General features: G+C 29.4%; 6 protein-coding genes across 10 annotated transcripts; 3 read left to right on the forward strand and 3 right to left on the reverse strand.

The window, feature by feature from the left end:
* The first annotated feature begins 6,224 nt into the window (after nucleotides 1-6,224).
* On the forward strand, nucleotides 6,225-8,234 carry LOC125370856 (dof zinc finger protein DOF5.1-like). 2 transcript variants are annotated; one of them, XM_048377900.1, is made up of 2 exons: nucleotides 6,225-6,615; nucleotides 6,835-8,234. In XM_048377900.1, exons 1-2 carry the CDS (start codon nucleotides 6,565-6,567, stop codon nucleotides 7,714-7,716), a joined length of 933 nt encoding a protein of 310 aa, XP_048233857.1. In that variant the 5' UTR covers nucleotides 6,225-6,564; the 3' UTR covers nucleotides 7,717-8,234. The 2 variants fall into 2 exon arrangements, with proteins under 2 accessions (XP_048233857.1, XP_048233856.1); XM_048377899.1 differs by having other exon boundaries at nucleotides 6,227-6,615; nucleotides 6,832-8,234.
* Nucleotides 8,235-13,658: 5,424 nt separating this feature from the next.
* LOC8278154 (U-box domain-containing protein 13) lies at nucleotides 13,659-18,625 on the reverse strand. 2 transcript variants are annotated; one of them, XM_002534059.4, is made up of 4 exons: nucleotides 17,974-18,625; nucleotides 16,488-16,604; nucleotides 15,639-16,094; nucleotides 13,659-15,206 (listed from the first exon to the last, which is right to left on the reverse strand). In XM_002534059.4, exons 1-4 carry the CDS (start codon nucleotides 18,244-18,246, stop codon nucleotides 14,064-14,066), a joined length of 1,989 nt encoding a protein of 662 aa, XP_002534105.1. In that variant the 5' UTR covers nucleotides 18,247-18,625; the 3' UTR covers nucleotides 13,659-14,063. The 2 variants fall into 2 exon arrangements, with proteins under 2 accessions (XP_002534105.1, XP_015583828.1); XM_015728342.3 differs by having other exon boundaries at nucleotides 17,970-18,135.
* A 21,766-nt stretch (nucleotides 18,626-40,391) lies between these two features.
* LOC8276089 (probable protein S-acyltransferase 6) lies at nucleotides 40,392-46,861 on the forward strand. Of its 3 annotated transcripts, XM_015728011.3 has the most exons (13): nucleotides 40,401-40,756; nucleotides 40,863-40,997; nucleotides 41,364-41,430; nucleotides 41,523-41,619; nucleotides 42,495-42,591; nucleotides 42,718-42,801; nucleotides 43,115-43,155; nucleotides 43,291-43,356; nucleotides 43,471-43,530; nucleotides 43,735-43,786; nucleotides 43,872-43,948; nucleotides 44,394-44,455; nucleotides 46,516-46,861. In XM_015728011.3, exons 1-12 carry the CDS (start codon nucleotides 40,606-40,608, stop codon nucleotides 44,403-44,405), a joined length of 939 nt encoding a protein of 312 aa, XP_015583497.2. In that variant the 5' UTR covers nucleotides 40,401-40,605; the 3' UTR covers nucleotides 44,406-44,455; nucleotides 46,516-46,861. The 3 variants fall into 3 exon arrangements, with proteins under 3 accessions (XP_048233959.1, XP_015583497.2, XP_015583499.1); XM_048378002.1 differs by lacking the exon at nucleotides 43,872-43,948 and having other exon boundaries at nucleotides 40,392-40,756; XM_015728013.3 differs by lacking the exons at nucleotides 41,523-41,619; nucleotides 44,394-44,455; nucleotides 46,516-46,861 and having other exon boundaries at nucleotides 40,406-40,756; nucleotides 41,364-41,422; nucleotides 43,872-44,336.
* LOC8276088 (18.1 kDa class I heat shock protein) lies at nucleotides 45,984-46,624 on the reverse strand. Its single transcript, XM_015728014.3, has one exon. The coding sequence runs from the start codon at nucleotides 46,622-46,624 to the stop codon at nucleotides 46,154-46,156; it is 471 nt and encodes a 156-aa protein (XP_015583500.1). The 3' UTR covers nucleotides 45,984-46,153.
* A 3,565-nt stretch (nucleotides 46,862-50,426) lies between the features above and the next one.
* Nucleotides 50,427-51,220, reverse strand: LOC8276087 (18.1 kDa class I heat shock protein). The gene has a single exon (XM_002533544.4). The coding sequence runs from the start codon at nucleotides 51,071-51,073 to the stop codon at nucleotides 50,603-50,605; it is 471 nt and encodes a 156-aa protein (XP_002533590.1). The 5' UTR covers nucleotides 51,074-51,220; the 3' UTR covers nucleotides 50,427-50,602.
* A 14,235-nt stretch (nucleotides 51,221-65,455) lies between these two features.
* LOC8276090 (putative E3 ubiquitin-protein ligase XBAT31) lies at nucleotides 65,456-68,752 on the forward strand. Its single transcript, XM_048378305.1, has 8 exons — nucleotides 65,456-65,785; nucleotides 65,957-66,016; nucleotides 66,104-66,175; nucleotides 66,262-66,383; nucleotides 66,481-66,621; nucleotides 66,705-66,812; nucleotides 67,252-67,510; nucleotides 67,928-68,752. The coding sequence occupies exons 1-8, from the start codon at nucleotides 65,603-65,605 to the stop codon at nucleotides 68,324-68,326; spliced, it is 1,344 nt and encodes a 447-aa protein (XP_048234262.1). The 5' UTR covers nucleotides 65,456-65,602; the 3' UTR covers nucleotides 68,327-68,752.
* Nucleotides 68,753-72,089: the final 3,337 nt, after the last annotated feature.

The raw sequence follows: 72,089 nt of genomic DNA on the forward strand, positions 1-72,089 counted from the left end.
GGATCATTAATCTGTTTAATCATCTAGACAAGATTTTGTATAAAAAGAAAGATTCTCATCCTCTAGCAAATAAGGTTTTGGTGCTCTTATATCACATTAGCATCACTTAACTTTGTTAACGGGCCCTCTTTTTAGAATTAGATTTTGAGTAAAATTGAAATTCACAGCATCACAACAGAACTATACAGGAGACAATTGCATTCCCTTTCATTAGGGTCAGCATTCAATTAGTTTTATTTAAAATTAAATAGAACTGGTTGTTACATGGCTATTATTATTATTTTGATTATAAAATCAAGTTGATAAATATAATTTAATAAATTTTTTAGTATTTAATATTACTTTGTAAAATTTTAAAAAATAATAATAAATTATATATAAAAGATAAAAATAATAACAAACTTATATAAACTTAAAAATAAGTCAAACTAACCGATTGTATTTGAATATAAACTGAACCAAATTGAATAGAAAAATAAATTATAATAATTAAACTATGTAAAACGAATTAAATTTAAAATTATTATAAAAATAAAATTTTATAATTAAAATAATAATATATTTTAATTAATAATTAAAACTAAATTATTTTGACTAAATTGAACTGTTTAATATAAAATAAAATCAAACCAATATAATTATAATTTTTAAATAATATAAATTGAATCAATTTTATAAAAGAATAATCAAAGCGAACTAAATACATTGAGTTTGGTTCGATCTTCAGATTTTTCAGAAATTTGCTCACTCCTGCTCCTAAGCATCACTTAACTTATCCATGTATTGATTCATACTACTAGTCCATGAAATTTTAGCACAAAGTGCTAATATTATATTGAAATATATCATATTACATATGAGACAATGAACAAAATATAAAAATTGCAGAACCCTCCTTTTTACATGGGTAAGTGATATTGCAAATTTCGTTTTTATTGCATTCTCATGCATGTTGAAAAGAAATAGAATGAATGCATATTTTCACATATAAACTTTATTCGTGTGATAAGTTTAACAAATTAATTTTTAATATAAATTAATGATACTTTAATTTGTATATTTATAATATTTAAATATTATTTTAACATATGAGTTTATTTAATATGTCTATATGTTTTGATCATAAGTGTTTAAATGTTACTAAAAAATAAAATTTATATATTTATTTAGTTAATCAAAAATTAAAAATATTTAAAAAAATTATACAAATAGTATTCAAGTGTTTATTAGGTTAATTTAAAAATTAAAGTGTAAAAGTGAGATTTATTTCATAAAAGTCACTTAATTTTAATTTAGATTATAATAATAGTCATTTTATTTATTTCATGCTCCATCAACATAAAATTCAGAGTTATTAATTTTGCTCAAGATGCATATTTATAATTGGTTTATCCTTATTGCTTTTATCTAGAATATCTCTCTTAATAAATATATCAACGACTTCTTAAGAAGTAAATCAACCTCATCTAGCACATTATAGTCACTATCAACTAGTTTCTAACAGAGTGATTCATTTTTAGAAAAATCAATTGACAAAGATATTGAGAGAAATATTTTAGGTAAAAGCAATAAAGGCAAAAATCAATTATAAATGAGGATCCCGAGCAAAGCAAGAAACATAATAAACATCAAGAAAATGATATGAGAAGGAAGATAACGATCAGATATTCTAAATTTGATGTTAATGGAGACATAAAACAAATTGAACCCAAAACTAAAATAACCGATATACAATTTAAATTAAAGTTAAGTTATAATTATTTCTAAAAGTCACTAAATAATTAAAGTATACACTGTGCAAAACAAATTTGTAGTACAAATTAGAAAGAGAATCCTATGATATGAGCTTAGTCTCATATCATAATGTAGGTGTAAGGATGAAATTCCTACATCCTGCCAGGGGTAAAGGTTTCGTTAATCTCAACCTTTTAGTAATTATCTTGTTTGGATGATGGTCCAAAGATAAACGACACACGAATAATGGAGATCCACTTAAAAAACTTGTAATCATTTTAATTAAAAAACAAACAAAAAGAAGAAGAAGAGAAAATCTATCGATCCTGCTATCATTTTTTTTAATTTGCTTTTTTCCAATTCTAATTTAGCTTTTTATGATATTAAATTGAAAGGCCGATAACAAAATTAAATTTGAAATAAATGTTATAATATTTAACTGAAATAGATAGAAACAAATAGATTTTGTTAGAATATTTTTTAGAAGAAGAATTTGTAAGTCAAATTTATATATTAATTTCTCTTGCCGAGAAATGCCACGCTAGTATTTTTTTTTTTTATGCTAAATACATCAAAATATTAAAATTGATATAAATATTTTTAATTTCTTAATTAATTTGATAAATTGAATAGTACCTGTTAGATTTTATAAAAATATAAAAGTATACATAATTTTTTATATAATTAACCGATATTATTATTTGAAAAATAACCTTTGCAAAGCAATAGTAAGGACAAGAGTTTGCGGAATTAGGCGTTTGACCACTAGCATAATTGAAAGCTATAAACAATTTAAGATCTCAAATTCACATGTTAACACCTCAATTATTTATATGTAATAACAAAATAAATAATTATCATTGAAATTAGGGAGAGAAGGACCACGAATATGTGGTATTATTGGAAGCAGTCTTCTTTTAGAGGCAACTTGAATCCTGCATGGATTGGCATACTGTGATTCTGTGAGAGTGCCATAGACACCAATCCACATTTCTTGCTTATCGGAAAATTAAAAAGAAAAGGACCATTTGCAGCAGAAAAAAGGAAAGTTTAAAGCATATAATAATGGTGTTACTTTAATATTTTCTTTTCTTTTCTTTAGACAGAGATGGACTCACCTTTTGAATTCTAAAGCCAATAAGGTTGAATTTTTCAAGTGTCAGAAATCGGGTCCCCCTTTTATCCCTAAGAAAATTCCGCCTCCAAAATCAAGAAACCAACAAAGTTTTACCTATATATCTCTAACTATAGTGTACGCACCAGATATTCCACTATATATATATATATATACAAAACAGAAATTAATTCCTTCATGAGGAAGTAACTTATAGATTAATGTTTCCTTGTATGTTGGTCGTATAATAAAAAGAAGAGTAGAGATATTTAATGCAACACTTCTATCTCGAATTACTTTGCTGTTTTGATGCAGTATTATAATATTAATAAAATTCTTTTTCTATAATTAAGTCATATGCTTTTAAAATCATTATTTCAACTCAGTCTGCGAATTAGAATAACAAATTAATAATATTGTGAAAAGTGGCATATTAATCTTTAGTCATGTAAGATTTTATTTAGACGATGTTAGTTTCTTTTGAAAAGAAATAGAAGAAAAAAGAGAAAGAATTATAAATTTTTTAAATTTGGACTGCTTAATTTTATAGCTTATTATTATTATTATTATTAGAGATATAAAACTATTTTTGAGATTTTATTTATCATAAATTTTTGAGTAAAATCCTTCTTTAATAATAATGGGTCGTTTTACTATCTAAATGAAGAATATTGAATTAAACAATAATTTCTAAAAAGAAAAAGCTTTCATTAACAAATCATCTCAAACAAAGGAAACTTAGCATAACTGGCTACCTACTCAATTTAAGTCCTAATCTAGGAAAAGAAAGGAGAGAAAGTAGGAGAAAAAAGAAAGACAAATTGCAGAATATTGGTGTTTGTTCTTTTTGAATGTTTATGTAATATTACTATGTGTATGATTTAAGAATAATGTATCAAAGTTGAAAGACAATTGGTAGAGAATTCTCTTCCTTTTTTTTTTTTTTTTCTTTTTAGCTAAAAAGTTGATAGAGATGGATAAAGTTTGGTCATAATCTCAAGTTTTAACGTGTTGGTGTACAGTACTGGAAATTAAATCTGGATCATAAATTACAAAGTGCTGCGATTATTGACCACTTACATACAAGCAAACAAAAACATGAATAGTTTTTATCAAACACTTTTGTTCATTTTCATTTCTTTTCACTTTCACTGTTCAATATATATATATATCTATATCTCAAGTACCCCAAAAAAGAAAACCCTTAATTGGAAGCATATTTCTTCACTTTTGTTTCTGGTATAATGTGGTAAGGAACATTACATCTTGGGAGCAACCATATCATTTGACATGCATATTTCATAATTATAAGATAATTAGGCTTTTTTACGGTCCTTAAAAATGCATTTTCTATCATTAATGACAGAAAACATCTCGTCGTAGCCCCAGTCATTCTAGCCTACTGTCGTTAAATTACACAACTCAGCACGGGCTTTATTCCCTTCACTTTGTCGCCAATTCTTTTCACCCTAGTCCGGCCTTAAATATTTATAATATGAAGTGCGGAATTACTTTGGAGCTAGATTGGTCAGTAGTCCGAGATAGTTTTAAAGGAAAAAATTATTTATTCTTAAATACGTTAATTTACTCTAATTTGAAAATAATTATAAAAATTATAATTGAAAAATACAACAATTAGCTCAGAATAATTTAATATTTTTCATTATAAAATATATTTACAATTTAGCCTGGACTGATTAAAATTTTCGATTACCCAACTATTTTTGCTGCTAAATATACTGTATGGTTGTTAAATCTTTATAGGGATCGAAATGTATAATCTTAGCCTTGTTCTTAGTGATAAAATAAATTCATCCAATCACTAATTTCTTCCTTTTCTTTTCTGTTATCTTAGAATAACTAAGATACGATAAAATAAAATAATAATGCATTTGCAATTGAAACTCCATTATTGACAAGAATAATCATAACAAATATCTAACCTTATATAAGTGTGTTGAGTTCATATATCTTTTGTCGAATGCATGAGAAGAAAAGAGGGACTGTAAAAATGGTTCATCCAATAGTAATTCTCTTCAAGTACCAAAAAAAGATCTAATTTGTTTAGCTGCTGCTTGTATGAATTGAAGTTGATGTACCTACTGACATAAAATTGAATAAATAGACCGTCTGATACATATTTAATAGAAATTTGATACATAAAGACAGCAAGAGACTAATAATCAGATAGAAAATGATCGACCAACTTAGGCTTATTATCACCACTTCGACGGAAGAAGAAGTTGAAGGAAAGGATCCAAAGGTTGAAAAAGCCCCTCCTTCAAATAATTTGAACATTAGTCATAACTTCAAATTCATGCCCTAAATAACATTTTGTCGCTAAGAATGAATATTCTATTCTAGCAAAGCTACCTTATTAGTTCTCAAATATGGAAAATACTCAAACAAATTATCCCATGTACATAAAACAAAGAAAAGGAAAAGAACTTCTATTAATTCCTTTACTTTGGAGTTTAATGGTACTAGAATTATCGTTACTTTTAAAACTGCAAAATTCCAATTTATTGGTGAACCTTTCATTTTTTGAGGAACATAAGAAATGAACTTATGATGTCTTAATAGAAATTGTACATTTTAATTGAATCACAAAAATTCAAAATAACATATCTTCAAATAGAACTAAAGTAAAAGAGACAGAAAAAACCCAATGTACACGTATATGCTTTTATATATAGAGAGATATGACGTAAGAAAAATTAGCTAGTGTTACACTAAATTAACAATCCAATGCACATGTTTATGCTTTTGTAAAAAAATAAAAATAAAAATAAAAACAAACCCATGCACATGTTTTATGCTTTTGCAAATATATATCTAAAGTATTTCTAACAAATATGAAATAATAACATAAACAGTTATTAAACTTTTATCTTAGTAATAGAATCTTAATTTATTTCATTTTAGTTTCAATTTAATAGTGAAAGATAACAAAAATAATTAATTAGAAATATAATAATTAAAGAAAAATATGACATGTAATTCTTATTAATAAGTAATTGAACTATAATCAAAATTAAAATTTAATAATTAAAATAAAACGATTAAAATTTTATAATTAAAATGAAAATATATATGAAGTAAAAATATGATTGGTATGGAAAAAGTAGCTAGTGTTACTAATTACTTTGGCTAAAGAAACTCTATCAAAGATATTTAATTACGTGAAGCTCCATAATTAAAAATGTTAATTACGTGGGGAGATCCCACCACTAGAAATGGACAGATAGCGATAATTTTGCTTTTCTTTCTTATGTTCTCTCTCTTCCATGCATATGACTCACAACAATTCCTTCTCCTTTTTGAGCACTAAATATATATGCAGTCACGAAGCTTATAGATGAAGAAAGCTTTGTCCACTCAAAACCCTAAAAATATATACAACAAAAAGAGCTAGAGATCATACAGAGAATATTTATATATGAAAAAAGAAAAAAGAGATTAACAACAACCTAATAATAATAATAATAATAATAATAGGCAAAAGCCTCTCTTATCTTTCCCCTTCCCCTTCTCTCCCTTTAATTCTTTCTCTCCTTTTTCTCTCTTTGCTTTGCTTTCTTGCCTCTGGTATTCTCACTTAGTGTGATTCTCCACCATATTTTCTTTCCTAAAGACCCATCAAACTTTACAAAAGAATAGAAAAGAAAAGGAGAAAAAAGATCAAAAAAGAAAAAGAAGAAAAAAGAATTAAAACCATGGTTTTCTCTTCAGTTCCAATCTATTTAGATCCTCCCAACTGGCAGCAGGTAAGATTTTCTCTTCATCGATTTCCATCCACAAACATATAGAGTTTCTTTTCTTTTATCTCTCTCCGAAAAAGAAAGGAAAACAAACAAGAGCATATATCATAAAGATTATTATTCCTATTCCTTCTGTAATCTTTTTCTTGAATATACTACATATAATTTCCTCTCTAATGTTACTAAATTCTTGAATTTTTCTTATTTTTTTTGGTCTTACAGCAGCAACCAAATCAACAACAAGGATTTACCAATGAAACTCCCCATTTTCCATCTCTTCCTCCTCCTCCTCCTCAAGTTGGGGGTAGCGGCGGCAGCAGTGGCAGTGGCTCGATTAGACCTGGTTCGATGGCAGATCGAGCCAGGTTAGCAAAGATACCACAGCCAGAAGCATCTTTAAAGTGTCCGAGGTGTGAATCAACAAACACCAAGTTTTGCTACTTCAATAATTATAGCCTTTCTCAACCTCGTCACTTTTGCAAGACTTGCCGGCGATACTGGACTAGAGGCGGTGCTCTTAGAAATGTTCCAGTAGGAGGTGGATGCAGGAGAAACAAGAAAAGCAAAAGCCAAAGTAACTCAAAGACTCCAGTTTCTAATACTAATGAAAGGCGAATGGGTTCAAATTCAAGCTCAACAAGTGCAGTTCCTTCAGATATTATAAGCCATTTGCCTCCACAATCGAGTCATCAGTTACCTTTCTTTTCTTCTTTGCATAACCTTACTCAATTTGGTGTAGGCAATATTGGGTTAAACTTTGGAGGAATTCAAACAAGTGGTGCTAATGGACAAGCTGACATGGGATTATTTCAAATAGGAAGTAATAATAATTCAGGCATGACTAGTAGTGCTATGTTATCAAATGGAGGAATGCAACAATTCCCTTTCTTTGAGCCACCGCCAGCTACTGGGTTATATCCATTTCATCAAAGTGATCAAGGTATAGAAGCATCACCATCTTCCATGCTAGGTGATAATAGTCAGCTTATTCCATCAATGACTTCTTCAAGCTCTAGGGTTTCTCAGTCACCTCCAGTGAAGATGGAAGATAGTAACCAACAAGGGTTAAACTTACCGGTAGTTTCTTGGTATCTCAGAGATCAATAATCAGCACTGGAGAGGAAACAGATTTTTCAGGTCCCAACTCTTCTTCCACTTAGCCATCTCTTATAATTTACACTTGATCGATCGTTTCCTGATTGAAGAACGTTCTAAGCTCAAAACTCTATCCCTATAGAGCATTTGCTACTTAGCGATAATTTGACGTAAAATTAAGTTGCATTGCATATACGCAACGCACGATCTACTGAAAACCCAGCTTAACTTGCCAGTTCCAACCCTCAAAAAACGGTGACATTGCGCGCTTGAGTTCAATGAGGAGCTGCCTCTCTTGATCATACGATCCGAGGGAAAGATGGCAGCAAAAAATGGTAGAATTAATGTTTACTTTAAATTTGTTTCCTGCTTTGTTTGTTTCAGTCGTGTTTCTGGTCTGTATTATTTTATGGCTTGTTTGAGAGTTTGTGTAACGAGAGAGATGATGGTGTTTGTTATACCTGACATGGTCATGCTGAACTATTATATCAAGATAACGCATCTTTGTCTTCATTGCGTTATTTTAATTATCTACATCGTTAATTCATCAAACCCAAAAGTGAAATGTTTCTGCAGATCAATGAGCCAACTAACCTAAATTCTTCAGAGATAAGTGAAAGAAGAAAAGCTAACTCTGTAGCACTGACCCATATACCTGATATGCAGTGGGTAAAGAGTATCAGTATCTCGATTATAGTGCAGTTGTAGTTGAAGCAGCTTTTAAGATTCAAGCTCCAAGTTTTAGCTTGTATTAAAGTTTAAGTGATCTTCATGAGAGGCAGCTAAAGTAGTTTAATATTGTTGTTATTATATATCTTCAAAACTAGGAGAAATAGTCTAAACTAATCACATGCACCAGACTGAAAATTGTTACTGTTAACTCTCTCTCTCTCTCTCTCTCCGTTCTCTTGTCATCTGCTTTCCATTTCCCATAAATTTCCAAAATCCTCTAAATGTAGCAAAACTAGAATACCCAGAAAACTCCTTCTTGTCTTACACTTATACATGATTTTTATCTGATGGAGAGAGAGAGAGTTCCGTACTATTCTGTTCAGTCTTTTAACTACCCGAGAAAACTATTATTACCTTACTCCATGACATAATCTATGTAAATCCGTGTAGACGGAGAGAGAGAGAAAGAAGGTAATGATTTTGTAATTATAAAGAAGGTACGTACTCATTGTTGTTGCTACAGTTAAGTTTGGTGAGTGCGAGAGAGTGAGAGAAAGTTGGAAGTGAAGGACAAATTAAAGGGTCGAGAAATGGAATACATAGAAAACGCCAAGAATTCCCCTGAAAACCATGCAATATTTTCCATTTTCAACCAACCAAGCCCCTAGTAATATGTGTTCTAGAATTTCTTTATCAGCAGACTTTGAGAGCTCAAAATTAAGCTATGGTCACAGTCAAAACAAGTAGTAGTGGCGACCTTTTGATGATGCTTTTTTTTGTTTTTCCTGATTAGCAATATTTTGACTCATATTATCAAAATGAGGGGAAAACCAACTTGATAAGAAAAAAAACCCTCTCCCTCACCCTAAACTAAGTAAAGAAACTAGAGCTTGAACAAGAACGATTGGAAAAAGAAAATGCAATATTGCCACATTGATGTAATGAATTTATCTATATATGCTAGTATTAGAAATTTAATAGTCCAGTACTTGGTAATGTGTGGTCTAGTATATAGTATAAAGAAGACAAAGTAATCAAGGATTTGCTTTTCTCGGGTCCAAGGCTGCTGTAGGAACGAATAAAGCTTATATAAGACCAGAATAGACACAACACAACACAAGCCACAAAGCTCCTCTTTCTTTCTCTCTTTAACATGGACAGTTGGTAATGGGAGACGTATATATATATATATATATATATATATATATATATATATATATATATATATATATATATAAAGTGAACACAGTTCATACATTTATGTGGGGATGTTAAATATAATAAAGAAGAAGAAGAAGAAGGAGAAGAAGAAGAAGAGATAAAGAAAAGTGATTGCTTTTGTTGGTGGGGCGATGTTAGTATAGACGAACATGAGCAATCAAAGGCTGGCTCGGAATTCCATAATCTACTCACTCTCCCTCTCTCTCTCTTCACACTCTGTAGTATATGTTCTGTTCTACGAAGGCCACTTTGATTGATGTCCAAGATGTTTGATTTCTCCTCTGTTAGTTTTGCCATTTTCACCCAACACCTTTCTTCCTTTTAACGAATTCACTTTTTTTTTTTTTTATATATTTTAATTTTTACTTTATATTTATAATTATAAAATTTTATAAAACAGTTTTATTTTAATTATTTAACTTTAATTTTAGTTACAATTTAATCACCTTGCTAATAAAAAAATTGACGTTATATGACTAAAATAAAATTAAATGACTAAAGTGAAACAAATTAAATTTTGTAACTAAAATAAAACTAAATATAAAATTTAATTATCATCTATATCATTATCTCAATTATGCGATATTATTATTTTTTTTTAAAAACCATTTTATAATATTATGTAATGATTGTTATTAATAAAATAAAAATTACTTTACAAATAATAAAATCACCATAAAATTTCGCAATATAAAGTGTCATATACAATGTAAATCATATAGTGTTATTATACATTGTATTTGTATGATTAAAATAGAGTAAATCTATGATGTTTGTAAGATAATCTAATCAAAAAGTTGTTGAAGTTCTCAAATGAAAATATCCGGAAAATTATATAAACCCACTTAATTTTATTATTTTATGTCTTAGAATTTGATTTCTTTTGGCCATATTAGCAATGTTCGACTTTAACAGAGGTGTTCTTTTGAATAACCAAACTCTTGTTTCCTTTCCCTTATGCTTTTGGTTCATCATTGATCATGAAATGCCGTTTTGGGATATTGGAGTACAAAGAATAAGCTCCTTATCTTTTAACTTTTAACTTTTAACTTACCTCCTGATCGTATTCTTCATTTAAATCTCACTATCATCTGTTTTTGAGTTGCGGGGACTTTTTTTTACTCTTATTCTTAATTCTTAAAATATAAATTGGACTATCTTATCTTTCTTTAAAATATATTAACGTATTAAATTTAAGAAAAATTGAATATATATATATATATATATAATTCAATAAAAAAAAGTATACTTGACAATGTATCCTATAAATTGAGAAAATTTTATTAATTTATCAAAAATACTAATTATATTTCAATAAACTAATATTAAAATATAATTAATATATTACTTTTTAAGATTAAGAATCATTATTATTAAATGATATTGATTTATTAGTAAATATAACAATTACATATTTTTTAAGATTAAAATCTTTATTTAATTAGAAAATAAGTATACTAATTAATGCATTAATAAAATTTTAATACTATTAATATAATAATTCAAATAAATATAAAATTTATATATTATGATGTACATATCATTATCATGCTTATATGTCAAAAGTAAATATACATATGAAAATAATTATGTTTATGAAAAAATTATATACATAAATTAATTAATTATATATAGAGAGACAGAGATCTAATTTGTTACATCTTATATGTAATAGGTGCATTGTGTTAGCAATTTATTAGGATTTAGCTAATATTGGGAAACATTAAATTGTTCACTAAAGAAGCCTTCAATAAGCCCTATAAGCTTCTATTTTATTCAAACTAACTTTTAACAACAATAATTTATTAATGTAAGTTTAAATCTCAAATAAAGGAACTTAATCTCTCATTAATAAATGCAATTAACACATCAAAAGATAATCAGGTCAAAAGTAGGACTAACAATCCTTTAAAGATATATATTTTATTGTCTTAATTATTATATGTTAACAACTTCAATATTTGAAGTTTTGACAGAATATTATTGGCTTTTTATGTGTTCCTTTGCTTGGTACCTAAAAACTCTTTAGTATCGGAACTAAAAATTCATCAAATTTTCATTTTATAGGAGATTAGTATTATTACAAAACAACAAAAAATTAGAAATAGCATAGATATATAATTATAATAATTTGTCATTGGGAAAAAGGATAGGTGTAAGTAAAAAATATAGATTTAAAAAAAAAATACATAATACTCATCAATTTATTCTAAGTCTTAGTCTTTAGTTATTTTCTTTATATTGTTATATATATATATATATATATTTCTTTTTCATTATTTTTAATATTATATCAATAATATTGATGAAATAGAAGTAATTATAAGAAAGAAAAAGAGAATTAAGTAATAAAATAATATTTTCTGTAATATTGATTAAAAATTTTGTATAAAATTAATAGTTTCAAGTCAATGATGTTTAGAAGACAAGAATTGTGTTAAAATAGGTTTGTTGGAAAAAAAAGTACACTTATTTGCTCGAGGCAGCAATAGTGCTTAAAACGACAAGAATAAAGGGCGATGTTATGTGTCGGTTGGGTCCTTATTGATTATGTAATAATTTTTTATAATTTTATATATATTTAATTAAAATTTATTTTTTAAATTTTTTATAATTTTATATTATATTTAATTGAAATTTAAAATTATTTATTTTAAATAAAATAAAGATTAATTTAAAATTTTATATATTTAAATTTATATAAAATTAGTTATAATTCTAACTAAATTCTAAAAAAATAGCTAAAATTTTCAAATAAATTTCACATAAGTTTGTCAATATATTTTTTAATATCAAAATACATCATTTAACTTTATCATTTCTATTTTACTTTCTTTTTCATTTATTTTTGTCAAATAAAATAAATTTTCTAATGAATTTCAGCCAATCATAATATTATATTATTTATTGAATATATATTATATATAGTTTATAGTATTTTTTTTAACTTTAATAATACTTTTCTACAAAATATTTATATAAAAGAATTAATATCGGTCCAACTAACACCATACTTAAAATATAAGATAGATCCTCCATCAAGCATTTTAGAAGAGCGTTAATAGTAAAATATATATCAAGTTGCTTCAAATGAAAGGGACAATTGGGTTTGGGTTTGCAATTCTCCTTTGTTTTTTCATCTTTTTTTTTTTTCTTTTACTTTAAATCTTGAACAAGCATAAGTAGTACCTTTACCTCACTTTATTAGCATAGAGGAGTACTTGGACTACCTTCAATTTTTTCGAGAAAGAAAATTTTAGTACCGCCAATATCTTAGATCCTCACTTGAATTAAATTGCAAACTTTTTTCTCAATTTCAATTTCCCTAGATTGTTTCTTTTCAGTTGGAGCCAATCCTGTTAATTAATTAGAGAACACTCTGGTTCATATTTCAATTTCTCTTTTCAAAATAGTAGTTGGAAAGTATATGAAATATTTTCCCGAACCAAGTAATCCACTTAGTTTTAAAAGTACTTAATTAGTTAACTCAAGTTTAAATATGGGAGAGGTACTGGAACTTAGAGATTTTCTCGAGTTGATACATGTATCTATCACCAAAATGAGTGTATATATTTTTTCAGAAAGGGTGGGATTTTGTAGTGTCCTATTGGGTTTGGAAGGGAAGAGAGGGGCCGCGTGATTCATGGACGCTTTGATCTTTGAGTCTACATCCCTGTAAGCCATGCAAAGAGCTGCAAAATCTTTTCTTGCGTTGGGTGCGATGGCACACACTGTATGAACTGCTACAATCTCTAGAATGACCAAATTCCAGAAAACCAACATCAGAGGTTAGTAGGAATAAATGTCAGTATGGCCCTTCAAGTGTTTGTAATGGCTTAATTCACCTGTTCTTTTTTTTTTTTTACACCATCTGGCCAATAAGTAGAGAACTTTCAGTATTTTGAATTGATTTTACGTTGCTATGGAGATTGGATTTGGACACAGCAGCTAGTGATTCTCAATCACACTATCCAGAAACATTATTTAAACATTATTTGAGACTGATCCTAACTTGATGTTTAAGAGAAAGAGCCGACTGTAGTGAAGCAATTGAAAACAAATTCAGATGGCAAAATAGAAGGTCTTCCATTTTTCTGATGATTTCTCCATTTCCATCATTCATTGATCAATATGGAACCGTGGTATCTTACATGTTTTCATTTAAATACAAGAAGCATCTCTTCAATAAAAAAAACAAGAGGATGATTACATGTTATAATGGTACAGTACATGTCCCATGCGTCGCAGAGGATCACTCTTCGTTTCTTTTCTTTCCTTCCTTTCCTTTCTTTTTCTCCCTTGATATTTTTGGTATCTTTTAAGTGTAGTCATCATCCCACACAAACAAATGAATTAACTTATATAAGGTGATCTTCCACCTCTTCCTTCAAACCAAGGCCGCCTTTTCAAGTAGATAAAAAGAAACAAAAAGACCAAAATAAGGAAAAATGGTGTAACAAAAAATGTCAGCTATCAGCAGAATTCGCTGTGGATGATGGCTGTGGCTGCTGAGTTTGCGCCTCAGCTTGTGCCTGAGCTTGCTTTTGCTGCTCGACAAACCTGCTCATACACTCGAGCAATTGTCGAGCCTTCCTCTTTCCTCGGTCTGTGCCAGTTTGGGCCAAATCTACTAGTGGCCCCATTATTCCAAGCTCCTGCGCTTCAGCCAAATGTTTTTGGTCTCCAGCACACAGGTGCACCATAACTGCTGCTGCATTCTCCTTGTTTCTTGGAGATCCATTCCCAATAACTTCCACTAAAACCGGCACTGCCTCTGCAGCTCCAATGGCCGACTTCCCTTCAGGGTGGCTAGCCAGTATTGCCAATATGGCTAATGCTTCATCAACCATGCCACCACCAGGTTCTGTCAGCAGACGCATTAGTGTGGGCACAACCCCAGCCCTCACTGCCTTTCCCTTGTTCCCCTGATAGATGCACAAGTTGAAAAGTGCAGTAGCAGCATCCTTTTTACCCCTCTGCGTACCCTCACTTAGAAGTGTCACAAGTGGGGGGATGGCCCCTGAAGAACCTATTGTAACCTTATTTTCATCCACAACTGAAAGACTAAAAAGTGTGGCTGCAGCATTTTCCCGGGCTTCCATGCTGCCCTTCTTGAGCACATGAACTATACCAGGAACAGCCCCAGCTGATATGATGCTTCCTTTGTTATCTTCACATATAGATAGGTTAAGAAGTGCAGTAACCGCATGCTCTTGGGTCCGAGAATCAGGTGTTGAGAGGAGATCCACAAGGAGAGGAATTGCACCAGCTTCAGCAATAGCAACACGATTATCTGCATTGCGCTTTGCAAGAAGACGTATCTCACCTGCAGCAGATCGTTGATCTTCAGGGCTACCAGATGTGAGTTTGTGGAGGAGATTTTCTATCTTTGTACGTTCAGCAGGTGAGTAGGCAGATGTGGTTTTGTTGGATCGAGAACTGCTGGGTCGTTTTGGTGGTTCCATGCCATTTGCTTCACACCACTGAGCTATGAGGCTGCGTAGTACATAATTGGGTGTGAGAGCAGTACTATTAAGATTCTGTTGCGTCTTTGGACATGTAACGTGCCCTGCTTCCAGCCACTTCTCAATGCACGAACGCTCATACGTCTACAACAAAGAAAAAGAAAACTGTTAAACAGCCAGAGGCAGGAAGAAATACCAAGTCTCAAATGAGTGCTTAGACAGGAGGCCAAGTCTAGGGAAGAGTTCTATCCAGACAATGTTCATGAAACCAGCCTTCCAGGCGTATACATAGTATCCAATATGTGTGGGAAGGTTTGTCTGTAGGTCATCTAAAGTGATCCTCAGATAACAAGAACCACTTTTAGATTTAACTTTTGGCTTAGACATCTCACATCGTAATCTCATTCAGCGGAGAATCCTAATGACTTGAGGCAACATGACAAGCCAATGCAATAACCACTTGATTAGCATGGCAGATCTTCAAGGCATTCCATAGTTATCTTGATGTAACAATCAATCAGAGTGAAAAATGCATTGTTTTGATTTCATAAAACAGGAGGTCCAGCATGAATATACCTGCCCAGTTGAAACAATAACAGGATCTTTCATCAATTCCAAAGATATTGGACATCGGAAGTCATCTGGTATAACTGGGGCCTTGTGATTTGTATTAGTGGAAGTTTGTCCACTGCTGCTTGGAGGGAGGTTCTTCTCTCTTCCAGGAGCATCCATGTTGGGGTTTTCTGTTTGCACAAAATCTTTAATTTTCTTCAACAGCATCGACATTTTCTCAATATTTGCACCGGGATCACCACCAGTAGCAGCAACCATTTCATGCAGAGCTAGTGATTCTTGTGTTAGGTCAGCTATGCCCCTCAACTGTAACTTCTCAGATGATCTTCTTAGGACAGCTGGATCTATTGCTGCATCATTACTCTTGTTGAAAAGCAATAAGAGATCTTCATAGAGCTCAACATCAGGAGTATCAGCCCTCCCTTTGGCTCTTCTGAACTGAGCAAGGACAAGCTCAACCTGCAGAATACAAAGGAAAAGAAGCTAAGTCTTAGGACCACTTATATTCTTGCTGAATCAATGCCCTTTTCTATTCCTAATCTTTTCTTGGTTGTTGGACTTGGACATGCTAAAAAGGGCCCAAGGCTAGTCTTGAAGCATCTCATGTCCCTTTCTCAATGAATAGATCATCTCTGGATTAAAAAGAAAAAAAAAGACCATGATACCAATGCCTAATCAAGCTCGCATTGAGAAATTATATGATAATTATGATTCCCAAGTAATTATCTTGGCATCATGCACCACAAAGGTGCAAACCGATTAAAATAATATAAGGTAGGACAGAAGGGCATCTTGTTGGATTCTTAGTTGCACTCTAAATGAAAGCAACCACAATAGTACAATAACGTTTACCTGTTCTTTAACTTCATCTGATATGTCAAGGTTTTCATATGAAATTCCACTTAGGGCTTGTTCCAATTGAGCTGTCACCTCATGGTATTTATCCATAATTTGTTCCCTCTTCAAGACCTTCAAGCAGGATAAAAGTAATAATTTTAAGAAAACAAAAAAAGGCATATGCTTGAAGCAGTCTATGATGCCAAGGTACATAGTGAATGGAAAATCATCAATCATCAGTTGAGATATACATTATAGTGAAGAAACTAAAAATGGATGCAAATGCAAATGCATATGTATATGTAACAAATATCAAGTATTGTGATGCTAAAGAAAACATGTTATCATTTGGCCGTATATGCTTAAAAAATTTTAACAAGTTCTATTGATTAATTCATGATATTTAATCTGCTTGTTCAGATTAGGGATGGGAAATACCTATAAATACCATCACAGAACATGCACATTTATAATACTTCATTATAGCGAAAACTGATCTAATTGAAACTTAATTTGCCAAATTACTAACAATAAGGAAATATGAGGAGAGGAGACCTACTTCCTTGTGCTAATAAACTTTCCCTCTTTAACACTCTAACCACCAGAGCAAAAAATCAATATCCCCATGTTTGAAGAAAACAGTTGCAAGTGCATCTTTGATCCCAAGAATCAAAGTAGCAGGCCAGCAGCAATTAACAAAAAAATAGTAAGAACTTTATATGCTTGTATGATAAAAACATACGTTAAAAGTGAGTCTCTAATGTTCTGAATCAACCCCGGAAAGAAGAAAAAGGAACATCCAAGTTTTAGATACATGATTGAGAACCCAAGGCCAAAAAACCATATTAAAAACCTTGAACCAATTTCGTAAAAAAGGAATTGGGATCACCTCATTAGAGTCCAAATAATCAAGCAAGGAAAAAAAAAAACAGAGATTGTAAATATATTTAAAAGAGAACGTAATAAGAGACAAGATCATACCCGAATAATCCATATCTATAAAATCTAGATAAGAAACGCTTAATGGAGCCAAAAGGGATTATTCTCATTCATTATTAATAAGAGGATAACATTAAGTGAAGAATCTAATTCCAAGATTCATACTTTGAAAAGAGACACTCAAGAAATTCAAAGTACAAAAACATTCTATCTTTTATTAAAATCCCAGTGGCAAAATGCTGCTGCACTGCAGGTGATTCAAATTTATCAGAAAACAGAAACCCAAAAGGAACATTCTTTTGACTTTTGAACAAATTGGCATCTACATACTCAGATTTTTTTATAATCAAGAAATACACAGTTGCAAGCATGAAAAATATTCCGATTTTTTCATCATGTAGATTACAACACAAGAAGAACCAAATTCACTAGTCTTAGTTGACCCTCTTTAAATTATCCAAAACAAATAAACACCAAGCAAGATTACTCAAATTCATTTCTTTAACCAAACAGATCCACATCCAAACAAATTTTAAAAGAGAGAGAAAGAAGACATACAGACCAGGTAAATCTTGCTGCCTTCACTGCCATCACGAAGCAAATCTTTAGCGGAATGCAGAGCAACTTTTAAAGCAAGTAAAGCTTTGAAAGTTTGTTCTTGAATTGGTTCTTTACTTTCTTTAATCTCTTCAAACATTGGTATTAATAGCTTCAATCTTCTTGCTAAATTGCAGTACTGTTTCTTCACCGTACTTCTATACTCTGAAATCGATGCTATTTCATTCACTGTCTCTATCAAACTCTCCACCAACGCTCCTTTTTCTTGATCCTCCATTTCAGACTACTAGATCTCAGTCGCCCACTTGATAAAAAAGCACCCTTTTTTCTTTTTGCTTATCGTGTGGATTCTGGGCAAGTGCTTAGTGAAATGCCATGGTCGTCTTCTCTCTCCAGTCTCCACGAAGGACTCTTTCTTTAGACAGAGAAAGATAGAAAGTTGCAGAGAAGAAAGAGAGAGAAAGAGAGTTATGTGGCGCGGCTGACATGTAGGTTGGGTTAAGAGGACCTGCCTGGCTTGGCTAAATGACTTGGTTGTGTTTGTGGGTTTTTACCGTACGATGGCAGGGTTAGTTGAAACGGTTAAACTAGTGCCGGACGTGTGGTAACTGTATATTACTGTGGGTGAGGTGAGCAGTTTCCGACAAGGATTTAGGAAAGTGGATATTTCAACGGAATAAAATGTGATCTTGCTTTTCCTTGCTGTCTTTGCGCGTCTTTGTCTTTTTCCTTTTTCTTCAAATAAATAAATAAAATTAATAATTATTTTATAAAAGTGATTTCATTTTGAAAGACGATTATTTTCTAGACTGAATTAAATTAAAATAAAATAATTTTGTTTTAAGAGATGGTTATTTCTAGATTTAAACAAATATTGATAAATGTAATAGTAATAATTCAAATATATTTTATAAACATTTATATCAATCCATCGACTATTAATTAGTTATCTGCTATCATCAATTAGGTGCACTCATCAACTAAATTAAATAAAAGAGTTTATAATATAATTAAATTTTTATATTTAATAAGTGGGAATATAATTTTGGTGATTTTTTACAACTAAGACAGTTGGCTAAATCTTTTAGTTGATAAAAAATTAAATTTTTAAATAAATTATTAGATTTTCATATTGAGAAGTTTATTAGAGGTAAAATAAACATTAAAAAAAAAGAAACTGTGTTCCAATTTATTTATTTTTTATATGTCAAAAAAAAATAATGCATATGACGATTAAAAGATAAATTGACAATAATTAGTAGTTTTTGTTAAATAATTAACGGTGAATTAATAGTATTTGACATAAACTTTTTAAATTTTATATAAAATAAGAATGTATTAAATGATTTCGTGTATAATTAATATGTTTTTTTTTTCTAAAGAAAAAGTAAGAGAAGATTGTATAAAGTTTCACTTAATGATTAATGAAAAGAGGGAGAGAAAGAGAGGTTGACAAGTAAGCACTACCTAATCCGACGTCCTCATAGCTCAGGAAGCATAGATGACGGAACATAACATGCAATGCAACCCCAAGTAAAGGGGACAACCAAAATATCATATTACACACTGATATTTATACCCTGTTTTTCGTTTCACTTTAAGAGTCCACTTTCACTTTCCACATTAATTTAAAACAAGTAATTATTTTTCAGTTAATGTTATTAAATTTTAATATTTTTTTATAAAATTATGTTAATATTTTTAATATACATGTAATAACTTAAATAAAAGATTTATCAACTTATTTATTATATCATTTTATTTTAATAGAATTTAAATTTTTTCATCTAATTTTATAATTTATTATTTTAATGATAAATATTAATTAATGAAAAATATATTTAGTAATTATTTATTAAAAATAGCAATTAAAAAATAGACTATATATTGGGACGAATGAGAAAAGATAAATGGACTATTAAAATGAGACGAGATAATAATATAGTTATGAAGGTTTAGTTAATAAGAAAAAGAATAAAGAGAAAGAAAAGACAATGCACAGACGCATTCTTCTAATGTAATTATGCTGCAACAATCTAATATCCTTGTCTACAACGTGCGGGGCACTATGACCTACTGAGATGATGGACGGATGGGAACTAGAGACATCCGGCCCTCAGAATTCACCGTTAAGTTTCAATTGGATTGAAGGATCAAATTGCTCCCTCCACTTGTCTCAAAAAATATCTTCATCATCATCCTCAAATTCAAATAGTAATTTTTCGGAGAAAACAAAATTAATTTAAGTTGGTCAAATGCATAGTTATATTTTTCAACTTTAATCGTTAGTTTAACTTTTAATTTTTTATAAAATTTCATAAACATTTAAACTTGTGTCATTGTGATATTTTAATATCTTTTAACATGTATTTTTATTCAATATATTCATCTGTTTTTATTCAATATATTCATATGTATTGCATAAAAATTTTAAAATATTATTAAAAATAAAATTTACATACATATTAAATTAAACTAAAAATTAGAAGTATTTAAATATTAAAATAAATTAAATTTTAAATATATATTAAGTTAAATTAAATACTAAAATACTAAACTGATTAATCAATATAAATTTGAATGCATAAATATGTATTTAGCCATTTAAATTTTAAGATCAGATTAACGAGTGATTTTAATTTATTTTTATTTTAATAATTTATTAATATAATTAGTTACCAAATTACTATCATATATAGTATCTAATCTATTTTTACAGATGATATTTATTTTTTCTTCAAGGCTAACATGATGGAAAGCTCTCGTGTTACAAATATTCTGAAGTTGTATGAGAAAGAGGCAGGTCAATCGATCAATTTTCAAAAATCACAAGTTTACTTTAGTGCAAATATCCATAAAGATCGAAGATGAGATATATGTGGTATACTGGGTGTTCATGGGAACTATTTGAGGCTTCCTTCAATGATTGGTCGAAATAGGAAAGTTTCATTTTTCAACTGTTAAAGATCGAATATGGAAGTGTTTACATGGATGGAATAAGAAATTTCTCTCAAGAGCTGGAAAGGAGATTCTCTTGAAAACAGTTGTGCAAGCATTACCAAATTACACTATGAGTTTTCCTCTTGCCATGGGAGCTATGTAGAGACCTAGAGAAGATGATAAATTCTTTCTATTGGGATTTCAAAAAAGAACAGGCTCATAGTATACACTGGATGAATAGGGAGAAAATGTGTGCAAAGAAGGCTAAAGGTGGAATGGGCTTTAAGAATCTCCATGACTCTAATATTGCATTTCGTGGAAAACAAATATGGAGAATGTTTTTAAACCATGAGGCTTTAATGTGCAAGATTTATAAGGCACGTTATTTTCCTCGCTCATCAGTGTTGGATATAACCCAAGTTATGTTTAGTATAGCATTTTGGCGACTCATAATTTAGTAAAGAATGGTTGTGGGTGGAGAATTGGAAATGGTCAACAAGTTTGTGTTTACAAGGATCCTTAGTTGTTTGACCTGAATAATCCCTTTATGATTTCACCAAGAAATCAGTTTTTCGAGAACATGAAGGTTTCAGAGCTTATGATTCAAGGCCAACAAAGGTGGGACATAGCTTTGATTAATAACATGTTTGAAGCAAGAGATAAGATCTAATTCTCTCTATTCCCTTGAGTAGCCATTTTGAAGTTGATAGATGGGTTTGGAAAAATGGTAAATGGGGAGTTACACTATTAGTAGTGGTTATAATGCCATTTACTAATTGAATAGTCCAAGGAGTGAAGTTAACACAGAAAGATGCTGGAAACATCTCTGGTTAATGAAAATCCCACCAAAAGCAAAGAACTTCATATGGAGGGACTTGAGAGGTTGCATTCCCACTAAAGATAAGTTGATTCAAAGATGAGTTGAGGTTAATAGCACTTGTCTTGTTTGTAATTCCCTTGATGAGTCTATTTCCATGCCTTAGTAACATGTTCTTTCGCTAGAGACTATTGGCTTAATTCCACCGTTGGGTTTATCTGTGGTGATGCTAACAATTTATGGGAATGGTTCTATTTATTAATGAAGTCCTACTCAAAGGATTTATGTGAATTAGTTATTAAGTATTATTAGATTTTGTGGCATAATTGAAACCAAATCGTGTGTCATACAAATCTGTCGCAGCTATTCTTCATATTGGAAATGACTTTTTTGATCAATGGAAGAAGGCTCAAGTCTGTCATAGTAATAGCTCCATCTTAAATGCTAACATGCACATTCAATGTTGGCAGAAACCGGAGGTAGGATTGGTAAATTGCAACTTTGATGCAGCATTATTTACGCAACAACGTCAATTGGAGAGCTGCTCATTCTAATGATTCTCATACTGTAAACTTAAGGCAAGATAAATCCTCAAGCTAAGACCGTATAGAGGCACCTTTGCCATGAGAGGTCTTTGTGCTCTTTTGGATTCTTATAGCCGAGTTAGTCCTTTTGAATCATAGAAGAACAAATCGTGCAAGCAAATAGCTCATAACCAATGGATCGAGAAGAAGAGACGAAGAATTTAGAAAGCCATGAGAAGAATATTATATTGATAGATGAAAGAAAAACTTGCTTACTTCCATTACTCTCGATTCTCTTTATATAAAGGAGCCTAAATACAACAAGACAGAAGAGGTAAGGTGGGAACGTTATCTTTTACACATGTCTTCCTAAGAAGAAAATATGAGATTTTCCACTTACAAAAGGATAAGTCCTATCATCTTTCTAAAAAGACAGAAAATAATACACTTACATAAAGATATCACATGCAGAAATGCAGAAAATAATACACCTAATAGGACGAAAAAGATAAGATTGGAATCTTGTCCTTTTACACCTTACATTTTGAATTATAGAGGAGAGAGAGAGTCCTTATTGCCAGCAAAAGGATGAGACATCACGGACTACTATCATCATCCATGGGCTGAGAATCTTGCATAATGGCATCTTTTTGTTCAGTGGTCAGACTTGGATCATCTAGTGGAGTCGACAGTATAGGTAAAGTGGATTGTTCAATTATGGAGTGTTCAGTCCATAGATGTCCATTATAAGTGCAGACAAGTGGTGTAGAAACATTGGTCCTTCCTAAATCATTTTTTAGTTATAGAGTGAGCTTCAAATCCCTTGTTATTGGCAGAGAAGCAAGATGTAAGGGCATTTTAATTGTTATCCAATAATGATAGATGTTTTGGGTGGCATAGGTGTCTTCTGAGAGCTTAAAGTAAGGCTTGTGAAGAATATAGATGGCATGATATCCTGAAGCCTTGAAGTCATTATCTGTGAACAATTTATTTTCATGAATGATTTTGAGGAGATCCTTTTTCCAATGGTATGGGGTTTTGAACCAAGTGAGATATTTCCATGGATATGTTCCTGCATTGTATCAATATTGAAGAAGTATAGGAGGTTCATGACTGGTACTTTTATAGCATGATAACAAACTGTGGAAAGACACCATAGAAACTATAATTCACTTTCAATTTGTAGATGGATAGGAGAAAGGTGATAGATTAAGCACCAAGGGTAATCTGGATAAAAGAAATTGGGTTGGATGGGTAGTGAGAAAGTCTGTTGGATGGTTGCCAAATAATGAAACATCATATTTTTGGCAAAATTGTTGACCTGTTTGGTTGTGAGATTTGTGGGAAGGTCTGGTGGTGAGGGAGGTTGCAGATGGTTTTTTGAGGATGAAGAGGCCATGAAGATTATCGGAAGATTAACTATTGAGGTGAAGAGGACAATAGGTTGGTGTTTTGGTTGTGGCTTTGACAGTCTGGATAAGAAATCTGGGATGAGGTTTCTTATTCTTTTTATATACTGAACTTCAAAATCATACCTGTTAAACCATGATTTTAATCTCAATAATTGAGGTTCTGGTAAGGTCTTTTGGTTGGACTCAAGGATTTTTGAAAATGAAGAGTTATCCATTTGAACCAAGAAGTGTTGACCAATCAGGAAAAACTCAAATTTTTTTATCTCGTATTTGACTGCCAGAATCTCTTTATATGTTGAATGGTAATGCCTTTCAGATGGAGAAAATTGTCCTGATGCATAACCATACAGTTGTTCCTTGTTATTGAGATTTTCAAGAAGAATTGCCCCCATGCATGATCGGATGCGTCAGTCTGTAGGATAAGATGTCCTGTAGACGGAATGGTAAGGGGTGGAGGATCGTGAGCCAATTCTTTTAGTCTCTTGACAGTTGTTGTCTGTTCTATTCCCCAAGGGGGAGGGTCCTTTTTGAGCATTTTGGAAAGATGACAAGTGTAACTGGATAGGTGCGGTATGGCTTCCCTGACATAGTTTAGTATCCCAAGAAATTGCTGAATTTGCTTTACAGAGAGATTCTTATCTGGAAAATAATCAAGCTCTTTTGTCAAGTGTGGACCATACGTGTATTGGTCGTCTTTAAAATGCATGCCAAGGAACTCTATCTCTTGCTGGCCAATAATACTCTTTTTCTCTGAAAGCATGATTCCATACTTTTGGATGATAGAAATAAATTGTTTCAGGAGTTGATGATGTTCCTCAACTGTCTCTGAGAATAAGAGAATGTCATCAATGTAGATAAGGGAGGAGTAGAGGATAGGCCCAAAGATTTCTATCATTATTTTTTAGAATTGAGAAGGGGCTGTTTTGAGCCCAAAAGGCATGACTGTCCATTGATATTGGGCGTTTGGGATACAAAAAGCTGTTTTGTATCTTTCTGAGGGATGGATACCCAATTGCCAAAATTCATCCTTGAGATCAAATTTTGAATAGAATTGGGCCTTTTGAATGTGAACTTTTAGGTTCGAAATGTGAGGAAGAAGAAATTTATTGTCTTGCAAAAAATGATTCAGAGGCTTGTAATCAATAACAAGTCTCTTTTTCCTTCTTAGCTTTTCAGATCTTTTTTCCACATAAAATGCTTGACAGGCCCATTGTGAAGTTGTGGGCTCGATGAGCCCTTGTTGTAGTAGAGTCAGGCATTCCAATCTGGCAAGGGCTAGATCTGTAGGAGACATTCCTAGATGGGTGACTTTTATTAGGTTGATATCTTCATTGAGCTTGAAAGGAAGGCTGATATAAAACTGGAGATTTTTCCACAAGGGTAGAGGGTGTAGAAAATGTGAATGGGATTCTCGACAAAAAGGAAGGAATTTTTCTTTGTATTGCAGGAATGGTGGTTCTGTGTCTGCTATAGTGAACAGATTAGATGTATCTGTGTATGGACGAAATTGCCTTTTGAACTTTATTCCATTGAGAAGAATTTGAAGCCTTTGAGCTTGATGATAAACATCAAAACCTATTAAGAGGTCTTTATTTGGGAGATCTGAGCCAATGATGTGCGTCCATACCACACAATAAGGAAAGAACTGTATTCCGATTTTTTGTTTTGTGATCAGGGTAGTCTTGAAAGTTTGGCCATTTGCTGCTCTAAAAAACTGAATATGAGATTTCCAGTATTCAGATGGGAGGACTTCAGGATTCATCATGCTTCTTTGAGCTCCAGTGTCAAAGAAAGCTATAACTAGAACAGGTTTTGCATACCTTCAAGATAAGACTTGTATAGGAACATAAGAAACTGGAAGAATCTTAGTAGCAAGTTGAGATAACTCAGGAACTGGAGATGGAGAAAAAGGGTAATGTATCACATTTGTCAGAATGTCCTTCTCTTCTTTTGAAGAGAGACTGATCATCAGAATTGGAATTTCATTATTATCAGAATTTGAAGAGGACTCTTCTGAAGATTCAGTAGAGTCTGAATATTCTTCTTCTATTCCAAATAGACTTTCTGGAGTGAGATCGTCTTGTTCTGATAAGAGAGACTCTATATCTTCTTCAAATGAACCTGGTAGAGACATGGACATGCTAACTTGTTGGACCATCCTTGCTGACTTTTCCAGATTTTGAGGGCAATCCTTAGCATAATACCCTTTCTTTTGGCAGATGTAGCATCTGTCTGATTTATGACATTGATTCCTCTTTTTTCGGAAGTACCTGAATCTTTTTGTATGTGGCCTTTTCCCTCTGAATTCTTTGCTTCTGCTGCGATGGTATTTTTGGAAATGGTGTTTAATTTTCTTTTGTTCGTATTGGATCGGTATACAATTGGAGGCCTTGCATTTAATCTTGAGGTGGCTTTTGTTACAGGCCTTTTGAACAATCAAATCTCGTTGAGACAATCTTCTGAACAATTCTTACTAGTCACATAATCTCTTGATAGAGGAGAGAGTGAACTGTGAGATCTCTCCAAGAGTAATGGAGGTAACTGGCTTCTTTGTTGCAGCGATCATGTTGTTGACTTCTGGTTGTATCTCATCTGGTAATGAGGTGATGAAAGTATATTTCAATGTATCATCATCGTCGTGCCCTCTAATGATATAATATAATTTGGACATGGCAGAATAATGTCTTTCCAGATCCTTGATCTTCAACGAACAACATTTTCGATTAAAGTATTCATATTTTTATTGTCTTATAATGAGATCATAACTTCCAAGGAACTGATTATGGAGGACTGTGACCGCAGCTGATGGAGTCGGCAAAGTCACAAATTGGAGTCTGGTATACTCAGGTTGTGACTGGAACCAATCCCTTAAACTGCTTGTGAATCTCGTGACAAATTCAGCAAGAACCTTTTTAAGTGTGGCACCATCAAAAGTTATTTGAAGATCAATCCATGCCAAAAATTCAGAAAGTTTATCTCTCCATTTTGATGGAGGCAAATCATCAAAGGTGAACCAAGGTCCCGTGCTAGTTGTCGATTTTGACCTTGGATATGAAGCTCCAGTAGGAACAAAATATCACCGCATCCTCTCGTACATCTTCGTGCCCACTACTCGGATTGGGTTCAGTGGTAGAGGTGTTCATGAGAATTTCGTTATATCGGCCCATCTCAGAGGTATTTGAAGAAGAATCGGAATCATAAGATGTGGTGATTGTCCGGCAATTTATTTTCTTTAGAGACTGGAGGATGAGATATTTTCTTTTGTTAGGTTATGGAGCCTTTTGGGTATAGATGTGAGAAAGTACCAAAAGGTTGATAAAGAATTCCTTCTTGTTCTGGCTGTGGGAGGAAAGGAAATGCATAATAGTATGAGGGAGCAATTGCAGAAGATATAGAGGCTGCTGAAGTAAAGGAAGGGATTGTAGAAGACTGATATTTTCTAAGGTCATGCTCAATTTGATCAATCTATCTTTTGAGCCTTGTAATTTCTTTTTCCTTCTGGATGAAAGCTGGTGTAATCGGTTGGGGAACTCGAAGCTTTCTATCCAAGGCTTGATATTTGGCGGTTAGAGAGGAATATAGTTAGAGTATTTCTTGAGAGAAGGTACCCAACTTGTGAGCCAAATGGAGAGCCTGATCTAATTTTCCATCTATCTTCTTTAAATAAGAATTTTGAACTATGGAATTAGAAATCTGCCAATTTAGTACTTTTTCTGGTGGAGTGTGAGAGGCTTTATGGATCTTGATGGAGTAATCCTTGAGGGGAGGATCTCCGATCTTTTATTTTCGGACTTCCCTAGGGGAGGGAAATCTTTAGGCTGGAATATGAAATAGCTTTGGATTGTCTGGGGTGGTTGAACTACTAGTAAATCAGAGTAAATCTCCTGTCTGCAAGTAGTGGAAGGCTTCTGCCTAAAAACAATTCCCTTTTGAGCCAAAAGTACATTCATCTCATCAAAGGTGATGTCAAGGACAGTCTTTCCTTCTTTTGCAAGAAGTTCTAAGGCTTCCTTATACATAGGAAAAGGAGATTTATCCTGTTTTTCTTTTTATTTTTTGTGGATACCAATCCAAGGACCGTCTGGATCTCGGTCATCTGGCCTTGGTTCCGTGATTGAACATGGAGTTTCTGGAGACTTGACTCTTGAAGTTTTCTTAGAGTGTTGAAAATATGGTTCAGCAAAATCGAGATCATCTCTGCAGGTGCATCCTGATTTACACATTCCTGGGTCAACATCCCAAATGAAGTGTCCCTTAATCCTAACAGTATAGATATGATGTTCAGAGGACTGAAAAGAATGAATAGGGATCTTTTCTCTCAGGTCCGGACATATAAAAATACGAATAATCAAGCTGGAAAAATAAAGGAGCGAAGAAGATTCTTCCATTTTTGTGAAAATTGTTTTACCAAGTAGACCATCCTTTTATGTGACAAAAAGGATCAAGATAAGCGAAGCTTGGCTTGGCGAGATGCTTGAAGTTTTTCATAATTTGTCACCCATTCGGTGAATTAACTGCAGCAGAGATCTCTTCTGCTTGCACTGCCTGGGGCCCGGACTATTGTAGGATTTGGCCAGTCGTGCCATGATAAACAAAGCATCGGAGGAGGCTTGGAAACCTGGAATTTGTAGATTAAAGGCATGGTCCTCAAGTCCGAGACAACTGCGTGGAAGAGCATCGTCCACTTGGTTTGCTCCGTTGATCCGGACTTGAATTTTGAGTGCAAATAAAGATCATTAAGAGATAAATTAAAATTTGGGAAGAAAGTCGAACAACACTTCCAAGGTGTTAAGTGACAATAGTCCCGACATCGCAAAGTAGTCAATGTCCGTATACCTAGTGTCCAAAAGTGACATCAGTCAGAACCCATCATGTCATGATAAGAGAGGACTAGCTATGATAATAGAATTCTTGCATGTCCTTTAGTTCCCAAAATGGTAGAAGCTATAAGCTTTCGAGAATGCTTAAGTTGGATTAAAACCTCTTGTCTTGATTATGTGTATTTTGAAACAGATTGTCTGAATTTAGTCCGAGCTTTCAATAGCTCCTTGCTGCTTATTTTGGGTTAATCATTGAAGACTGTAGAACTCTTTTTGTAGAGATTAGTCAATGCATGTTTAGTATTTGTAAAAAGGTCTGTGAACAAGCCTGCACATTTTATGATAAGAGCAGCTTGTTCAATGTCTGGCCTTACTCAATGTATCTTTGTCCCTCATATGTTTCTTATTGATGTATTAGCTCTGGATTCTTTACAGTAATTAATTTCTTATTTTTATTCAAAAAAATTATATTTCTAATTAAATAATAAATTTAAATCTAGAAATAGCATAGCATTTTATGTAATTATAATCATAATTAATGCATAATCTATTAGCATAAAATCTTAAATTCTAAAAATCTTGAACTTCATGTTCTTTTACATAAAAGAATAATAAAACATACATTTGTCCATTAAAACTTGAGCTGATGAATTAATAAAATGAAGAAATTGGTTGAGAATGATTTCTCTCACTTGACCTCTTTCTCAATGATGGGGAAAGGAATAAAAAATATAAATTTTTCTATATTTTAGTTTTTCATCAGGGGTAGAAAGAGAACAATATTCTTATATTCCATTAAAACTAAATCACAAGACATAGTCCTTCCATAACCAATAGCCACAATATTTAACATTAGGGATATCATTATTTTATTAAATTTTTTATTTATTTTATAAATAAATTATTCATATGAGTTACAAAAATAATTATTTTTGAATTTTAATTATATATTTTAATATTACTTTAAATAATAAATAGTTTTTTTGATCATATAATAATATTAATTTTAATAACTAATATTTAAATAATATTTTTAATACTATATTAACTAATTTCTAATTATGTAATAATTTATAACCTAAGAAATAGAAGTATCAACTATAAATATAGAATTAATTTATATAATATTAATAAATATTTTTAAAATAATTTTTATATTATATACTAATAAAATTTTAAAATATTTAAAAAACATCTAAAAGTATTTAATTATGACTATTTTAAAATAATACACAGTTATAAAATATTAAAAAAATATTAAATCTTATTTATATGTATTAATTTATATTATTATATATAACTAAAATAATAATTAATAAGTAAATAATATTTATTAATATTTAATTAACTTCAATTCACTTGCTTTTACATGTAGGTTTCATACACGCGGATCCAAAAGTACATAATGATCCTAAACTTGCACTTTTTGTTAATTTCCTGCCTTGAAAGCTAAATTCCTCCTCATTAGATATTTTTGTATAAGATTTAGGGAGCAGTTTGACCCTTAGGCCATTTTCAATGGTACAAAATGCTGCCTATATTCCATATTCCGTGAATTGTGATCTGATAATATTCCTAACCATTTTAGTATTCTTTTACCATAACATGGTTATTTTGATTTCCGAAAAAAAAAAAAGAAAATTAAACTTAAATTTTTATTTAAATTGAAATTTATTTTTACTGTCCACTATAAATTGAAAAATATTATAAATTATAGATTTTACAAAATTTATCAGATTGCTTTATTTATTAAGGATTTAATAAATTGCACTCCGTCTTATACTATAACAATTACATATTTTTCATTCTTCAAGTGAAAAAGTGTTAAATCATATGATAGTTTTTAAAACTTTTAATAAACAATATAGCATCTAACAATGCCAAGAAAAATCATAATTATATATAAATTTTATTTATAAAATTATTTCTTAAATTTGATTAAAATTTATAAAAATATATTAACAATCTTTTATGATCACAAAATATCTAATTGAATGCTATATTAATTAAAAATATTTATTTTATCAAATATTTATATTTTTTTAATATTTATAATCTAAAAAATAAAAAAATATTGAATGTACCTAAAAAAATAAATACATATTATTTCTTTAATATGAAAAATACATATGTTTATCAAGTGTAAAAACATCAAACCACAATATTATTTTTTAAAATTTATGTTATGATAAATCTCTTATTAATACAATGATATAATAGTTTCATCTCTTTACATTTCTCATCATAAATAATATACATTTCCTATCAATTGATGGACGGTGAATGAAATTTGAAGAGTCAAATTCGTTATCCTCTCAATATCTATAAGTGATAATTAATACAATCATGTCAGTCCTTGAATAGTTATAAGTTGTACTAATTATTAATCTAATTTGGTTGGGAAAAAGCATAATCTTACTTTAATTGATTTTATTTTTTCTAATATATAAAAAGTCAACAGACTATGAGTCACGCAATAGAAAATAATTATCTTGCTATATTTATTATAAAATATGTAAATCATTTATATATACTTTTTAAAACCACTTGAATTAAATCTTTAATGGAACTTTAGATACTGTTAATTAAAGCTACAATAAATTTGCAATGAAAGTAACTAATGACTCAATTGTAATCATTGCTAATATCAAATCAGTCTTCTATGTAAAAATTAGGAAAGGTTATATAATCTTAAGGGAAAAAATTAAATAATCTTAAAGGAGTAAAGTCCCTTCCTAGTATTCAATAATTAATCTATTAAAGCGTAGTTAAACCTAAATGTTGAATAACTAACACAATTCCTACATAGAAACATCAGAAGGTTAAAATAGTGTAAAATTTGCTTAATTTTTTATTAACATGGAGGAGCTATTTTAACATGCAAAGGCAAAACTTATCTTTAAAATTATTAAAAAATGAAAAAAATATTATTATTGAGTCAAGAAAGATTATAATAAGTTGTTAAATGAAAGCTTTGAACACCATGTCTGGAATAATAAAATTGATATAAAACAAAATCTACAGGAAATTAGATATATTGTTAACGTTGCCATTTATATTGGTCATGAATGTAAGCTTTATAAAAAAAAAAATAAAGGCGTTGGAGAAAATAATAATAGGTGACAAACCGTTATTTTTCTTTTTCGAATCAAACTCAAATTAAGATACACATTTATTATCAAATTAAATTCAAATTTAAAATTATTTCTTTTGTCATCGACGGTAGTTAATTTTAATTTTTCATTCATACTTTCTTTTTCATTTTTTCTTAATAATTTTTTTAATAAATATAATCAAATCATATTTTCATTTTATTTGTATGAATTGATAAGAGTTTATAGATTTTGATTGTAAAATATCTTATATTTCTTTAGTAGTGAATTTGGGTAAACAAATGATAAATTAAAGATGTATAGAAAAAGATTTTTATGACTGTTGTTTCAACATTCGGAGATAAATCACGGTCTTCTAACAATGGAGATTAATTTATTTGGTTAAAAGTTCGTTTAGAATTGTATTTACTTTTTTTAGTTGTTTGTTAATTTCGTTAATTAAATATTGTGAGTATTTTGTTTTATCTTTTTTTATGAAAATTTATTTATTTTTTATCAAATGATAATAAAGTCGATAAATACTCATCAAATGATAATGAAGTTAATATGTGACTCAATATAACCACCGAATGGAATGCGTTTGTTGTCGATGCACCAAATACAATCAAAGTGTTGTGTATACAATTGTTCGTCAATATAATTAATGAATTTTAGAAGGAAAACTCATCTCTATAATAAAATTAGTATATATTTATTGAACGTATTCATATTTATTTATTTTTAATGAAAAAACCTTTTTATTTCAAAAAAAAAAAATCAAATTGATCGTATTAAGTTAGTGGTGTATAAATTGTTATTTCTTTTATATTGGAACAAAAGAAGACAATCTCTAAAAGGTTCAGGTGTGATATATCTTTACAGGGTGGCAACTATATTATTCTATGCCTAGTGCGAGTTTGTTATATGAAGGTTTAGTAGGTAATTAATGATGTGTGGTATTAAGTGTATAGAATGATTACAACTTTAAAGGAACATTATAACAATAAACTAAATAAAATAAAGTATAAAAAAATTGAACCTAAATAAAGTTTAGTTTGAATTCTCCCTTTTTTATTAATAAAAAAAAAAAAAAAAAAGAGGCAAAAATACACCATGTAAAAAAGCATCCGGCAATTATTATTGTTTTTTGACAATTTAATAGCAACATACGAGTAAAATTAAGTTTGAGTTAAATTTACTTAACACCGTTAATTTGTAACAAGGAAGTGGCTGATGGAGTATAATTAAATCACCAATTTATATAAAAATAAAATTTCATTGATTATTTTTACAAAAAGAAATTAGAATAATTAAAAAAAAAATGGAAGAACATGCTTGTATTTTTGTTAAGTAGAATAGGGAGAGAGCAATGAAAAAGATGCAAAGCAATAAAAAGAAGTAAACCCATGAAAAATAATGATTGCACCCACAGCTTTGTAAATGATAATCATTCTTGTTTCACGTTCATCTCTCTAATCCACCAGATTATTACAATTTTCAAGAAATCAATTCTATACATAATCAAATTATACAAGCTCCATATATGATTGTTACAATCCTCTTATTTACAGCAGTAACAAGACAATTGGATTTTTGCACATTAAGCAGTCAGTCATGGTTTGATAATTTAATGAGATTGGTAAAAGTTAAACCTAAACGCTAATCTCTAAAGTAACCTTATCATTATTTTCTAGGTCAAGGCACCAGCTCAGTGGCTGTACACTCATAAAGGCAAACTGATATTTTTTTTAAGAAAATTAAAAATTAGTGAAGAATATTTTAAAACTATTTTATCTAAATTAAGATCTTATACTAATAAGATCACAGCTAAGCAATCCCAAAGACAGATAATACAAACTATGTACTGTACAACACAACACATCCTAACAAAACTGTGGGTCCATATGATAATAATCCTCTGCTGCTATTTAAAAAATATGTGAAAAAGTAAAAAACAGAAAGAAAAAAGTCAAAGCTAATGATATGAAAAAGGCTTGGTCTTTCACACCTTTGAATTATCACAGCCATACACGTGGAAGTTGCTAGAGACGTCTGATAAAATTACCGGCCAAGCCAATCAGATTAATGGATGCACGTGGCCCACATGCACGGAAGTGGGTGGTGGTAGTGGGGAGGAAGATAGGCCGTCAGTTCCCCCTGTCTGACTGTGATATTTGCCTTCACTTAGGCGGGCAGTTTATCAGCTCGGCTTTCTTAGCAGCCTAGCCGATCTTTCTTCAACTATTTTATGCCAAATCTTCTCATATTATATTACTAGTAGGATTTTTATTAATAATTAATTTCATTTTTTTCAAATTAATTATTATCGCTTTTTTTTTCTTTCAGATTTTTCTGTATTTTTATTTAAAATATCAAACTTATTTTTATAAATAAAAAACCCTTATTTCACGTTCTTGAATCTCTTAGATTATATTAGTTGATTACTCTATTTTTAATAATTATTTTCTTTGTAGATATCAAAATAATTATCTAAATTTATAATTTATCAAATTTTTAATAATAAATGAATCTTAAACTTATTAAAAATTAAAATTTCAGGATTTTAACCAAAAAAGAACAAATTGTATAAAATTATATGAAAGAAGCTTATGAGATATGATTCTTCTTATAATTATCAAATTTGGTTGTCTATCTCTTATTTAAACTCTTCAAAGTTTTAGGTTAGATTCTTCAAATATTGGATTGTTTGTTGAACTATTTTAATTTTTTTTAATATTTTAATATTTTTAATTATTTCATTGATTATCGAATCAAATTGCTTATATATTAGTCAGAATATCAAATTATATGTCTGAACTTAAAATTTAGAATGGTGTTCCACATCATTTTATTTGTGATGTTATTTCTCGAAATTTAATTTGATGAAGTCTAATTCTTCTTTAAAAAAAGAGTCAAGAAATAATAAATTAAATTAAAAGATATAGTAAAATAATAATTTATCCTATTCATTTAATAAACATATAAATTAAAAGAACTATAGCTCTTATTTGATTATTATGGATAATAATAACAGCGAGTATAAATTGGTATTTTATATTTATTTTTAATAAATAATATAATAGTTTAATGCATTAAAATGATGAGAATTTCAAAATTAATTATTAAAAATATGAATATTTATTAGTATAGTTTTTAAGATTAAAAAAATGTTAAAATAATTATTTATTAGGAATATTTTAAATATTTTTATCTACACTTAACATCTATTTTCAATTAAAAAATATAATACTTTAAATAGAGTTAAAACATAAAAATATTAAAATTAAATACTAAAAATAAGAAAATCTCCTAATATAATTTGAGATAACTCAACAACATTAAATATAATTAACCCTTGTAAGAATGATAACTATAGTTTTTGATTTGAGTTTAAAGCTAAAAATATTGTAATGACTCTCCAATAATTAAGCTACTTTAAGATTAACATGAGTTTTCATGTTATTGTTGTGTAACTATCTATCTATCATGAAGGTCGGCTTACTCAAAGTTAGGCCTTTAAGCGAAATTATGATACGATACTCTTATTTCTAATAATCTATTTTTCATTCAAAGTGTTTTCCGGAGCCTTAAAATTTAGAAAGAAGAAGTCCTTCAAACCATTTACAAATATCTAACTTATATTAGTCGTTCATCTATATGTATTTTTAGACTTATTGTCATTTTGATCATACATAATTTTAGTTCATAAAATTTGAATTGAATTTATTATACTTGAGAATTTTAATTATATAAAATTTGATTAACACTAGATTAATGCATATATAACAATTCAATAGTAAATATATCAACAATATATTCTATAAAACAATTTTTTTATTGATTTGTTCAATAATATTTATATAAATTAATGGTAAATGAAATTAATATAAAAAATATTTATTTATTTAGGATTGAGAATCATGTTTAATTCAAAAAAGTTTTTACTAACAATGCTTTAATTTTATACTACTTTTTAGGGTTATATGATTATCTAAGTTGAAAAATAATATATTAATTATATTATAATATTACTATTATAATAATTTAAGTAAATAATAAAAATTACACACCAGTATTATGTCAATATGTTAGAATAATAAATACATATACCAAAAATATTAGAAATATATATTCAAATATTTAGATGTTCGAGTAACTTTTTGTAGGAGGTTTAAAGTGGCACAGACTACACAACGGCGGCATTGCCACAAAAAGAAATAACTTATTTAGTATAGAGATAAAAATTTAAAATTAAAATTTTATTTTTCATAATAAATATATATTTTTTAAGGAAGACATCCTTTTACTGTTTAAAATATACTTTATATGTAAATTATATAAATATCGCAACCAAATTATTGAATAATTCTTAAGTGCTTATTTATCTATCAATAAAGTTTATAAATTGAATATAAAAAAATAAATCTAAAGATATTTTATGGTTTATTTTTTAATAATTTTAAGTAATTACTTTTTTTAAATTAGAAAAATATAGTTATAAATTATGATAAAATAAATACTTTATTATTAAAAAAAATTAATTCGTAATAAATCAACTATCTTACTTTGATCAAACATCATTATCATATTCTTTGCTTCTAATAGCACATATTTAAAGCTTAACAATTTATTACGTCATTTATTAACTGAATCGAAATTATTATATTAATAAATTCTTTTATAGTGATACGTTTATACGTTATTAAACTTTAAATTCACTTTATCAAGAGTAATATATTATTGTTTAGAGTAAAATTTAAATATTTTTAATGATGGAATATTTATTTTTATCTTGATTTTTACTAAATATTTTTCTTTATCTTAGAGAAAAATTCACATAATATCTTTTTTTATATTTATTCCGTAAAAGATAATTCAACATTAAATTTAGTACGTATGACCAAAAACCAATATAAAATCTTTTATTCTAGTAACATGGGATAAAACCTGTTTTTAAAATATTAGATTTATACAACATAATAAACTAAAATTTTCTTTACAACAATTAATTACGGAAATCAAGTTATTATTTACTAATTAGTTAAAATCTTATTACAGTTAAAATTTGTAAAACTTGTAGCCATAAAAAAATTATGAATAGAATACGTTAAAGCATAGATCTTTTTTAAATAACACTTTATAATGTTTTGTCCTAAATCAATTGATTGTATTAAATACTCAAATAAAAAATTTAACTCTGAAATAAATAAGAATTATGTAGTTGTGAGACTTAAATTCTCCAAATACAATAAAAACCAAACTATAATTCTAACCTTCTTCACATGGTCGACGTGTAGACATGGTACGGTCTATATAATCCACCGTGTCAAGATCCTGTTTCAGAGAGCTGAGGGAAGATGAATCGTGACCGTTCAATTAAGATTCCGTGATACTCTACTTCACCAAAGACTGGTTACAGATTCTGTGTACTGCTATTGCTCTATGTATATAAAATCCACCGTCCATACATTCGTGGGACCCGAGACAAACCCCCGCGGGTGATACACGCGCATGTGACCCGGGCAAAGACAGTTCACTTCTTTGTTTATGACACATCGACGTTAGCCAATAGAAATACAGGGATAATCACGAGTTGAATATGAACGGGGATGTATTTGTTTTTGTCGTATTAATATTAATATTATTTTATTTTATCTTATAAGTCTGTTTTCTTTTTTGTACGAAAAAGATAAATAAGTTTCTGTATTTATTAAAGGAATAAAAATGAAAAAAACAATTATTGTGATTTGTACTATATTGCAATTATTTAAAAATTTATAGTATTATCCCACTTAGATTTTTTAGTCATAATTGTGTTTAGCAACTTAACTATAATTACATTATGGTTTTCATTTTTGGCTTCTTTGTAAGATAAAAATAACTTCATAATACATGTTATTTTTTACTTCTATGTTTCATGATTGCACCTTAAAAATAGCTAAAATGAGATATTAAAATAAAGAGAGGCTAAGAATTCTTTAAATGTGTTGTATTTTATAACTAATTCAAATATATTATTTAAGTTAAATAACTATAAAAATTTTAAAATAATAAAGTCTTACTATCCTTTTATTTTACTCTACCATATTAATTTTTATATTTAGAATGATTGTATTTATAAGATTAGGGTTCGAATTACACATATGAAAGAAAACAATTATTTTAATGTAATTGTGAAAAAATCAAAGCACTAAAAGTTTACCAAATATAGAAATATTTTAATTTTAATTTTTGATAAGAGTAAAATTACAATATCAAAATAATTTTTTTAATAATTTTATTGAATTAACATCTATTATATTTTTTTTAATTAAAAAGATCAAAGAAATAAAAGAATATCTTTTTTTCATATAATATTACATTGACAAGAAATTATTAACACAATAAAATATGTATCACATGCACAATAGTCTCATTTAGGTGCAACACTTTGTTCATATTACTTGATTTTTTAGGATAATTTTTGTTCTGAAATAATATTTTAACTCTAATAATTTTACTCACCAGTTAAAAAAAATGAGTCGTACACGCAGGTGCATAAAGACCGTTAAAAATGGTCCAATAGCATCAAGTAAGTCGCATGATAAAATTAGAGTTAAAAAACAAAAAATAAAAGACACTTTTGTAGAATTATAAGCAAGTCTATTATACAGTTGAATTTAAATTTTGAAACAAGTGTAATAATACAACTATATTTTTACCATCCGATCCAACTTGCTTATTAATTTTGTTTCTTGTTGTCTGGTTGGCATGTTCTAATATCAAAACTCAGGGATGGCGATGGATTTTATCCAATTGTCGGCTTCCTGCACTGACTGTTCTTTTTTTTTTTTTTTTTTTTTTTTCTTGTTTTCAATTCAGTTCTTCTGGAGGTTCTCAAATGTTCTACTCAATTGGTGATAAAAACAGACAAAAATTATTGGGCAAACTTTTAAAAGTCTCCAAAGCAACCAATCTCTTATACGCAACTGATTTTTGCAATTCTCAATACAAGCAAGCAAAAGCAGTGTTGTTGCTGCACAGCTTTCGCTTGAATAATCTATGCCTGCCTGCCACCGTCGACTCTTGCGAAAAGTTCTGGATTTCAAGTCACTGATGCCTCCAAATTAAAGTACTGGCTGCTGCTATTTACGTACAGATAATTTATCAATATCCTTTTCTTTCTTTCTTTTTCGGGAAATAACTTGTCAATGTTTCGTACAGATGATTTACTTGATTTTTAACTAATTAGTTTTTCTTTGTCAAGAGTCAAACATTTTTATCCCTAATTATTAATTAGGAACTGAGAATGATTCTCTTGTGTTTACATTGAATATAACCTCTCATATTATATTGAATTTACTATTAAATTTTAATTCAAAAGTTGATACTTAACTAAAAGAATATGTGTTGAATAATTATTTATTGAATAATAAACCTTTAGTTATTAAATTTCAATTTAGTGATTAAAATCAGAATCATATAACCTATCATGTTTTTTAATACAGCTTATACGACGTAATACTTAAAAAAATAAAATAAAAGATATATGTAAGTTTCTAAGCTTTTAGCTAAATTATAATTAAATTTCTAACATTTGATAATTCAATTATACTTTTACATAATATTTGATTGAAATTCATAAAATTTATAGAATTGAATTGTAAATCTAAAGTTTATATACTTTGAATGGAGTGAAAGTTAATTTACTATTTTACATAATTAAATTTGTATGATAATAGTTGTAGCTGAATTCTAACACATAAAATTCTTAAATGAATTCAATATTAGTAAATTAATACATTCCATAATACCAAAATTCTAACTTTATCATTTTTATTTTATTTTTTTCTTATTTTTTTTAAACGAAACAATTTTTTTATAGATTTCAATCAAATATAGCTAAAACAGTTATATTCTTAGAATTAAATAATATCCTAGCTAATAATTATGGTATCAATTTTTTTATTAAAAATAAAAGAAAAATTATCATAATCAGAGCTAATGCTTTTTTTTTTTTTACATACAAAAACAAATAAGTTAGAGAAGTTAACCGAATTTTTTTTAAAGCCTAAAGCTAACCGGATTTCATGATATTAATGAATAAATAAAAATTAATTTTAAGAATATTATTATTTTTTGCCTTTTAAACTTTAGGCGTATAATTAAGGGAGATTTACAGAAGTATGGAAAAATGCATTGAAAGTTTTGTTTTTACACTATACTTTTTTTTACAATTTTTCTCTCAAAATTTTTAATCTATACCTCTTTTTTGAACTATATGATAGTATCCCTTAATATCTTATTGATATCTTATAAGTATATTTTTAATATTTTTTTTGAAAAAATTATAAAAAGTAAATTTATAATAATAAAAATTAAAATAAATAAAATTTTAATATTCTTTAGGTATAATTTTTTAATATTTTTTTAAAAAATTATAAAAAGATAAAAAGATCTAAAATAAAATCTGAATTTACAATAAAACAAATTAAAAAAGTTATATAATTTCTAATATCTCTTATATATACTTTTAATATCTTTTTTTAACTAAATTTTTAAAAAATATATAAAATAAAAATTAAAGTCATAATGATATAAATTCAGAAAATTATCATCCGAATATCTTGCTGGTAGATTTTTAATATTTTCTTTTGACGAAAAAATTCTAAATTTTTTCTTTTGTACTTTTCTTAAAAAAAGTAAAAGATATTTTTGAAAAATATCCTAAATTTTTTTCTTTTACAGTGAAATTTTTTTTCAAAACACAGTGCACCATGAAAGTTCTTCATTAATTTTACGGGCAATTCGGCCAAATATTGAAAGGCTTATCCCTAAATTTTGCTAAAAGAAAGAGAGCCACATTGATAGTTATAATGGGCTTCAATCTGTTAATGCTATTGGTTATGGGACTATGGGCCATGTTTGACTTACAGACGAAATAACAATAATAGTAATAATAATAATAAGTTAGAAGAAGAAGAAGAAGAAGAAGAAGAAGAAGAAAGGGGGAAATAAAATGCAGCAACAAAAATAATCTGGCGCAAAAGAAATGCAACAAGAAAGGAGAAAAGAGGCATTATTACCTAAATTCGGTCGATGTACAGTATCGTCTATCTTAGTACTACTCACTCAGTTTTCTCTCTCCCTTATACCTCGCTTCTTCTCCGCTTCCTCTTTTCTCCTCCAACTTACTCTCTCAGGTTTTCGCTTTTTCTTTTTAATTATTTTTTTCCTTAATAAGTTTCCTGTGATATTCGATATGTCGTTCTGTTCACTTACTCTTGTCATTTGGCATTTGTACTACAGGTATAGTGGTTCTGTTCGTTTTAGGATTTGGAAGATGGTGTAGACGGCTTCTTGGAGTACATGCTTCGGCTCCAGCTTTCGTTTTCCTTAATTTACTTTTTATTTGGTCTGTTTATTTCTGTGTCGTTCGACCAGGTAAATTTCGTTCACCTAATTTAGGTTTCTTGTTAATTTTCTTTTTAAAGAACAATTCTTTTATTGATTTTCATATTTGGATTAATCACAATCACACCCCTGAAGTATGCTTGAACCGGCACTTTGGTCTTTCACTTAATCTACCGTTTATTTGTCGACTCGATAGGGACAGTTTTATTCATTTTGCTAGTCACTTGAAAAATGACACTTCAGCTTTGACCAGCGGATTCTTAACGGTTGGCTGATGGAAGGAATTAAGTTTAAAAATTAAGGCAAACCTCAGGAGTTTCATTGTAATTATAACAAGAACTCTTAATCTTTTTTTATTTTTATTTTTTAATTTATTTTTAACAACCTGTTTTGCAGCTGTTCCATTTTTCATGGATGCTATTTTCAGTGGAGAAGTTGTTATGCTTTTCATTGGTGTATGTAGGTTGTCCTTTTTCACTCTTTTCATGTTTAGATTTTTTTCCCTCGGTTTATTTTTGGTCATTTGAATAATAAGCATAATGTTTTATCTGGCAGTATTCTATCAAGTAATCCTGGTTTTGTAACTCATCTAACTTCCCATTCGGATAATCTTATTGAAGTTGGAACTCTTGAAATTGAAGCTGATAATGAGGTTGTATATTCACTCAGTTAACATATTAGTGAAATATCCCATAATTTTTTCACAGAAGTAATTTTTCATTTTGTTCTTTTTTTTCAAGAAAAATTTATGTTCCAGAGATATTTGTTGATTAAACTTGTAACCTCTTGTTTTAGTAAATATAGAATATATAAAAAGAGCTTTGGCTTATTTAATGTTTGCCTATTCATGTACACCAATTCATTATTGTAGTTTTGAATCTGTTAAGTGCCAGTTGCTTGAGAATTAACTACTCATTTCTGGTCAATATGATGGCAGCTTGTTTATGTAGAATTTTACTACTTCGATTAGTTCCATCTTGTTGGTTTCTTATGAATCAGAAGCTCTCAGCGGCCTGCATTTCTAACCAACTGGAAGGAAATGGAATAAGGGCCAAACTGACCTTAAACTTAAATTAAAGGATGCCCTTGAGGATGGTACTTCTCTCATCCAACATTTAGCACATGGGCCTTTTTCTTGCGACTTTAAAGTTCATATGTGCATGTTTAATCTTAAGCTATCATGTGGCTGAAGATTGTTATTTATGTTGGCTACTATAGTTTCTATTTTCTAGTTCTTTTCTTCTCTCCAAAACATTAGCAACTCTCAAGATTTGATATCTTCCCTATTCCTCAATTTTCAAGCTTCTATATGTCAGTACGATGATTGTTGTCGATGTTTTATCTTAAGCTATCATGTGGCTGAAGATTGTTATTTTATGTTGGCTATTATAGTTTCTATTTTCTAGTTCTTTTCTTCTCTCCAAAACAATAGCAACTCTCAAGATTTGATATGTTCCCTATTTCTCAATCTTTAAGCTTCTATATGTCGGTAGGATGATTGGTTTTCGATGTTTTATTGTTTCACAGGATCCCTTACTGTTGAAGAGGGTTAGATACTGTAAGAGCTGCAAAGCATATGTAAAGGGGTTTGATCATCATTGTCCTGCTTTTGGAAATTGTATAGGTTATTTTTGTATTTCTGTCACTAGTTTCCTTGTAAGATTGCACAGAATCCATCTTTGAAAGCATTCATTCTTAGATGCTTAAATGGCCTTTTGACTTATTGATGCTTCTGACATTTACTATGCAGGACAGAGTAATCATGCTCTTTTCATGGTTCTTCTACTTGGATTTCTTAGTACTGAAGCTTCTTACATAATGTGCTCATTGCAATGTAAGCTTAGACATGCTTTAAATGCATTTCTTTTATCTGTTCCTTTCCAATCTGGCAATTCTTCATCTTATGCTACATGATATATTCTGAATGTTTCATGGTTAATATTTCTTGGCATTTTGATCCCAGCATCTTGGCCTGTTAGTTCTGGTATCCTAGATTCTGAATGTTGCACGATGCGGACATGATTTGTTTAAATGAGCACAATCCATAACATTCTTTGCATGCTTATGGTTGAGGATCTTCTGAAGTTATCTAAGCATTCATCTGCTCCATGACACTGTACTCATTTGTTTGTTCATGTGCTTTCCAGTTGTCAGAGGTTCACAGATCGAACCAGTAACTAGGTTTGAGGTAGGCTATTCTATGCTGGCATTGCCTAAACAATATTATTGTTTTATTACCATCCGTTCTAAGTTAATGTTAATTATGTCTATTATTGCTTTTGTAGCATCTTGGCTTGTTTATTTATTTTCTTTGTGTGTGCAGCTTGGGCTGCGTGGAACTTTGGTTACCGGCACAATGCTATTTACTCTCCTCCAAGTGCTGTGGCAGGTTTGGTTTGTTTTTTGCTTGATATCCAAGTTCTACATTTTCTTGATAGCCATTACATTAATCATTGAAAGTATCTTGCTGAAATTTCTGATGTTGAAAATATTCTGTTACTAGGGGATCTTTATGGCATGGCATATATATTGTATATGCTTCAACATCAGGACTGATGAATGGGTAAGTTCCCCCCTAATATGGAACAAGAGAGGGGCAAATGTGTGTGTTTTGTGCAAGTATTTTGTTACATGCATGTAATTAGAACACATATCATAGAAGGTGCTCAATTTGCTGCCTTAGGGCAAGGAGAAATGTCATCATCTGCAAAATATACTGATTCAGTTTCCAGTATTGACTCTTTTAATTAATGTCTCTTTCTTTTAGATAAACTGGAAGAAATACCCAGAGTTCCAAGTCATTGCTCAGTCCCAACCAGGTAAGAATATTTCACTGTATTGGTTGTTGCTAGATACCTATGGAACGCCTGCCAAATAAGAAACTTATGTTTTTTGCCAATCCAGGTGGAAGCTTTAGTAAGATGAGTTTTACAAATCCATATGATAAGGGTATTCTTCAGAATGTGAAGGAGTTTTGTGCAGTAAGAGACTGATATATTTTGCATTCACTTCCTTGCATTGCTCTAGCTCCTGAGTAGGCGCCTGTGTGTGTCCTCAAGATTTGTTAAATTGGTGACAAATGTTGTTGACTGAGAAGATATGGATGATGAATTTTGACTAAAGGCTGTACATATTAGACTTAGCTATCATGGGTGGTTTTGCAGTCCAGCTAAACAGCGCATTTTTATTAACCACCTTCAAATAAAATACCAGTTCATATGAAAAATAGGACTCTTGTATATGTATTCATTTAATGTGGTGAATGCTCGGCACATTATGCGTCTTTAAGTTGCTCATTGTATTTTATCCATTGTTTCTGAAAAACAAATATTAATTTCTCTGCATGATTTCCAGAGGCAGTATTTAAGATTTTGGGATTCATGGTTACTCTTCAGAAGCACCTAATGTTACTTCTTTGATGATCAGTTGCCAGGTTGATTATCCAAGTAGCAAGCAAGGAACTCACCATTCTTCAAGCATTGCTACTTGTAAGTCTAAGAAATCCTTGCATGCTCTAGGAATATAATCTTAGTTATGAGAATGAGTTTACGGCAGCGTGATGCTTGATGCTTCTGCTAAACTTTTCTTTACTAGCAGAAGTGTTAAGACATGCATAAGTAATTAACAAGCTTGACTAAATTTTTAGCCTTTTAATAATAAAAGTGGCATATACAGATCCTGAATTACTGAAATCACAAATGCGACTGTCTCGTGCACATTTATTTGGAATAACTCGTATGCTTGAAGCAGCTGCATAGTCAGATAAGGAGATAATTTATGTTAGCCAGAGATCTCAATAGCGTTCGCCTCAGGCTTCTTAATCTCCTTCCTAGGAACAGTAACATTGAACACCATTCTCCATGCTAGCTTTCACTTGATCTAACTTAGCATTCTCAGGCAACCTGAACTTCCTAGAAACATGCTGCAGCTAGTCTCAACACAGTGCCGCTTAATCGACGCTCTTTGCTCTTACCTCAGCTAATCATAAGAATTCTGCCTTCTTCAACTTAACTTTCATCTCCTCTTTCTAGATTCCTGGAACATAAACGGATATGCACCCTCTATATATAGCACTTGATTAGAGGATTCTAGCTCCTTAACTGGAACATAAACTGTTAAAAGCAAAAAAATAAAAAAATAAAAAAATAAAAAGAAAAAGAAAAGAAAAGGACAAGAGACTTGTCATGGAGATGGAACACCTTTAGCTTAAATCTATGATTAGGAGACTTCTCGACCTGCCAAATGGGGTATTAGTTTAAAAATGAAATAGTAGGATCGTGCTAGATGTATTTCCTATTTATAAGCTGCTATCCTACCATCTTCATTTACTTGTGTTTATGCTGCTTGAGTTATGGTTGGCCTGTAAGAATGTTTAAATCCATAATAGTCCTTGTTGTTCAGTGCATTGTCTTATTTTATTTTATTTGACAAGAAACAGCATTTTATTACATTCCGTAAATACCCTCTCTACTAGGACTAGCATTGAAGCTCTTATGATAGATCCATCCTAACAATTAAAATACTTTTCTTTTTCTTTCCTTTTTTATCCAATAAATAGTATATATATAAATGATCAGATTCTAATTCAGAAATATACCCCCATGCAAAAATAATATAAATTCTCAACAAATAATAGAAGGAAAATTCTTAACTATGACTATGAATAGATTCAAATATAAAACCTTTTAGTCTTGGAACTTCAGTCTTGACTACTAAATTAAAGTCTCGTTATCTTCTTTATCATTTTAGTCTACCAAAAGATTATATTATATTCTTTCGTATATATGTAATTTGCTTTTATAGCGTGAAATTTCTTTCTAAAAGAATAAAAAATTAAACAAAACATTACTTATTGAAATATTTTAATTATCCGTCAAAGCCCAGCATTCTTTTGGAAATTGTTTTAGAGAGGAAAGGCAGAAAATAAAATTTATTTTCTTTCCTGTGTGGATGGGGAAGGAATTTATTTATTTATTTAAATTTTTCCCTTGTTTTCTAGTCTTGATTAATTAGAAGTAGAAGAAGAAAAACCTTTATTAATTATTTCAATGTAGTCATTAGACTTTATACGTATAGTTTATGCTTTTAAGCACTTAATACACACAACATACCCTAACGAAACACAAACATCTTCAATTCTTTTCAAACTCATAGATTGATAAAAGAAACCAAAACCCATTATGTTCTTAGCCGGAAATTTGAACAGACTTGACTTCAGGCTTCTTCTCCTTTTCCTTAGGAACAGTGACAGTAAGAACACCATTCTCCATGCTAGCTTTAACCTCTTCCATCTTAGCATTCTCAGGCAACCTAAACCTTCTCAAAAACTTGCCGCTGCTCCTCTCAACACGGTGCCATCTGTCGTTCTTCTCTTCCTGCTCTTTGCTTCTTTCTCCACTTATCTGAAGAATTCTGCCTTCTTCAATCTCAACTTTCACTTCCTCTTTCTTGAGTCCAGGCACATCGGCTTTGAAAATGTGAGCTTCTGGTGTTTCTTTCCAGTCAATTCTTGCATTAGCTAGAGCTGAAGTTTCTCGGGCTGATGCAGGTAAATTTGCGGAGTTGAAGAGGCTGTCAAAGGGATCCCAACGATCAAGAGAGAATGGATCGACCACATTTGTTCTGCGGCTGCCAAAGATGCTAGGAATTAGAGACATTTTCTTGAATTCTTGAAAAGGGTAATGAGGGCTTGCTAAAAGAATATTTGATAGCTAGCTTGCTGATATTGATTTCTTTTGATGGAGCAAGATTGAGGTAAAGGGTCTTATTTATAGTAAAGAGAAGAGAAATCTGGAATTTGTTATTAGAAAAGGAGAAGTGTAAAGGAAAGGAAGAAAAGTTCTGGTTGTTTCTTGAATTTTCCAAATATGTTATATGTTATGGGCTTATAATCATTGTTGTAGTTCTATAACCTTCTACCACCTTCATATCATATTTTTATAGGGTTTGACAACCATTAGCCTGCTAAGATGTAAAGACGATTACAGTCCGTGAATTTAATTTAAAAGCAAAAGACGAATATGTTTAACTATAAAATAAGATGGCACTAAACAAAGTTCTCACTACTGCCTTAATTTTCCATTACTTCTTTTATAATTTTGAGAGAATAGAAATTAGTAATATTTTTTTTAATCTTACATAAACAAACATCGTTAAATCATCACTTTATTTCTTTCACATTAAAAATAGATATTTTGATTTCTTGATCTTCTTTTTTTCCTTTTATATTTCTTATAAAATGAAAATAAAATATAAAGTAAAAAGTAACGGTTCTTTTCTTCATCTTTTTTGCCAATTTACCCATACTTTCAACAATGGCCAACTTAGTTACAAACTTACTACTTCAGCCTGACACACAAACCGAATCTAATATTTTAAAAAATAAAATAAAATTAAGAAAATAACTTCAAATAAATAATAAATAATATGTAAAAGGTAATGAGTGTCTCCCTTCCTCTCCTTTTCTGCTACGAAAACCCTCAGTTTAGAATTGAGGCCAGCAATACTGACCATTGATTGAAAACCGAAGTTTGCCTCGGCAGATGACAGGCCTTTAACAACGGTAGAATTTAGGAAAACAGAGTCTGGCTGAGTAGACTGCAAGGACCAGCAGATGAATGGACGATAAGAGGAGTCGACAAATTGAAAAGTGATGCAAATTTTTTAAAGTGCGGAGAGTGAGATTGTTGAAGACAGTAATGCTTTAGGATTATTGAATATAAGAGGGATAATAGCGGTGGTGGCTAAGTGGAAGAAGTTAGATGGCGGGTGGTGGTTTGGTTCGATTGATGAGACATGTTTGCTTGTGGTTATAGATTAGATGATGGCAAAGTTTAATGGTTTTGGTTGTGCAAAGAAGGTTGGTTTTACATAGGAAAACTTCGATTTTTATTGGGATTTAGTGAAAGAAAAGAGTGAACAAGTCCAAAGCTATAATCAGTTTAATTATTTATTTATTGACTAAGCCTATATCTAACTTTTTTCAAACCCTTTCCTTCTCAATATTTTTTCCTTTTTTTCTCAAACTTACCACAACGAAAACGATAATAAGAGTAGCATCAGAAAATTTTTTATTAAGAAAAAGATAGAATATTTTAGTTTAATGGTAAAATTATACAATTTAATGCTATTTTGACTAATCTTTTAAAATTATTAAAACTAGTCGTTTACTCATTCGTTACACGACTATTATTATTATTTGATTATCAAATTAAGTTGATAAATACAATTTAATAAAATATTTAATATTTAATTATAATATTTTAAAAAATAATAGTATACTAATTATTTTTAAATATATATTCTTAATTTTTAGAAACTTTAAAATTATATCAATGCAATAATATAAAAAATATTTTAAAAATATTTATTAATTAATTTTAGTATTTTATAACTTAAGACATATTATTATTTTAAATTATATAATTAAAAAATTAATTATCATTAAATATAATATTAAAAATATATTTTAAAATGTTATTTTCTAGAATTAAAATTATTATCAAATTAAAAATTAATTTATTAATTAATATAATATTAAATTATAATTAATATATTTTTTTAGAATAAAGTCAGTATCATCATTTTATGAAGAGATTACTTATAGTTAATATAATATTAAAATATAAATGTTATGCTATTTTCTAAAATTAAAGTTAATGTTTAATTATGAATGTAACTAATCAATCAATAAATTAATAGAAAAAACTATAACATTACACATAAGCTTAAATTATATATGTCAAAACTAGTACACATGTCAAAATAAACATCCTACGTGTCAAAATTAAGCACACGTGTCAAAAAAATTTTAAGTCTTAAAAATTAAATATAATTTTGAGCAGATCATAATTTTAGTCAACATTATATAATGTCTAAATTTTTAAATTAATATTTTACCAAGCAACAGAGATAAAAAATCTAATCAATAAAAATATATAAGGTAAAAAGTATAAATGAGCATCATGAAAAAAATAGAAATATTGCTATTTTTTCAGATAAGGAAAGAAATCACTTTTCTTCTTTGTAAATTAGAGTTTGTAAATTTATCGATACTAATTATAAAAATAAAAAAGAAAAATTAGTTTTCTATTTCTTACGTGATACAAGTGTAATTTTAAAATAAAATAATAAAAAACTTACATTTAACGACATTTTAGATGTTGTTACTATTATGAATTAATTAGACTTTTTATAAAAATTAATGATTTTAATTAAACTAAAAAATAAAATAAGAATTTAAATACGCATTTTATAAAAATTAATAAATTTAATTAAGCTGAAAAAAATAATAAGAACTTAAACAACATCTCTGTACCTTTTGTCAATATACAGCCCAAAATTTCTCCATTTTCTCACCATTTCTCTCTAACCAAACGCCAAAACAAATAAAAATACTTATCGTAAGATCAAAATCAATAATAAATCCTCCACCCATTATAGAACTTAAATTTTTTCTACACGAACCCGTTCACATGGCAACAACAGAAGAACAACGCGACTCATTAGAGTCGAAACATGGAACTCTAAAAGGCAAGAATTGATAGGAAGACTTAATAGTACAGAAAAAAGAGCAAATGGGAAAATTAGACCTTGATATCAGTCGGCTTAGCAAAGGCCAGCATCCCATTCTTCTTCCATTACTTTCGCTACTGCACTGCTCAGTGCTACTAACCCCAACCATATCCATAGCTTGATCTTACGGCCATGAGAAGTGGAAATGATCTAACGGTATTACAAAAGCAATGCACAAGACATCTTTTGGGTGGCCCGCAAAGCGGCAAAAGGAGACGTCGACAGTGAGATCCCAGAGACAGTGTGCCGTCGACAGCGAAGGAAGGATGAAGGATTTATTTGATTTTAGGTTAGTTTTTTCTTTTATTCGCTTTATGTTTGGTGAGGGAGAATTGATGAAAAAAATATAGAGCAATTATGCTGTATATTTTTATTAACTATTTCTAATTTTAGATGATGTGGCAAAAATATTAATGAAAAAATCTGCATCATCTGCTACATCACTTAATTCCGAGTAAGATTGTAATTATGTAAAACTTCACTTGATTTGATAAATTTAGTGTATGTCGACAGTTATTTATGGATTGGGCAATTATATTTTTAGTATTAGACCAAATGTTTTGTATAAGAACAACTTGAATCTGATGCTGTTTCTGCAGCCTATGCCAATCCGTGTGTTTAAGATGAGCTTATTATCACTTATTAGCAACTGATCTTTTCAAAAATACATATATCAAGAAGGCAAATCCTCTCATTTTCTTATACTCGGCCAACAGATGTTTATTTCTATCAACAAAATTTGTAAATAATTCATATGCATGATCTACACTTTTAACTCCGCCTGGCCATAATCAGAGTTTGTGAGGCACGTCCACAGCTAAATCAGTAAGCTTGTCTACTTCAGAATTCTTAAAGCACAAAATTATTAAAATTTGAAACACTGAATTCAATTAGAAACTTGATTAATTAGACTTATATATTAAATATTTCAACGTACACGTACAGTTTATGCTTTTAAGCATTCAACAAACACATGCATACTCAAAAGAAACACAAACATAACATCTTCAATTCTTTTAAAAATAGCAGATTGATTAATGAAACTAAAACCCATAATGCTCTCAGCCTGAGATTTGAACAGACTTGACTTCAGGCTTCTTCTCCTCTTCCTTAGGAACAGTGACAGTAAGAACACCATTCTCCATGCTAGCTTTAACCTCCTCCATCTTAGCATTCTCAGGCAACCTAAACCTCCTGAAAAACTTGCCACTGCTCCTCTCAACACGGTGCCATTTGTCGTTCTTCTCCTCCTGCTCTTTGCTTCTTTCTCCACTTATCTGAAGAATTCTGCCTTCTTCAACCTCTACTTTCACTTCCTCTTTCTTGAGTCCAGGCACATCCGCTTTGAAAATGTGAGCTTCCGGTGTTTCTTTCCAGTCAATTCTTGCATTAGCTAGAGCTGAAGTTTCTCGGGCAGATGCAGGTAAGTTTGCAGAGTTGAAGAGGCCGTCAAAGGGATCCCAAAGATCAAGAGAGAATGGGTCGAACACATTTGTTCTGCGGCTGCCAAAGATGCTAGGAATAAGTGACATTTTCTTGAATTCTCGAAGAGGGTAATCAGGGCTTGCTAAAACAATATTTGATATCTGGCTTGCTGACCTCGATTTCTGTTGATAGAACAAGATTGACGTAAAGGGTCTTATTTATAGTAAAGAGCAGAGAATTCTGGATTTTGTCATTAGGAAAGTAGAAGTGTAAAGAAAATGAAAGCAAAGTTCTGGTTGTTTCTTGAATTCTCCAGATATAAATATATAATATATTATATAATATATATGTTATGGGCTTATAATTAGTGCTGTTGTTCCATAACCTTCTACCACCTTCATCTCATAATTTTAAAGGGTTTGACAGCCATTAACCTCTTTAATTTGTAATCACAATCCGTAAATTTAATTTGGTGTGGGTCACATTAATAGGTGTATAACTAAGAATCTCTCATTTAAGATATGGAAATAGTATAAAATGGAATACGAGTTATAAATTAGAAGAATTTCGACAACATGATTAAAGAATATGTATATATACATTTATTACTCAAATAATTATTTTTATTATTATCATTAATCATATACTATCATTTTCTGTATCCAAGTTATCATAACTTTTTTAGAAAGTAAATTAGAAATATTTCTATTTGATAGATCACTCACGGTGTTTGTGGATTCTTGCTAATCAGTTGGTTTGATTATGAGTGCCAGAAATTGTACGAATTCATTTGACTTCTAAAATCAGAGAAATTGTAGATTACCAAACCCTTTTTACAGTTCAGTTGGATTGTAAGTGGATCACCAAGAAAATGGGCGTAACTGAGAAACTAAAATGCAGTAAGCTTACTAAAGGAGTTTAAAAAACTAGGGGAATCTGGTTAAATTGGGATTTGCATATTGAAGATGAACACGATACCAATTTTCTGAATTGATTTGTGAATTAAAAGTAAATGCAAAGCTTGAAACAGAAAATGCTGGAAGTTAGAATTGCTTAAAAGATTGAAGAATTTTGTTATTGTAGTTTGTCATCTGGAGTTGTGTGTCTGCTTGGCTGTCATATCCTTTTATGAAACTCATGGATTTATATAATAGTTATTCGAGTTATATAATTATCACAGCCATAATCAGAAGTACTCCATCAAGTAGAAAAAGGAAAGAATTTAATCTTGACAATTTTCTCTTCAAGATGGCTATACTATGTAAACGGTCAAATCATCCATTGCCATGAACATTGCATTACCTTCTTTAATAAACCCCATCCTCTCCCTGCTACAATCTGAAGTAGTGGCTGCTACCTGATCGTGATCTTAACCTTGTACCCAAGACAAAAGAAAATTCATCAAAAAATAACCCCTGTCCAGCTTTTCTACACTCTTTAAGACTCCACTAAAAGAACCTGAAATAATTACGTTCTTGAGGTAGCCGGATGATAGAAGCGGTTGATAGCTTTGACAACCGGAAGAGAATGTCCGTCCACGAAATCTTAGCCTGCTTCTGCACATCTTACCCCGTTTGAGTTCTTCTCAACAAGAAGCTTCAATTCTATTTATTCATTTCCTTTTTCCGGTGGTAGAGCCAAACATGATTAATTTATTGAACTTTATAGCCTAGCAGCCAGGAGTTGAAACTTGATCTGATGAATTGTAGCTTATTAAATTTGATATATCTCTCTTATCTTATTAAATAAAATGGTGAAACACGCAAAATAAAGGAAGGTAATATCATAATCAAGTTTAGCTTAGCGATAGTATAAGAATATGAAGCTGTAAAGTTACGAGTTCAAATCATATTCGAGCTCGATCAATTGGAAAAATTACAGGGTAACTGTCAAAGTAGGAAAAATAATCTATTAGGGCTGAAAGAGTGGAGAACAAAATGAGCCCCACTTCCATGTTCATATCAATATATATAAAGTTGAAAACTTTAAGTAAAATCATGATCATGGATAATTGACAGTGTAAGGTAAAGTTTATGCTTTTCAAGAAAGGAGAAAAATAATTGTCTGATTAGTAAATGGCAAATTGTACCATGAAATTTTCTGTGTCATACCTTTGGATAGGCAAATTTAAGTTGCATATGACATGTAAGAGAAAAAGAACCTGCCACCAGCACTGACAACACATTTCTGCAATGCAAACAATTTCAGAGGTAGCATTAATTAGCACTACACCACTACTCTTTTTCATTTCTATAAAGATCAAGGTTCTGAATACGTATCAGTAATTCAATAATGATCGTGTGAGTTGCCAGAAAGAGCAGATCAACATCATTGAAGATGAAGATGAATTCAATTATTTTATGCTGGAATAATGTATGTTGTCCTGTCATTATCTTTACTCACTACAAGCAGTTGGATATGAGCGAACTCTTTCTACTCTGCATTCTTGTAAAGTCAGTCTGAAACATTACTGTCTTATTTCTACATTTCTTATAAAACTTTCACCCTAACCAGAAAGATGATAACAAATGCCATATATGGTGGTACTACTACTGTCTAGTAATTTCTTCTGTAATTTATAATTAGTTGCAGAGATTTAGTATAATAATTGCCACTAAATCATCTTGTTCTTGACTTTAAAATCCAGGTTAACATATTACTTATCATTTTGAGCTCATTTTCTTTTGTTGCGCAGTTAAAGGAGCATGTCCTGCACTTACAAGTTAAAGTGTGTGAAATCAATTTAGAAAAAAAAAGTACAGGTAATATAAGAAACTAGCTTAATTATTCTCTATTAATTAGCATGCAAGACAAGACCTTTCCCAAAGCAGAATTCAATTTATTTGAGGAGAAACCAAGGTTATGATACCCAGAAGCTGTAGAGGTAATAAGGCCTAAAATCCAAAGCCACCCTAATGGTTTCACTTTACGCCTACAGTCCAATTTTTAGCAATTATGCAACCAGCACAATTCTTCTATCATTTTAAGCCCATTTCCTACTAAAATCTCCTTTCATTTAGTTGCCCAATTTGTAGCTCTTTCTTAAAATATATGAATTTTTTATTCTCAACTCTTTTTATATTTAGCTCAAACTAACTATATTTTAAATAAAATTAAAAAAATTAAAAATCACTCTCTTCTAATAAATAAAAATAATTTTATACTTTTAATACGATTAATAATAATTAAAATAATAAATAGCTCTTTCACTGCAATTTCAATTGCACCTGCGCTTGCCCTCTCACTTCCATGGTTCTCACCACCTCCTTCACTATTATTATAAGAGAAAAAAATAGTAAGAATATCAAAAATATTTATTTATTTTTTTAATTATTTGTTTATAATAAATATTTAAAAAATTAAAAATATTATTTTTATTTTTATTGTATTCACTCTCCTTTGAAAAAGTATACCCTCTTATTTTTATCCTAAATATAGTCAATTTGAACTAAATATATACAAATTTGAGCTTAAAAGTCTATAAATTTAGAAAAAACTAAATTGGACCCAAGTGACAAGAGAAATAGCCGAATTAGATTTTATTCTAATTTAATATTATTATTAGTTTCTTTTTAAATATCACCACATTAAAAATACAAAAAGCATAGTGTACTATCTTTCTAATATTTTTCATTTTATTGTCCATTTGAGTGATGGCTTATACTATTTGGGGATTTATTTATTTGCATATAACTGGCTAGTAAGTGATAGATTAACTCCTGGAGATATAAGAAAAAAAAAAAAACATAGCTACTTGAATTCGAGAATAGACCTTTGAAATTTTACATAAAAATATCAACCAGATTGCTCTTTAATTTCTTGAAAATTGCATGCACTTCATAAGGAGCAAAAGGCTGCTTAATCAGATCAGCATTCTAATTCACAGAACTGAAAGCAATCAATTTATGCACTCTTATGAAGCTCACCTTCAGGAGTTTTGGCCCCACTACCTGGGAAAATATTATGGCAAATGGCCTGTGATAGCCTGAACCTGGGAAGAAAATATCAAACCTTCAGAAAACAAAGGGCAAAGAAAATTAATAACACCATTTTCTTTTGTATGTGACCATATTGCTTTTGAACTTTGTTATTGATAATATCTCTTTAGCATTAATTTTATAAGTGGTATTTACTTTCTTTTTCTTGTGGGTTAATAATAAAGCCTTCAATTAATCTTCTTTTAAGTTTCTGCGTTTGATAGCTCATAGAGTTAGGTCAGGTGATTTGTGAGTGATTAGATTGTATAGGAGGAGGTGTGAAGAAGAACAAGTGTGTAACAAGAGTCAATTACTTAACAAGAAACCAAACCCTAGACGCAAAGATTAAGCATTCAAAAACGACATGAATGGAGAATGGACCCAGAAACACCCCCCACCCCGCCCACACACACACACACACACACATATATGTATATATGCCAGTCTTTATCAATATTTTTTTTCCATTAGGCAAATAATTGAGATTGCTTAAGGACAATATCTTTATGCTAATCAGAGTGACAAATAAATAAGGCTTCGTTCTTCTCTAATACGGAATCAAATTCGATAGGCACATCAAAGATTCTTTGGTCCCATAGATGCCATTTGCGTGCAAGCCATAGTGTTGTTGCATATCAATTTCTGGAAAATTGGAGTTAGGTTCATCAATCATTGTGCACTTTAATCATATAATTTTTAATGGATATTGATTATATAGTAGTATATTCTAAGCCAATTAAACTTCCCACAGTATGTGGATTCTTCATAGAATCTAAATTAGAATCTTGAACAAGTTTTAGTCTAGAAACTTACACAAAATAGTTCAAGTTACAATTTATCTCCTTCCTTCCTTTTTATTTTCTTTTTCCAACTTTTTCTTATTTACTGTATCATCTTTCTGCACTCGATATCTAAGTAAATGAATGAAGAAAACCCCACCTATACACACATATAGTAGTGCTCTTAATTAGAGTTATTTTAAACATATAAATTATAATTAAGCTTAATCAATGTTGGTGGTCTTGTTTTTCCCAGAAGTCAAAAGAATATTGTGTTTGGAAAATATCTTTAAGAGGGTAATATAATCACATAGCATCCATTAATTGTAGCTTGAGAAAAATGGGGAGAACAAGTTATAGAATGATGCTAGTTTCAAGTCAAAGTGGTGATTGATAGTCACCAATATAGAGGATGAACTCTACAAGACAAGTAGAGCCATAGATAACGTTTAGAATGTGTAATAGGAGATCTTGACTGGATTAAACATATTAAATAGATAAGATCATAAAATGAACTTGTTTAATTAAAGAGATTCAAGAAGCACATGAGCAAAGCAAGCAGTAAAAGGTTATGCTATATTTGAAATCACTGACCTAATCTTATCTAATATTGCGAAGAAAATGTATTAAAATACAAGAAAGAATTAAGAGATCATTTAAAATCATTGTCTGCATCACTTTCAAGTGTGATATATATTAATATGTAGGATGTTAAAAGAAAATAAAAAGAAAAGAAATTCAACCTTTTAGCTATGATCATATAGCTGTATATATATATAGATTATGAATTCCAAGTTGTTTAGTGTCATAATTATTGATGATGCATATGTGGGTAATGTATCATAAGTTCAAACATAGACCCAACTGTGTTATTTGTCTATATATTAACAAATAAACAAACAAAGGGTTTTGTGGTTGTTCAAAATGTTGAACTAAAAAAAACAATTAAATAAAGTTTGTGTAAAATGTGTATATTCAGACACGCGGCTTTCAGAAGAAAAAATAGGAGTCCTTTTTTAATTGAAAGCAGCCTTTAATTAATTAGAATTAAGTTTGGCGCGTGGATGTTGGCCTGCTGGCTTGCTTTTGCTTCTCAAATCAATTCACTAATTGTTAATTAATGGTGCCTCCTCTTGTTAGGCAGGTTATGTATTTAGCTTCTCTTTTGAGTTTTTATTTTATTTTATTTTATTTATTCCTTTGTTTGTGGGTGTAGAGTTTTCAACATTGAAAGATGTCATAATATAAAGACTGAATTTTTTTTAATTAATTAACCCTAATTGATATACATGTATATGGAATTATTATTAATAAAAAATATTTTAAATTTTTTATGAGTTATAAATAAATAAAAAAGATTCGAATTTAAAATCTTAGACATATACATCTATTGCTAGATGAAGCATATAATTGCTTTTTCTCTTTTTTTTTTTCTTTTAAATTAATCAATTACAAATAAGAAACTAATGATGTTATGATAATATGCCATTTTATAATGGAGTAAACCACTTCTATTTAATTTTTCTATGTATTTATTAATAGAATAAATCACATATATTAATTTATAAAAAAATATAATACATACTTAAAAATAAAATAAAAATTATCAAACTATACTTTTCCGCAACTTTATTAATACATTGGCAAAGTCTTATAATGGTTTTCTCTCAATGAATGGTCTTTATTATCAATTTCTTGAAAAACTTCTTAGATTTTAAAAGAAATAATGAAGACTAAACTAAACTAAAGTATTCTTAGATCTTAAAAAAATAATGAAAACTAAACTAAACTAAAGTGTTTATGGAAGAACTCTAGAAAAAATAATAATGGACAGATACATAAAGCATATAGGAGAGAGCTCTCCTCCTTTCTTTAGAATTAAGTTTGTAGTATGTATATTGAGAAAGTCCTCCTCTAAGATAAGTCTCCTTAGAGATATATACCAATATAAGTCTATCTAATAGATAAGAATATAAATATTTTTATCTCTACCAAATACTATCCGATAAATAACTCTTAATATTCTAATAATTATACAAAATAACTAAAATATTCCATTAGGTATTGTAATTTTCGACCAGCACAACAAATGGCAGGTCTATATGTTTTAATATTGGGTCTTAATACGAACATATCCAATTTATTTTTTTTAAAAAATATTTTTCTTCATAATTTCCTCTATTGGCTAATATTACCTGGAATTAGACAATTAAACTTAGGTGAGGTAAAAATACATATTTTCACCATATTATATATAGAAATCATATAATTAAAACTCTAAAATACTCTAAATATCTCTATATAATTTGGACCTATTAAATATTAAAGCAATGCTACTTTCTAGACTTTTAAAATACATTAACCTATTGAAAATTCTTTTATTTGGGAATTACTTTTAGGAGTAATAAACTTTTTTATTCATCAAAAAAGAAAAATATATCTTGATTCGTGCATATAATTAGAAACTTAAAACACAAATATATTAATATCATTTGAAGAGTACTATTTTTCAAAATTCTTTAAATTAATGGAGCTATTATAATTTATAATTATGCGAACAACGCATGTCATTTATGAATTATTTGGTTGTGTTTGATTACTAGAACATTAACAATAAAATATTTGATTTTATCAACATTTTCTTAAAAGAAGTTTATTGATCTCATGCACGGAATTGAAAATACATTCATTAAAAAAGAATTCAATAAATTTTATAAGAAAAATGCATTTAAATAATTTATATTTATTGAAAAGGATAACGAGATAAAGAAAAAGAATGATTTGTCAATTTAAAAGATAAATCAGCAATAGGTAAAAAAAAAAAAACAAAAAAATACCTGAAAGACTTATGAATATCCAAAAGAGGAAGACCCATAAAGCCATCTTGTAGAGAATGAACAGTCGATTTTGGCAAACCTGATTTAATGATAAATATTAATATTAGTAGACTTATCTTTTGTTTTTATACATATAATGATAAAATAAATTAAATTAGATTAAACCCTGATTAGCATTTTTGAAATTAATAATTAACCAAGTATTGTGCTGATCATTTAACATAAAGGGGGAATTAAAATGGAGGAGACTATTTTCAGTAACAAGCTTTTTATGTGAACCAATTGCTATGGGTATATACTTTTGTTTGGGAGAAGTAAGCTATCTCAAATCAGTTTTAATATTCCAATCCCATCACTTCAACATCCATTTGAAGCCATTGCTTTTGGTTTTATTATTTATTTTTTCCTCCATTTGGGACTGTTTGGAAATAGGATAAACCCAGTTGTTGTATGATGTGATCTTAAAATCGACTCAAATTTATACCTCAATTGTCATTAGTCAATCACCTCTCTAATGTGACTTTATATCATCTCCTAAGGCCACTGCGCCCATACTTTAGTGCAATTTAGAACTCCAAGTATATGTTTCAAGTTCCATACTTTCCTCTACTTCTTATTTAATTCTCTGTAATATAAAAAATTAAAAAAAATATAGCCCATTTAAAAATTCTCTATTTCCTCTAACACTAATAACTAACATATATTAATTATATATTTGATTAAAAAAATTAAGCAGACATTATAGAATTTTACATTTTATTTTAAAAATTATTCTAATTTTTATACTTAGTTTCATTATTGAGATTAGATATTATATTTCAGATGAATTATAGAGGAGTGACTTTTCAATATTTTTATATGTTTATTTAAAAATAATAAAATTTAAATCAAATTCATATAAATATTTTAATATGTAATTTTTATATAAATTCACATGCTAAAATATTGTTATATAATTTTCTTTAAAAAGAAATTTTTTACATAAATTAATTTAATAAATATATAAAAATATTAAAAAGTGATGGTAACTGCACCACTCTAAAATTCATTAATATTTTGAAATTTATTGTCCCAAGTCTAAGGTTTTCAGAGAGTCCAATCTCGTAGTTAGGTCAAAGGTTGATAACTGACTTCTCTTCTGACCCTATCCTATCATATACCAAAGTTCTTTAATTTTATTTTGGCTGCAAAATTATTTCATTCTTATGATCTACAATAATGATAAAGGTACCATACGGTGTTTTTACCATAGTGAAAGTGGTCCTCTGCTATCATAATTACCTAAGGATATTATGCATTTAGGTTAACAAACAACAAAACGTTGTAATCATTCATGGAAACAGGAAAACTTATTCGTCCGTGTCTTTATGCCATTGGATGCAATCATACACTTCCCAGGGAAGATATATGTTAAATCCCCATTTCGTTGTCATCTTGATTATTTGATGAAACAAGTTCACTTTTATCTCAATTGGGAAAATTATAAGTTATTCAGAATTTCAATTTCCTAATTTTTCAATCCAAAAATTTACTCATTTAAGATAATAATATTAGAAAATATGAGATTTTACTTATAATTTTTTTTCTTTTCTTTATTAATACAGATCAGAAAATACCAATCTCTTATATGTTTCTAAAATAAATTTTATTTATTGATAATTTCATAAGTAATAATGGATAGAATTCAAAAAAACATCAATAATTTAATGCTTTTACATTTTAAGAATAAATATATTTTTTATTTTTAAAAAAATAGCATGTATTTTAGTCTTTTAGTATTTTTTATATACATTCAATATTTTTTATTTTTTAATATGAATACCGATAAAAATATAAGTACTTAATAAAATAAATATTTTTAAGTAATTTAACATCCGACTAAATATTTTACAATCATAATTTAAAAAATAATATTTTAAAAATTTTAATATTTATAATTTATATATATTATATATTATTTATAAAATTATAATTTGGTGATAGTTGAAGTTAAAAACATGTAAGATTATATTAAAATAATAAAAATATAAATATGTAAGTAAAAGTGCTAATAAAATAAAAATTTTAGTATCGGTCTAATAAAAAAAATATCGTCTATTAAATAAAAAAACACACCCAATAATAGTTATAGAACTCAAAATACTGAAAGGTAACTTACATTTTAAATTGAATAAAAAAAACAGGCCATCCGATCCGAAGTGGAATTGCAAAGGTGATTTAACCTGAATAATGACATGTGTGGATCGATGCGCTCATTTTCATTTATAATTAAAGATACACTCCGAGTGTGTGATAGAGTAATTCTACACCTCGATCTCTTATAATTCATTCTACTTTTTAATTATCAGAAGGGCAAAATATGACTTTATAATATATGCATATATTTTAAGCTGTACAATTTGTTAATATGGCCAATGTACATAAAACTTTCTCACACCATATCATAATATTGGCATTATTATAAGATATAAGGAAACATCCACAGACATATGTGTAGTGTCCATAAAATAATGCGGTTCATAGATAAATTATTAGCCTATTAAAATAATAAATGAATTATTAGCACCAAAATTTATAAAAGATATAATAATAATAAATTATTAACACCGACAAGTCCCATTTCTACATGGTCCCATCCATACCAGAACAATATCTCAATCCGAAGAGTATATTATTTTTCACTTCATAATTTATACAAAAACTATTTTTCATTTATGAGAGAGCCAATAAAGCATAGTCTATACGATAAGAAATATAATTTTAAAAGAGAAAATTATTCTAATTTATCAAGTACCATAGAAGATTAATAGATGGAATCTATTTAATTGTTGAAGTTCTTGGTTCTCTCATCATCTTTGATCTTAATACAAGTATAAATTACATAAATAGTTTTTTTTTTTTTTTTAATATTTATGTTTAGGATATTGTTTCCTAATTGCAAGTGTATATCATATGCAACTGCATTTATTTTATTTATGATTTTCAGTCCAAAGAGGGTGTAAAGGGCACAATCGACCAACTTTAGATGGCTCAAGTCACATGCATGGCTTTCTCTCCCCCTTTAACTTTGATAAAAATGACAAAATTGGTACCAAGGAATTTACCTGATAATTTCTTTATTTATTGGAAATACTTAAAGAGACTGTCGAGATTTTAATTTGATGGTGTTTCTTCTTTAGTGAGCTTAGTGAAATTTGAATTCTGATGTATATACATTATAAGATAGAAGTCTCAATAATTAAGGTAAATATACTGTCCATATATACATAATTTCGTTATAAAAATAAGGAATACACAGAAGAAATTACTAAATTTAGAGGTGATATATTACTGAAGTGGCCTAAAATTAATGGACTTGAGTTACCCAAGTAGTAAAGCAATGCTTAACTTGAGGAGCTAACATAGGATTTGTAATTAAGTATTTATATAATTTTTATAATTATTTATCAACTTACAACTTTAATTAAGTATATTAATTACTGAGTAAGATCTGCAATGTTACTAATTTTCATTGCTTCAAAGAATGCAAAGGTCATATTCTTGTGTTTCATGCTCAAGTAAAATGGCAAGCTTTCCTAAAAGCACGGTGTTCTTTTATCTTCGCTTTTTTATTTCTAATAATTTTCTATATATGCATGATGAGTGGCACTTTGCATGCATATAACCAAAATTGCAAACCATGGCAATAATGATGCTGATTAGAAGGTAAACATTTAGGACTATTATAATATAATGTAAAATTAAAAAAAAAAAAAGTAAATAGTACAGCTGAAAAGTACGAAAAGTAGAAAAAAAAAATTAAAAAATTAATTAGTATTTTTATTTATAAAAGTTAGAAAAGTCTTAGATTTAAATTTTTATCACAGTTATTAAGATTTGGATGAATTAAAATATTAAAAATTGAGAAAAAAATATAAAATTAAGACTCGACAAGATACAATATACTTGCCCTTACTTTTGTCTTTCAGATAATCCTTTTTATGATTTACTTGACATTGTGCATCCAACTAAATTTTATATAGTTAGGGAGGGAAATAAATAAATAAATAAAGAAACGAAAACCCATTTGCAACAAGTAATCGATTTTTTTCAACTCTATACAACTCCCTTTTGTCTTATTGCTATCCATATGTCTCCTTCTACTCGTTTTTGGGTATGACAAAGAAATGCATAAATTATTACTTATTTTATGTTTCTCATCTTTGCTCTTGCCATTTAAGCTTTGGCACACAACTTTTCTAGGAAAATTGGTATTTGTTAGAGAATTCACATTATCAAATATTTTTACATATCAAAACGAATGTCATTACATACTTTCAAATATTTACAAAGTTTTTATCATATATTAATTCAGTCTCATATGTTTTATTGTTTGTATATTATCGTCAGTCAGCTTGATTTACATCTCTAATAACACATTAAATGTAAATATGATACATATCACCTACTAAAAGTTAAATGCAAGAAATTATTAATTTTTGAGGTATACATTTTAAATAAAATATTACATCGTTTTTATAATTTTTGAATATTAAATAATAAAAATTATTAATTACGAGGATATCAATTTAGAGAGATTGTAGTACTTGATGCAATAAGATTATTTGCTTAAATACATTTGATATGCAAGAAACATTTATATAAAATATTATGCAAAAGAATACTCTAATTTTTTCTTAGATGACATTCTGTGTTGGGCACATGAGAATAACCTAAGCCATAATCTTCTTGTTTTCAACTTTTAGCAAAATACGCAAATATTATTTTGCTGTATTAACAATAGGATAATAGATTAAAGAAACAAAAAAAGAGAAAAAGATTCGTAATAAAATATATGATTTGTCGTTGTAATTGAGAGGAATAAATAAGGATATGAAATGAAAAGGAGAATTGAAACATTCTATACTTTGCTTTTAGCTTGGAAATTGCAGTTTAAAAAATAAAATTTGCATGGAAAAGTAGGTTCCAAATGCTTATTAAAAAAGAGAAAAGTCAAGCTCATATTATAGGAATAAGTTATTTTAAAGGAAATTTTTGCTTTTCTGGGATATGGTTTTTCTTTGGTTTACATATAAATATTGCTTTTTGCATGCATTTCCTTTACTCTTTCAATTCAATTTTCAAACACCAATCTCAAAATTTTACAAATTCCCCCTTTTCTGGAACAATTTCTTCTTCTTTTTCCCCCTCAAAACAGCCTTCACTTTCGGTGTAAAGAGGGACTTGTCTTCAGCAGCCTACCTCCTATTCTTTTTTCCTGAAAGTTACTAATTAATACTTTATACCTAAGCTTAATTATCATACTAGCTAATAAATCACATCATTAAGGATATTCTTTAATTTATTGGATATTTCCCATTGTTGGTGGAGTACATAACCACGATGTAGTGATAAATTTTTTGCTCATTTATGGGAAGAGTCTGAAACTAAACAACATCAGTAACTATTTCCTTATATTCGATATGAAAGCAAAAAATTTCTCAATATGAATGACAAAATTTAAAATGAAAATTTTACATTCTCAAAAGCAACACTCTTGCGGCTTGAGTAAAATCTCAAATGTAATGATAAATTCTTGTTAATATTAATGATAAGAAAAAATTCACATTCAAAACGTTTTTAATTGGCACAAATAAAACTACCAATTAGAATAAGTTTTCATTTATTTAATATATTTATTCCCTGATTACTAAAAAAATTTGTAAAAGAGATTTACTCGTGAGTTATGCTTATAATAATAATAATAATAATAATAATTTGAGTTATATCACTAAGTTAATTATGGAACATTTGAGCTACAATCTCATTGTTTTTGCACAAAATTCGCCTTTAATTGCTCAAGTCTTTTAAAATTCGGCGCCAATAAAAGTTTTTACTACTTATATAATATTACAACGAGGGCATAGTCGTCAGTTTACTGTTTCACCTCAGATACTGTGTCACTGTCATTTTCTTGGTAAAAGGTCTAAGCAGACATAGACCATCATGTATAATATCCACTAACAGTCAAGGGCAAATTAGTAAAAGAAACTTCCGAACAAATGCCATACTGCTCATCTATTGGTGCATAAACATTACTTGGAAAACAAATTTACCCTCAACGCGTAATTAATTACCGGAAATGACTTAGATATTCCGGACGCTAATTACTTATTTAATTATACTAATATATAAATAATTTATTGTATTATCTCTTCTATATAAAAATAAAAATAAAAATATTTTATTTAAATTAATAAATTTTTAATATATATTACTCATTTAATTGTTGTGACAATATTAAATTGAAGTCCTCTTATATTTTAGATAAAATAATATATTATATTATATTATTTTAAAAATTAAATGTAAATCTAATAGCTAAAATTTTACTATTTAATAAATAATTATATATTATATATAAAATTTAATTAATTTCTTAATAAAATTTTAAGTATTTAATTAGCATATATAATAAAAATTATAAAACATGATAGCCATATTCCACGTAGATATCAGAGGATTTCGATCGGACAGCAATAGCAGTTAAGAAATCCTTGATTAAAATTTAATTACTGAATTAAATATAAAATATCACTCAATAGAGTAAAAAATTACCTCACAACCATTTCTAAATCCAACGGTGTACAACAGACCGTGGCAAACTTAAACGGCTAAGATCGATCTAAATCGAAGGTTTGGACAATAAAATGCTAAAGGGTAAGCAGTTACTGTTTGATGGAATCTATAAAACTGCCCGAACAAATATCTGACTGCTGCCCGTATATAAGTTCACTGTCTGACACGGTCAGCTGTTCGGGCAGCTCCAAACTCCAATAACAAAAAAATAAAAAAATGACTTTCTCTCACTAGAAAAAATAATGTTCTCTCTCTAGACTGTCCCTTAAAGGACTTGCTACTTAAAGATTGGAACTTTTCTCATTTGGTGAACTCAGAGAGAGAGAACCCAGCCACCACTTCTGTGATAAGAAGGTGGCGGAGCACGGTGGTGCAGTGGGTCTCTCGTGACAGGAGATTGGAGTGGGTTATAACTGAACATAAATATGGGTCAGGGACTGAGTTGTGCGTCGAGTCAAGAACATGGTGGTCTGTTTAGTGCTGTGCAGTGTGGTGATTTTGATACTGTAAAGGTAATGATTGAGAGAGACCCATCTCTCGTTTATCAAACCACTGCTTATGATCGTCAATCTCCACTTCATATTGCTGCTGCCAATGGCCGGATCGAGGTGAGTTTCTCAGGCTTTTGTGGAATTTTATTGTTTTTGTTGTACACTTGGTGTTTAGTTTGTCTTGGTTAATTTTTAGAGAAAAGGTTCTAAGCTTCTGATTCCTGCTTGTGTTTTTGATAAATGCTAATGGATTTCTTTTTTCTTTTATGGTTATGGGTTGATATGTAGATTATGTCTATGCTTTTGGAGCGATCTGTGGATCCAGATGTTGTTAATCGCCACAAGCAGGTAGTTTTGATCTTCTGGTTTAGCTTTCTTTGCCTTTGGTCATTTTCTCAATACTAATTTTGATTTGGTGATTTGTGGATGGTGTAGACTCCACTTATGTTGGCCGCAATGCATGGTAAAATCGCCTGTCTGAAGAAGCTAATAGAAGCAGGAGCAAATGTACGTCAAAATTGGAAAGTTCTGTTTCTTCTTGGTAGATTTTTGCTTTCAAATTTGATGAGTATATGATCTTTGTGATTGATCAGATTTTGAAGTTTGATTCACTTAATGAAAGAACTTGCTTACATTATGCTGCTTACTATGGCCATTCTGATTGCCTTCGAGCAGTTCTCTCTGCTGCTCAATCTAGTCATGTTGCTGTCTCATGGTAACTATCTTCTTTCTCCCAGGAGTGACTAAAATTCTCCGTCCTTTTGATGTTTAATTGATTTGCTTCACTGACTTGTTTGGAATTTTGAATGTAGGGGATATGCACGGTTTGTTAACATTAGAGATGGTAAAGGAGCTGCACCATTGCATTTAGCAGCCCGTCAAAGACGGCCCGAATGTGTACGTATTTTGTTAGACAATGGAGCTCTTGTTTGTGCTTCCACGGGCGGATATGGGTAATGGCTAAATAGATATCATTAATTATATGAACCAAGTATTTGATTTGTCTTGTTTTATTAATGCATATTGCTGCTTGCAGCTGTCCTGGGAGTACTCCTCTTCATTTGGCAGCAAGAGGGGGATCTCTTGATTGCATCCGTGAATTGCTGGCATGGGGTGCAGATCGTCTTCAAAGGGATGCATCTGGGTATGGCTCAAACTTCTTCATATGTTTACATAATATCTGCTAGAGAAACATAAATCATTTCTGTTTTATTCATCTTTCTATTTTATTGTGGAATATGTTTTTGGTTCTTAACCATGATTGAAATGGAGCCATACTCTTATGGAGATTGACTTGGTCAAATGTGTATCATGTTCCATTAGCATGAATGTGGCAACAGCCAGAGGAGGCCGCAATCATCAAGAGTGGCAGTAAATGAGTCCTTTAATGGATCAAGTATTTTTGAAGTTTAATGTTAGGAACTTATCTCCAATGTGGCTAGACAAATTAAAATGTCTGTACTGCCAACAAGTCTTTCTCGATATGTTTAGTTCCTTCTGAACTAGAAGGAACAAGCCTTAGTTTCATTTATCCTGAAGTTTCTCTTATGAACACATTGTACTGATAAATCATCCATGGACAGGAGAATACCCTATGCAGTTGCTTTGAAGCACAAACATGGAGCTTGTGCGGCCTTACTAAATCCTTCTTCAGCTGAGCCTCTTGTGTGGCCATCACCTTTGAAGTTCATCAGTGAGCTTAATCAGGAGGCTAAAGCTCTATTGGAATGTGCATTGATGGATGCGAACAGGGAGAGGGAGAAGAATATCTTGAAGGGAACTGCTTATTCCATTCCATCTCCATCACATTCTGATTCTGGCGCTGATGACAATATATCTGAGGTGAATAGTTAAACTTTTGGGGCTTTATTTTGGTTTTTCAAATACACGACTTAGATCACCCATTTTTTTGACATCTTTTGAGTGTGATCATTCAATCCTTGGCTAATGAAAAAGTATTCTAACAAATGACCTATCATAGGAAGAATCCTATGATAGCCTATTTTTTATTATGCTCTTTTTGTGGGGTTAAAAGCACAGAGTTATTCTCTAATTTGTCATAAATTTAAATTGTCATGACAAGCAGTTATCTTTTGTTATAAAGTGCATAATTGTTTCCATCTGGATCGACAATGAGCCTGAGTTGAATCTTACAATTAATTGCCATTCTGTCTATTATTATCTCAACTATTGAGGAAATTTTACAGATGATTGAAAAATAAGGGACTGATGTATTTGTTAATAAATTATTTTACTCAGGCAAGTGAGACAGAACTGTGCTGCATATGCTTCGAGCAAGTTTGCACAATTGAAGTACAAGACTGTGGTCACCAAATGTGTGCACAATGCACACTAGCCCTCTGCTGCCACAATAAACCCAACCCAACAACTGCAAGCCTAAATCCTCCAGTTTGCCCATTCTGTCGAAGCAACATTGTTCGCTTGGTAGTTGCTAAAGTCAAGGATTGTGATGATGCCGAGCAGGACATTGGAGATGTAGGTTCACCAAAGATGAGAAAGGCCAGGAAGTCGCGAAACTTCAGCAGTGAGGGAAGTAGCAGCTTCAAGGGGTTATCAGCAATAAGTTCCTTTGGAAAAATGGGTGGACGCGGTTCAGGAAGAATCGCTGCAGAAAATGAATGGGTGGATAAGCCTTGATAATACACTTTGTAGCCTTTGGTAATCAAAGATTCCAAGTAGCAAGCAAGTATTCCTTTACTTGTGCTCTAAAGAAGGACAAGAAAATATCAAAGGAATCGATGTCGGTGCTGGACCCAGCTGGTATATATATATATATATATATCTATATATATTATATATAACTATATATATATAAGTTAGAGGTCCATTTGCTATGTAGATTTGGGAAATAAGCAAAAGAAGTAAATTGCAGGTTTGGGTTGGTAAGTTTGGTAATATGGTTGCTGCTGTGGGTCATACTGTTGTAATCTTTTTTGTTTACTTGAGATTGAAGTAGCATTGGTTTTTTATTCTGAAGAGTTTTGTTAGATACCTGAATTGGTGAAAGAGAAAAAATTCTTTTCTTTTTCTTCTCAAGTAAAAATTTATTCAAATTTTCTTGGATGGCTGCTGCCACTTGATGAGAAAATACTGTTTAAAGCTTTGAACACCTAAAACTCCATATGGAAATGGATGGCTAGTCTCCAATTTGTACTATTTTCTTTCTATTTATGCATAGTAAATAAACAAAAAGCCTCTAGTGGTGATAGTTGTCAATGTGAATCTGTGATCATGGTTCCATGGCAAACTTTAAAAAACAAACAAAAAAAAGGTAGGACCCAATGAAACGTGATTATGACACGTGTAAAGGAGATGGGGCCTACATGTAGGAGAAGAGAGAAAAAGAAAAGGGTTGAAGAGAGGAAAAGCTCACTTGAAGGAGTAGGGGCCCATGAAAATGGCAGGCCATTTGTTCTTTATATATTTGATAATAATGGTAATGGGAGTTCTGTATAAAAGTACCCAAAGGTGAACTGTTCTGTTGTGAAGAAGCAGAACAAAAGAAGAAGAAGATAAAAGATGGGATGCATTGTATTTTGGATTGCATTAGGGTTTGATGTGGTGTGTAAAGCTCTCTTTTCTTATCTTTTTTTACTTCCCCTGATGTGGACTCCTTATTGACCTGTTTTTCTGTGGCCATAAACTCACTCTCTCTCTTTTTCTCTTTTCTTGTTTTTGTTTTTTTCCTTTTTCCCTTTCTTGGGTCCCAAACATGTTGTTCCATTATGAATCACACAAATTATTGGATGTGCATTGAAGAATGATATTTAATATGGGTCTAGAAATAGAATAAAGGAAAAATATTAAAAATACTTTTTTTTTTTTTACTTTTTCTTTTCAAATTTACAGTTTCCATTAATTTTTGGATTTCTTATTTATTGCTTAATAAAATAATCAAAAAATAATTAAGAATTAACAAAAGAAATGCTGTAAATTCTAGACAATATTAAAAAATTATATTCTTAAAGAAATCTTACATAGTAAAAATAATATTTCTTGTTCATCTTAGTATATTTTTCACAAAGTTTCATGGAATAAACTTGTCAATGTATTAATATAATACTATTACAATGGTGAATTGTAGGTGTTAAAATGAAAAAAATATATAAAAGAGATTTTCTTTATTCACAAGAGTGTCTAACACTGTAACTCAGTCAACTACTTACATTCGCTGTAAAAAAAAAAAAGAGTTTTATTCTTTGATATTAGATGATTTTGTCCTTAGTAGTACACTAATATAAAAATGTAACCCTTTTTCTACATTGTAAATTCTTTTATATCTTCTAAAATCTAAGATAAATATTCTTTTACAGAAATGATAAGTTTTATATTTAATAGATTGCTAGTTTAATGGTACGAGAAATGTTCCAATTGAGAATCGAAAACTAAAAACTAAAAAAATTGGTTAATTTTCTATTATGACATATGTTCATATATTGTTAAATTAATAATTACTAATTTTGTTGAAGCATGAAAATTAGGTATAAATCGGTCAAAAATTACCACTAATTTTTATTAAAATTATGTACTTCTTTTTAAATTTTTTTCTTTACAAATATGCCGTTTTTTTCCTTTCTACTTTTCACACCAACCAGGAGAAACATCTTTTATATTTTATTATATGCTTTTTGTTTTTTTAATTTTAACCAAGCAATTGCTATCACTGAGTCAAAAAACTATCACTAGTATGTTTTTTTTTTTTTTTCTTTCTTCTTGGAACTATTTAGCTTTAGACTAATCTAATAATATGATATTCTAATGACCTAAGGCTAAGAAGGAAAAGCAAAATATCTACAGAAGTAGGGACATTTTCAAGGGATAATTCTCGATTAATAAAATTCAGAAAATAAAGAACTAATTTTGATGGAAAATGTCCAACCTGAATCCAATCAAATGAATAGGAAAGTTTCACATGAATCCAAAAACGTGTCATGGCAAAAGAAGCCGCCAAATACAGTTGAAAATTCTGTTAATTTAATAACTGTTGGTGTTGATTTCATAGCTCACGAGTAGAAATATCTCCAAATTAGATATTTATAAGAAAAAAAATAAGATAAAATAAAAAATCTAAGGTCCCAATAAGGATAAGACCAGTTGGCTTGATTAGCTATAACCCATTTACAGGTTTAAATAATCATTAAATAGAATGATTTTTCTTGGGTACACCTGGTCGTCTATGAAAAACCAAATTTTAAGACTGTCATTTTCCAAATAATACATGACTAAATTTTTTAAAATTCAAAAAGAAAAAAGAAAACTTAATTTTGTGACACATGCAGTTTGATTCTTGACTTGTAATTTTGTAACCATAGTGTATCTGTTTTATGATATTTAAATGCTCCATTTATAAATATATATTTAAATTTATTAAATTCATCCGTTGTTACTGCTAAATCGATATATATATATATATAAATATTAATTTATTGCTTATCTAAGAAATATATAAAAGATTATGTTATATAGCATGGCAATAAAAGTTGGCATTTTAGTTTATTGTTGATAGGTGTATTACAATGTTAATTTTATACAAACTAATTTTATAAAAATGAATATTTCAGATAAATAAGCACTGCAACTAAGGTATTGAACCTTCAATAAATAAATAATATTAATTAATATACTACGGTTTTAAGAGTTTAGCACTCTGAGAATCGTAATTTCTTTTGGTCAATTTAATATTCAAAGATTTTCTACAGTGACAAAAATTTAATTTTTCAGCTTCTATTTGACTTCCTAATATTCGATTGTCATGATTCTTAACGGGCTGAATTCGTCTTTTCACTCTTTTTGGAATTCAATAATTTGTTTTAAAAATTATAAGGCAGTAAAAAATATATATGTCCATGATATCAAATCTTTTAAGTAATTTTCCATTTAAAGTAATTATAAATGTAAACACATTTATTTTCTATGCAAATAAAGAGTTTAAAGATTAATCTGATAATTATTAGTATTTATTTTTAGAGATTAATCTATTTATTTTGTGTCTGGTTAAAATTAGAACAACAAAATATAAATATTGAAATAAAAAAAATTTCGCCATTTATTTATATTTTTAAAATAATTACAATAATGTCTTTATCTTTTTACTTTTTAAAAGCTACCCCATAAGTTATTTTTAGAAATATCTATTGTTCATCTTTTTATTTTTTTCGATCCTTTAAAATTAATTTTAGATACTTTATAGATATTTAATATATATAATATTTTAGTAAATATATATCTTTTACTGTTGAACATTAAGTTAAATTTTGTTTATTTTAAAAAATTTTAAATATCTAAGTTATGTTATTATTTAATAAATGTATATCTTTTATGGTTTATTTTTTTTAATTTATATTTTATTTCTAATATCTAATGTATATGTAGTGTATAATATTTTTAAAAATTATATATT

The sequence above is a fragment of the Ricinus communis genome, chromosome 8, assembly GCF_019578655.1.
Source record: "Ricinus communis isolate WT05 ecotype wild-type chromosome 8, ASM1957865v1, whole genome shotgun sequence".
NCBI classification, from domain to species: Eukaryota; Viridiplantae; Streptophyta; class Magnoliopsida; order Malpighiales; family Euphorbiaceae; genus Ricinus; species Ricinus communis.

What these genes read in the sequence shown, in the direction of transcription:
- LOC125370856 (XM_048377899.1), top strand. Translation starts at nt 6,565, where the DNA reads ATGGTTTTCTCTTCAGTTCCAATCTATTTAGATCCTCCCAACTGGCAG. An exon ending in ATCCTCCCAACTGGCAGCAG is followed by an intron (nt 6,616 to 6,831) that starts GTAAGATTTTCT and finishes TTGGTCTTACAG; the next exon opens with CAGCAACCAAATCAACAACA.
- LOC8278154 (XM_002534059.4), bottom strand. Translation starts at nt 18,246, where the DNA reads ATGGAGGATCAAGAAAAAGGAGCGTTGGTGGAGAGTTTGATAGAGACA. An exon ending in AAGGCAGCAAGATTTACCTG is followed by an intron (nt 16,605 to 17,973) that starts GTCTGTATGTCT and finishes TCCTGCTTGAAG; the next exon opens with GTCTTGAAGAGGGAACAAAT. An exon ending in TTATTGTTTCAACTGGGCAG is followed by an intron (nt 15,207 to 15,638) that starts GTATATTCATGC and finishes TCTTTGTTGTAG; the next exon opens with ACGTATGAGCGTTCGTGCAT.
- LOC8276089 (XM_015728011.3), top strand. Translation starts at nt 40,606, where the DNA reads ATGCAACAAGAAAGGAGAAAAGAGGCATTATTACCTAAATTCGGTCGA. An exon ending in AAATTGAAGCTGATAATGAG is followed by an intron (nt 41,620 to 42,494) that starts GTTGTATATTCA and finishes ATTGTTTCACAG; the next exon opens with GATCCCTTACTGTTGAAGAG. An exon ending in TGCTTTTGGAAATTGTATAG is followed by an intron (nt 42,592 to 42,717) that starts GTTATTTTTGTA and finishes TTTACTATGCAG; the next exon opens with GACAGAGTAATCATGCTCTT.
- LOC8276088 (XM_015728014.3), bottom strand. Translation starts at nt 46,624, where the DNA reads ATGTCTCTAATTCCTAGCATCTTTGGCAGCCGCAGAACAAATGTGGTC.
- LOC8276087 (XM_002533544.4), bottom strand. Translation starts at nt 51,073, where the DNA reads ATGTCACTTATTCCTAGCATCTTTGGCAGCCGCAGAACAAATGTGTTC.
- LOC8276090 (XM_048378305.1), top strand. Translation starts at nt 65,603, where the DNA reads ATGGGTCAGGGACTGAGTTGTGCGTCGAGTCAAGAACATGGTGGTCTG. An exon ending in AGTCATGTTGCTGTCTCATG is followed by an intron (nt 66,384 to 66,480) that starts GTAACTATCTTC and finishes TTTTGAATGTAG; the next exon opens with GGGATATGCACGGTTTGTTA. An exon ending in CTTCAAAGGGATGCATCTGG is followed by an intron (nt 66,813 to 67,251) that starts GTATGGCTCAAA and finishes ATCCATGGACAG; the next exon opens with GAGAATACCCTATGCAGTTG.